This window comes from Pholis gunnellus, assembly GCF_910591455.1.
Source record: "Pholis gunnellus genome assembly, chromosome: 13".
In the NCBI taxonomy this organism is placed as follows: Eukaryota; Metazoa; Chordata; class Actinopteri; order Perciformes; family Pholidae; genus Pholis; species Pholis gunnellus.
This window is the reverse complement of record NC_136540.1, coordinates 18,890,172-18,962,260: the sequence shown is the minus strand read 5'-3', so window position 1 is coordinate 18,962,260 and position 72,089 is coordinate 18,890,172. Positions and strand designations below refer to the sequence as shown.

Below are 72,089 nucleotides of genomic sequence, written 5' to 3'. Positions count from 1 at the left end.
AGTGTGTCAAATGACTTATTTCCTCAACTCAGCATCAGTTCAGCATCATCATCGAGCCGCTGTTCGAGTCCTACAATGGAATGGTGTCCACTGCCAGCGTGGAGGACTTGTGTCAATCCACTCTGTCCTGGATGGACCAGCACTGTTCCCTGCCTGCCCTAAGACCCAGTGAGTGCAGCACAACTTGTTTACTCCACGCACATCTGAACCCGTTTTCTTACTCCGTATTATCGCCAGTGTTCTTTCTCACTGGCTATAATGTGTGTTTGTCGTCTCCCTGCGTGTCCCCCTCAGTGGTTCTGAGTTCACTCCGTATCCTGAGTACCACCACGGCCATCCTGACAGACCCCAGCCTGGTGCCGGAGCAGGCCACCCTCGCCGTCACCCAGGGCGACCCCGCTGCTGCCCTGGCCCACTCCTTACAGCCCGCCACTCGGGACAATATGCACCCCATGTGACCGAGAAGAACAGACTCAGTGGAAACTTAACTGGAATCGGACAGAAGACCACAAGTCCGAGGAGAGCCTGTGGAGTGGTTTAAAAAGACTGGACGTTCCTCTCCCAGACTTTTAATAATGCATAGTCACATTCCAAGTAAAACTCGCCAGCTGCAAAAAGAATGTATTCCCTAGGAACTATATGTGATTCATGCTTAAATTCTTGTAAAAGCATAACATACTTGTACTATACAAGCAAAAAGTTTAGATGAAGTTCAGTCACTGTGAATAGCTTCAATTTCTGTTTAAATACTTTGGTAACATCAGCTGACTGCATTTATTCTCAATTCCTTTCACATCCCAGGTTGTCTTTTTTGTGTGTAATATATTATTGTCTTCAATCGCGGACATTTTCTCGATACAATGTCTTATTGCACCTCGTACTTATCTCACGCTGTATTGGGTATCACACACCAGTGCTAGTATACAGTAAGAGAAAACAAGTAGCTTTAGTAGGCAGTATTTAGTATTTCAGAATATAAAGTTAAGTGGTTCTCAAAGTGGAGTTTGCAGACCATCAGGGCTCCTTGAAGGCGGCCCAGAGAGTCCCCAGTAAAATGAACAATACGGAACATATTTCCTTTGAATCAGGACAAAAGTCATCTTAACTCAAGAGTTGTGTCAAATGCCTATGCGTCTACTGTTACTTAAATATTTTTCTTTTTTTGTTGGGATAAATCATTGACCATCACAACCGCCAAACCTAAGACACAGCATGCAGTTTATAGAAGAACATTCCTGAATACACTGATACAGGTCTTTATCACAGCAGACATTTGACTACAACTGGTCCTAATGACAGAGGGCTCTGTTCGATTCGAGTTGGCCCATTGAGCATTGACGGTGAACCAGCATGCACAATACCAGGAGCCTGGAACTGCAGCTAAATGGAATTCATCCATCAGTAGCTTAATTATGTACACCTGCGCGTTTCCTCCTGCGACATGTTGAAATTAATTCCGCTAAAGAAGCCGGTTTAGGGATACGCCTTCCAAATGATAACATAGTAAGTGAACCACTTACTCATGATAAGGACAATGTCGTTTACACAGAAACATGGCGTACTCACCACGCTAGGTGACGCTATCACAGTGCATTTGACTCCATTTCGTTGTGGGCTGCAGGTGCTCCTCCGGTCCAACAGCGGGCGCTGCGCCTGTAGGCGGGCCGGGAGAGGCGCAGTATGGTGGGGTTTTGTTCCCAGATCTCTTCGGTGCGCTGTCCACTTCAGCACCACAAGCCGAGCAGAGGCAGCGGGGCTGCTAGCTAACGCCGAAAAGGAGGGACCGAAGACGCGGTCCAACATCAGCACCGACCCCCCCTTCCCCCCGAGTCACAGAAAATACTGTGAAATATCCGCCAGAAACGCCGACACCAGTGAGGCAAAAGACCGCAGGAAAAAGGTAAGAGCTTCCGAAGGAGCTCAAATGGGATCAAGTTGGTGGAGGTAGCGGGGATAATATAACGGGCAGCATCACTGAAGAAGAACGAGCTCCCGTTCCAGCACCATAAATACTGTATGAGCGCATTGAGGCGGTGTTATCGTTTGCTTCTCGAGCTGTTTGTTGCTCATGTATTCACCCCGTGGTTAGTTTAGTAGAGGGACACTTCTGTGATAAAGGGCTTTGCGGTGATGCCGTGTTTTTACTGGGCAGCCTCTCCTCGCTTTGCAGATGGTGGTGTGTTTTTGTTTTTTTTAATAACTCGTCGATTTCCGTTGCCACACTGTGACCAGCTGCTGTTTTTTTGTGTCTCCTCTATTTGCTCTCTGTCAGAGCTGCGGGGCATTTAATGTCACTGTTCTCATATCGTGATATTTTGTGAGTTGAGGGGCGTATTGTGTTGGTTAAACCGCCCCCACTCAGTTTACACATTTACGGGATTACCCAGAACGCAGCAGTACATCTGTTTATACACTCAGCATTGTCTAAAACAGGTCGATGATAGTTAAATATGAAACTGGATTCTCTAAAGGAAGCAGGGATTTGAACCAATTTTGTTCATAAGGATGCTTAACGGGCTGGGCAGTTACCGAATTTGCATTGAACACTTTATGAGTTATTGTGAATAGTTTGTAAATAGACAAAGACTATTATTAGGTCATATGTTGTTTTGTCAATCTGGTGGATGAGCTTTAACTTTACCCTGTTTTATTCTTCCTGTACGTGAATCGTTTAAAATACTATAACGCTCACTGAACCTGTCTTTAATGACTCTCACGCTGATTATCCCAGTGTTGTTCTATTTATAAGGGGCAGTTGTGTGAGTCCTGTCATCCTGCGCTGGGGGGCAAAGTGTCAGGTTTTGATCTGTGCTGTAAGAAAAAAAAGCAGTCAATGTAAGGATTAATGGAGTTTCTTTCTAAGATAAAAGCATGAACATGTAGATCACATAACAAGGATTCAGAATGAGCTTAATTTAATTGCTGTGGTGGCTTTTGCAGTCATTAGGCTGTGTAAGATCCCTTTGACATGCCAACACATAATGTAACAAATATCAAAACGAATGTATAATAATCTTCTTTAATATTGAAATATGAAATGTTAGTCACACAGAAGAAGAGTGAGAGTTCAGGGAGAGTAAAGTGTTCTGATTTATTACACAGAGGATCTCAGTGCTCGTGAACAGCTCTGACCCGTCTCCAAAAACATGGAGTAATGTATTGCGACACGAAATATTAATGCTAGAGCTGAAACAATTAGTGGAATCCATGAGTTGATTTACAGAAAATGATTTGGCAGCTTTTTCCATAATCAATTAATCATTTGAGTCATTTTTCAAAGCAAGAATGCCAAATGTGTGATGTTCCAGCTTCTCGAATGTGAGCATTTGTTAACTGAATATTTTAGATTTTGGACCGTTGGTTGGACAAAACAAGCCGTCTGAAGATGTCTCTCAGGATTTGGACATTTTTCATAATCAATAACGAAGATATTCATTAGTTGCAGCCCTGACTGATAACAAAAAACTCACAATCCAACACGCTGCTGCAAATGCCATTACGGTATACCGCTTTGTGACATCTTTCACAAAAACCTACAGTCTCCGGCATCGCGATTGACAGTTTGGCCCATGAACACCCTGTGAGTCAGTAATCAGCGCTCCTTTTGTGACATGCGGCTCGGTTAATAAGGAAAAGTCAGCAGGACCCGTGTGAGTGACGGGACAGCGACAGCGCTGACCAAACACTCGGCTGCGTGGCACTCGAGCACCGCTGTGGTGCCGGTGCCAAGGTAGAATACCAGAGTGTGTCTTGGAAAGCGGGTCTTCCTGCTGTCTGGAGGGATCGGCGCAGGTGAGGTAACAGGCTGATCGAGGGATTAGCCGCTCATAGGCGTGAGGAGAATGTCAGTCACCCTCGCTCTATCTTCCCCCGCCGTCTGTCTCTCGGTTTCTCTCCCCACAAAGCATCTGTCTCCTGCCTGCTCCTCGTTCACATTGTTCCTGGACGAGCAGCGATACCACCACCACCACTCTGCAGCATCTCAGTGGTGTCCCCCCTCCCTCTGTCAGTGCAGTTTCTCCTTCCGCTGGCTCCTCCTCATGTCCTACTTCCTTCCCTTTCAGCTCTCCTGAAGGGCGAAGCTGCTGTTGATGATGGGGGGGGGCGAGCAGAGGAAGGATGGAGAGCTGTTTTCTTCTCTTATCAGGCTGAAGTGTTTCCGGCAAGCACCAGCAGCCCAGACATTGTCTCATCACGAGGAGGTCTGACAAACCAAACACAGAAATTGCTGCAACGTGAGAGCAGCGGGGGGGGGGGGGGCATCTCTGCTCGTTCAATGAAATCTGTGCCAAAGAGACTGGGATCTGCAAGAAAATTGGCCTGAAACATCACTTTGTGATTCTCCTTGAAAGTGCACTCCAGCTGTCGGGGTGCGGAGTGCAGCGTAGCCGTGCTGTATGGCATCGCTGCAGGTGGTGATTCCTTTATCTGCTATTTAATGGGCTGTGTTCCTCAAATCCAAGTGCACTGTGGGAGTATTTCTAGCTAAAGAGTTTTACCGCTGTATCATGTGGGTGGACGGGATGGAGGGCTGGGCGATAATTCAAAATGATAATTTATCGTCCTTCAATCGATTCATACTGTGATGGAATCATATGTAGAGATATCGTGATAAACGATGATGTCGTCTATTGACAACAAGCACATACAAACTCCAATTTCTCAGAAGATACGAATTGATGAGAATTTCTGCTTCTGGGAATACCCCAGTGTATTTAAATCAAGCTTCTTTCCTCTTTTATTTCACTCCACAAACTGTGTGTTTTATACTCAAAGGAAGCTTTGCTTTGTCAAATTAAAATGCACCATGTTGGATTTTGCTCCGCCAGTTGTCCTTGAAATATAGTATTTTTTTTTCATCACACTGCATTCTGTATTGCTGTATCTTTGTCTTAGTTTAAGTCACAGTGTTTTCATGATTGATGGTATACGATAATGACGAGCTGTAAACGATCTCTTTCAGATGCGTGACTAAAGCAAATCAGTGTGTTATCAAGGAATCTCCAAAAGGCTGCATTAAGCAAGCATCATCATATTGGATGAAGATTGAAAAAAAATTGAAAATCTGTAAATGATTTCTAGATTGCCTAATTAATTCCAATCCGTTTTCAAGGCCACACTTTGATGATATTTTAATATATCGGTCATGTTTTTAATTACCGTAGCTTGAAGGGCAAAATCCACACATCTGTGTTCCAACATCTATCTTCAGCTGAGTCACAGAAACCAAGCAGGTGTTTTCCAAACTCACGCTTTCAGTAGTGAAAGAGGGAACTCGGTGCTGACTGTAACTCTGGAGGATGTGGTTCCAGCCAGTGCTGGAGGTATCCTGATGCTGCGACCTCCAACCGTCTTGTACTTGAGGAATCCTTAGCAGCTGCGATGAGACCCCTCAGCACTAAGGTTATCTGAGATGAATTCCCCCCCCCCCCTGTGGGAAAATCCCCCCACTCCACCGGCTTCGCATCATGGGCCTGTGTCCCAGCGCTCAGGCTGACAAAATAGCACGCCACTCTTCCCCGTTTTAAAGCGCATCCATTTTTAATCCTCCTCCTTTGAGTACACACACAAACAGGTACACTCACTCTCTCTCTCTGGCTGACTCTTCTTGGAGCTTTGCTTTTGATGTTTTATCCCGTTACTCACACAACATCATCACGTGTGTGTGTGTGTGTGTGTTTCTGTACGTATCCAATGCTTGGTGAAGCAATATTTTTAACTCACTGTGGGGGGATTGCATTATTTTTTGTTCTATTCTCTATCCCGGTGCCTCTGAAGAAGCAGGAAGTACAATGCAGCTCCTGTAATGTACCCACGACAACGTGACGATTCTCAACTTGTGGAGTTATGAGTGGCGTCTTTTTTTCTATGCAGACTTATGGACGCTTATACGCAGTGCAATAGGGCCGCACAAATAATCGAATATGAATCATGATCATGATTTTGGCTTATCACAGTGTAATGAACATGATCTGAAATGCGAGCTGCGCACATAGGAAGCTAAAAAAAAGTCAAATCAAGCGCTTCCTAAACTAATAGCCAGCCACCAGAGAGCGATTCATTTTGTTTTTGCTTCACTTCTGGGAGAGACTTTCAAACTTTCCCGAATGTTACGGCTGCAGTCCAGAGTAGAGGAGCAGACGGGCAAAACGAAAATACACTGAATTCAGGAGAAGAAGAACCGTATTTTGAGTCTTATTTTAATGCAAAGATTGTGTACATCAGCATGAATGACATGGAAGTGAAAGCAGTGCCCTTTTCATCAAAACGTGAAAGTGCAATCAAAAGATTTTGTCCCTACAATCAATCAATATAGATGAAAATAATCGTGATCAAGTGAGCGTACTAAAGCAGCGGGCCAAACGGCAGTAACTAACTTGCAGCTGTGTTCAGAGCGCGAGCATGCACCTGTCCATTTCACCTCACACTGTCTTTGCCTCAGCTTCCTCCCTGCTATAGAGTGTGAGTCATCTTGCTAACCTAATCAGACTGTGTGTCTGCTGTAGGGGGATGAAGATGCCGAGGTCAGCCTCTCATCTGTTCGCAGCCCTTCGTCCTTTTGAAAACACTCTTGACATTCAGAGGTGATTAAGTTCTTCTTTTTCGATAGTTTTGGATTCCTTCAGTGCGTCTGTAACGCAACTTTAAGTTCGAGGTCAGCCTCCCACTGTGGAGAGCATTTAAGCAACTTGGAAGATCAAGAGAACGCCTGCTTCATCTCCTGATCAAAGGGAGCTTAGCCCCAGATTCATCCTCATCAAGAAGCAGAAAAACATTAGATCAAATTTACATCAAGGACTAAAAACTGAATAATTCAACCCAACGTTTTTTTTTTTTTGGGGGGGGTTTTAGGGCTGTTTCTAAGTGAACTTTGTCCTTTTGCATGCTGGCAATTGTTAAAAGAGAGCATGTTTTATTCAGCTGTTTCCTCAGATCCATTATTACTCTATTAAATATTAGCCTTATTACCCATTGAAACCAGTGCATTCTTTTCTACCAGACGTGATTTCCATCAGATCTGGAGTTTGCGTGCGTGTGCACGCCGGCGTGCGTACGTGTGTGTTTGGGCAAGAGATGTGTGATAAAACGGGCTCATGAAACCGCGTTGTTGAAGTCAATATAGTCATGGGAAACGGTCGCACTCTCCTCGAGTCGAGCCCGTTTGAAGCTGTCACCCAGCTACTGCTCAAAGGGCACTGTTTGAATGCTTGTTAGCCATCTTTGCGGTGTGTGTGTGTGTGTGTGTGTGTGTGTGCGTGCGTGTGGTACTGTCCCCTTGGGATCCCCTCCCTCTATCCCACTGACTTCAGAGCTGCTTTGAAGTTCTTCCTCAGAGGAGAAGTGAAGGGGAGGAGAGAGAGAGAGAGAGAGAGAGAGAAGGGGGGAGGAAGAACAGTGAAAATGTCTATTCCTGCACTTACTCTGCTCATCGCTGAGCTTCCCACCCCCCTAATAATTTGAGAGTGATGTCATAGGCTGCATGGTGTTTTTTGCATGACAAATTGTCGTCGGGGGAGAGAGCGAGAGAGGGTGAGGGAGAGAGGGAGAGAGCCAGGGGAGCATTGTGTTAGGAATTTACAGCATGTTAGGGTGCTCATGTAGCTGCTCTCGGTCAGCTCATGAATAATGGAGGGCATCAGTGTCGAGTTCCAATCAGGTGATCCCAGTGTACTTTTCAGCAGTCTGTTTATGTTTATGTGTGTGTGTGTGTGTGTGTGTGTGTGTATGTGTGTGTGTGAGGGTGTGTGTGTGAGGGTGAGAAGAATGGAGAGAGGCGCAATGAGAGCAGCTGCTGCGGCCAACACACCCTCAACACAAAACCATCTGCCGTTCCGACTCCAGAGAACTAACACACACATCCCACCCTATTATCTCCTCAGCAAACACACACCATCTACCCATCCATCTGTAGCTTTTTACACTCGCACACATCTTTCTATTTCGATGACACAATTCGCTTATTTCAATATATGGGCTCAGGAGAGCTGCACTTGGAGGCAAAGCTTCAAATGTAATTTGGCAGTTTGCTTTTTTTCGCAATCATCCGCAAAAAAAAGGCGTGACATTTAAACAAGCACCCCCAAAAGCCCAACATGAGCTCTGCAGCTCTGCCAAGAGAGATTTAACACACTCACACACACACACACACACACACACACACACACACACACACACACACACACACACACACACACACACACACACACACACACACACACACACACACACACACACACACACACACACACACACACACACACACACACACACACACACACGCACACACGCAGCGTCGGCAGGTGTTTGTTGTGCAGGTATGGATAGATAGTGTAGATAAAGGGAAAGAGTGAGTGGGAGAAATTATCCTCTCAGCAGCCCATCCAGAGCTGCCATAATCCTGAGTGGGTGAGGTGGTGGGGAGGTATCGGGCCCAGATGAGATGATGACTCAGTGAGCGTCTCTCACATGAGGAAATGAGACGGAGCCTCAGTAACAGCTTGTTGGCTGAATTACTAATCCCCCTCTTCCTGCCTCTCACCCATTAAAAACAGTATTTACAAGGGTAAACTAATATAATCCCCCCCCCCCCCCCCACACACACACACTAGCATCAGCTCCCCCATTTATGTGGTCTATTTAAACCCGTTTGAATGTTGAATCAGAATACCATTCATTTGGATCACGTACAGTCTTCCTGAACAAACAGCATGTTAATTGCTCTGGGTAAACAGGGTTGTCGGTGGGAGCGTGTAATGAGTGACAATGGTTCAGCGTGAGCGACACCAGCAGACAGCAGCAGATGACAAAATGTCATCAGTGCTGAGCCGCGCCGCGTGGCACAACTCCATTTATTTACCGCTGAGAGAGATTGTGATGGGGGGGGGGGGGGGACCAAGGCCGCAGAGGAATAAAAAGCAGGAAAAAAGGTGACGCTGCGAGCAAAAAGTGTGCTGAAAAGATGAATGCGGGCTCTGACCTTTTCCATCTTTTCTTTGCCGAGCATGCTGGGAATTCATATCAGCCCGGCCTGCTGCAGTCGCCGCACTGCCTCCCCCTTTTTAGAGTGAGCCCGGACCTAAAATACCAGTTTGCTCCCTTTATCCTCGGCTCAGATGCGGCTGATGCGTATAGCGGCTTGACCTCGGTGTTACACTGTTATATCCGTCCACGTGTGTGTCTTTGTCAGAACGGTGTGTGTGTGTGTTCAACTCACTCCCCGCTGTCAGGGAGAGTCATGCAGCTGTTGTGGGGGAGGGGGTGAATCAATCATGCTCTCCTGCTATGATGATGTCAAATCATGTGGACGTCTGGGTTGACGGATGTCGCTCTGTCTCAGTGTACGTATGCCTGTGTGAGTCTGATAGGATGGTCCTCCTCAGTTAGATGATTGGGAGCGTTGTGACCCAACGGCTGCTGATAAATAATAAATAACCCGTTTAACAGAAAGACCAGCCACTTCTCCAGCAACTTGGGTTTTACTTTACACTTTGATCATCTTGTAACTTGGATCGCTGGCCACTTTACGCCACCTGGACGCAGATTTCTAGCAATTATATAAGATATTAGATAAGTTAGGAGTAAAAAAAAAAGAAGTTATTTTCCGAAGTATGAGGAATAAGACACATATATCATGCAACTCTCTCCTGCAGCACAGAGTAAAAGTGACATTTTAGAGCAAATGATCACATTATTAAACACGTGTATGGACTGAGCAGGATTAGGCAGCCAATCAGAGACAAGAATTCCCCCTCCATCCCTGACTACATCCTTAACATCTTTAGTAACTAAAGTGTGAAATGAACCCTAATCTAATATTTGTAATAGTGTAATACAGTGTATGATATTTACTGTATATAAAGATGAAATAATATGAAATTGGGTGAAATGATAGAAAAAAGAATACTTAACTGGAGCAGGTAATAAATGCTGCTGCTGATTGACAAGATGCATCTGAATGTATACGTCAATGACAGTGCAGACAATGAAGACACATAGAAAGTGATTGCAACCAAATGCAGCTTTATTTTAGGGCTGGGCAATATGGAAACAAATCAAATATCACAATAATATTATCAGGTCAAAACTTTCTTTTGTCCTTTACGTTTTATGACCAAATGTCTGCAAAACTAAGGACGTTACCATCAGCCTCAGCTGTGAGTTGTGTAAAGTGCTAATAGGCTAAAGTTAGCGTGCTAATGCGCTCCACTAGGATGATAAACATTATACCTGCTTGACGTTAGCTACTTTGTCAGCATTGTCATCAAAAACATGTTAGCATGCTCATGTTAGCATGTAGCTCCATGCACAACTGCGCCAAAGTAAGAAGTACAGTAAGTCCAAACATCACCTTTAGCAGTTTGATGAATACAGACCTTTCACTTTGATGAATTGTTCTTGTGAATGTATGGTTATTAGAAAAGGAAAGCAACAACAACAAAAATAAAATGAGCCAATGGAGAACAACTGTAGTTTTTCCAAAAGCACCAGTCATCTCCTTTAAATAACAAGGCGTCCCGCTGTTAGTGGATACTCATATAGCACGCCAACTGATTTTACTACCAGCACTCTTATTGGCAGCTGGCACAAGTTAAATCGGGTTAAAAACAAATCACTCGAGATAGATACACACGAAGAAGGACAAAAATATCAGGAGAACAACCCTTCTTTGTGAAATCGCATCCATAATATGTCCTTTGAGTGTGTGAAGTGAGCCTAACATGGCAGCCAGTGAGTATCTATGGTAAAAATCTTCTGAGAGACAGTCTACAGGTATATGGACATGGATAGTGGATGGTGAATTATTTAGAAGCTCTATCAGACACTGTCTGCCAGACGCAGCCCCCAGACTGTGAATTCAAACCTGATATTGGACTGCGAGGAGGACGAGCTATATAAGGTGGCAGCCCCCCAGCGACAGACCCTCTCAGTGGAAAATCCACAACAAACAAATCGCTGTCAAGCTAAATATCCTTCCTATACCATACGTTTTTTTTAGTGTCATTTGTAGCCGGTTTCACTCAGAATACGACATCATGCAGTCTGGTTAGTTGAAGATAACGATGTCAGATGCATTGTGGGTATTCTGCAGACATGTCGAAGCGTCTATTCTGCCGAGAGGCGAAGTAACACATCACTGCGGTCAGCAGAGGAAATCCTCTTAACATCTCACACGATCACATCCTTTTCCAAACCTCTGTCACCACTTTGATGAAGCAACCGCAAGCAATTACTCCGGCTAATTGTATCCACTTTATGGAATGAAAGTATTGGCAGCATGAGAAGCCAGTTCATCAAGACCTGTGGAAGGATTCTGTGCAGAGAACCATTCACTACATGTCAGTGTTAGTATTGTTTGTTATACAAAGGATATGCCAGCAAATACAAAGTACTACCTTTACTATACTTAAACATTTCCTTTTATGTTGTTTTATACTTGTATGATATTTTTACCTCATTTCGTTTATTCACCTATAGTTACTGGTGTCTTTACAGGTAAAGATACATTAAAAAAAACTATGATTAGCTTATAAAATGCAATGTATTAGCAAAGATTGAATCAGCTGCTCCTTACCTTTTTAGAGGAGTCTAGCTGTGGCCCCTTGTCCCGATTCAGATGAGTTGTTAGCAGTTCCACCTGACATGTTTTCTCTAAACCTCTCACATTTTTTTCATTTGAGTAACCGTTCAAGGCCCGACAAGGTCAAATTATTCAATATTTCACAATAAAAGCAAAGATTAGATCAAACGTCCCAAACTAAAGATTTGTATGGCACAACAAGTTGGGTGCCACACATTCTGGAGGTATTGAGAAATCACGAAGTAATTGCATTTTGTAAATTAATCAATTCTCCCTTCCATCCCCGGTTACTTCCTCCCCGCAGTATTTATAGTCGTCTTTTAGGGAGCTATGGTTGAAGTTTTTACTGCAGTATTTATAGTAAATTGTTCATTTTATAATTGTATTACTCAATCTTTGCTAGAATATCTCGGTAATTGGACTATTTGAGAATTCACCAGCCGTTGGATGATGGATGGTGTTAACTGTAATTTGCAGTCGTGAGTCAAAAGTTATATTGCATTAAATTCTTAGGAATATTAAGGGGGTTGTATGTATGCGATTGTACATAGTGGTCATCTGTAATACACAACTCATTTTAATTCATCTACCACACCTGCTTAACTTGTTTACAACATGCAGGCTTATTTTCCTCTCTGTCATACACTAATGCTCTCACTGTAGCAGCAATCTTCTTTTTTTTTGTACCATGTTACTATCAAAGTTTCCCGTCCCTGATTTAGTGAGCAATTTTAACTTCATGCAATCAGAAGAATTTGCACTTTGGTCTTAAGTGAAATGAAGCCGTTTCCAGCTCCTTATGCTAATTAGGCTGATTAAACTGGATGCAGTCAGTTTCCAGTTGCGCCTGCAAATACAGCAGAAACCCTTTCTGTGTTGTTTAAGTAGAACACTTGAAAAAAGTGCAGCTTTATCCACACGCATGCGACCATTAGACTCGAGAGAATACGCTGCAGAAAGAACAGTCATAATGAGAACGCCAACGAGAGACAATTAAACAAAGAGCCTCCAGATCAGATGAAGGAGAGGGATGAAAACACGCCGACGGTGAAACGGAGCCGTCCTGGGAGCTCAGCGAGGCCAAACACCAGCGGCGCGCTGCAGCAATTCACACAGCAGAGACCGGCGGAACGTTTATGGACCCTGGCTGCCAATTTCCTATCAAGGAGAATGTTTGGCTTCATTGCTCTCCGTGGTCTTTACTGGAAGAGTTAGAAATGGGTATGTGGTGGGAGGCGGGCGCAGAGCGGTGAGGTAAGAGGACGTTGAGGCCCTGCGCTCCTCCCAGGCCGCCGCTCTGCCCTTGTTAAGTTATTCTGGGCCGGCAAGGGCTTCAGCGAGAAGATGGAGATAAAGAGGGACATTTTACTATTGCTATTGTGCTCGAGTCGGAGCATTTCTCCCCGGCAGCGCTGCTATTTACCACGGGTACCCACTTATATTTACCAGTCTGATAAAAGAGACACACTGACAGCCTTTCTATCTCGGAAGGCTCGCAGTAGCCATTAAAGAGCTTTTGTTGACTCACATTTTGAAGGGGTGTTATTGTGAAGACCGGCTTTCTTAGCAATGGGAAGTTACCGGCTTTATAGCCCTCTTCTGTGAGGAGAATCTCATCTCCTTGGAAGACACAGGGTTCAAGGATTCTCGAGCAAGATCAGATAGAAACATTAAACGTGTCTGTTGGAGAGGCGCACGTTTCAGGCTATTAATAACGTCTTAGCTAGTTAGATGGATCTTTATCGGTTTTGTGTCAACAACAATCTATTGAACCTGCAGAAAGCGTCGGGTGAAAATGAGTGTCAGCCGAAGTTCTTTTCATACTTGACATTGGCTCGACCAGCTTGAAACATAGGTGAGAACCTTCAGCATGTTTTTCAAAGCAATAAACTTCAACAATAAATGAAACCACAGTAGACTTCAAATAATACTCTGCTGTGCAAGGACTCAGCGGTGAATAGTGTACAGTGTTTTGTCAAGTGACCCTGGCCTCCTCCAGAGCCGTGCTACAGGAAAAGTGTGTGACCTTTACGCGCTCAGTGAAGGCAAGTGGCCCCTGGGTGCCAGGCCGGGGGGCCCGACGAATGCCGCCACCAAACTGCTCGGCACTTTGGCATTTTTCTTTTGTTCCGTTCACAACAGGAAATGTCCATTTGCAGGCCTGGAGCTCTAGGACAGGCATGTTGCATGAAAAGATTTTGTCTTTCTCCTTCTGCACATCGGAATCTGACTCTCATCTGGATTCTATCCTCAATCCTTCAACCTCATCGATTAACCCCACAGTGTGGAGCACATCTTTTGCTGGGTTTAAAGGAGTCAGCTGTCAGGGGAAATTTCATGCCCAATGCCTTTTCCATTAGGGGGGAAACAGGAGAATCTACCTCCTCGGGGGCACGCAGCTATAGACGTCGAGGACCACGGATCCTCTCGGTTCTTTTAAAGCTCACATTGTGAGTCAGGAAGCATGCGAGGTCGCACAGCTCACTAGGCCGACACAAAGCAATGCAAAGTTCTATGTTCGACCCATCTGCAACTGGTTGATGATTTTACACTTCAAGTAGCTTTCAAGCACTCGGGGCATTGGACCTCAGGCTTTTAGCGTTGGCAGCTGTGCAGTTGTTTAAGGGGGAGGGTTTGTGAGGATGTTAGCCATTTATTCAGCGGCAACAAATATGATTACCAACAGAAAGTGGGAAATGTGGGAGATGGACAAGATTAGAGTGAGTGAGTAAGGGCAGAAATGGATCTGTGATCTAGTTACCCTCAGGGTAAGTGTGTTAGAATCTGACGCTGAATTTCTATTCATGCTGCGGGTTGACTGACATGGTGGAAACTGAGGCTCGGCTCTGATTGGCCGATGAAAGACCTGTCTTCTTGCAACACTGCCAGCCTCCTGACAGTCATGCCGCTGTCAGTAACCATAAGTCTGACTTATTAGGGAATACGCAGCTTTTCTTTTTTGCAGAGAGTTAGATGACAAGATTAATGCCATGCCACCAGAAAGCAAGTAAGAGTATTTCTAAAAACGTCAAACTTTTGCCTTAAATTACTTTCATTTTCCACCCATGTCTACATAATCTCTTGGCAAATCGTAGGAGTTCTGGTCTCGCTTCGTAGTCCATCTGAAGTTACTAATCAGACCGCACAGCACAGGAAAGTAAGTCTTGGCCCAGAAAATCCGCTGGCTACTCCAGAACCCCAAAATATAGCCCTATAATAGAGAGGCTCATCCACCGTCAGACCGACAGCCGATGAGTTCTGAGATTGGGATCTACAAGGATGAGCCAAAGACTACACACGTGAGATTAAAGGCATAGATATGATCATTTTTGGATTGGGCAATCACTCTACATTTGAACCACTCCCAATTAAAAATAAAAAAAATAAAAATGTGTGTCACCTTTGCAGATAAAATCAGCCTAATTAGCCTAAAGAAAGGGTAAACAAAGAGGAAGGCTCACGTGGGTTCAGCCTGGAGTAATACATTTACACAGAAACATTAAGGCTTAAAGATGGAACAAAAAATAAACATGAAATCAGAGAATATTTATTTATTTATTCATCAAATATTAGATTTTGTCATTGAAGCTGTTTTGACAAAAACGAGTAAATAGATTATATGAAATTACTTCTCATCTTGTGAGTAAAGATCCTGGAAGACGTTCAAATCAGGGAGTACAAAGTATAAAATATACTTAGGGGGGACATTGGGATTTGGCCACAGAGAGAGAGAGAGAGAGAGAGAGAGAGAGCAGCCGAGGTATACGGGTATACGATGTGCATGGGGGGGTTCAATTTATATATGTACAATATGAATCGAAACTTACTGACGGCTTTCTGTAAGCAGACATAACTGTCAGGATTTTGACAATTCGAGTCAAACTCCAACAGCATGAACAGAGATGAAAACTGCTCTTGTTTGGGATTTTTCTATTTTGCATTTTTCTATCCAAAAATCCATAAATTGTCAAAAATCTATATTAAATTGTTGTTGTTGTTTAGTTTTTCTATGATTTATTTTCCTCTAATGAAAAATTCAACTCATAAACATAACATGGAAACGCTAAGCTTTTTAATAGTGTAATCAACTGAGAAATGTGTCTACACTCAGTTGTAACTACTTTCAAAAAAATCCTACCGGTGCACTCTTCATGTCTATTGTATATTCATAACTGAGCATTACACAGGTACATTTGGATTGGGGCACATTTTCTAAGAGAGTCGGAAGAGCGGGAGAGACCAATGCTCAGCAAGGGACTTAAGCCAGAATGCTGGGAGAGGAAACAGATGGCATTGGTGGAGGGAGTGGGGGCGGGCGGTGCCTGGCCAGAGGATATTACAGCAAGCCTGGACACACTCATCCTCGGTCCCCTGCCTCCCAGGGGATTAATAAGCCCATCATGGCTGCTACCCATATGGGGAGCCACAGAAGGGATGTGACACTGAAGGGGGGGGTTGTTACTGTTAGCCATTCTGTCTTCTAATGTCTCACCGTGACTCCATAATGTTCGGGGATCATATTATTGTGAGAGAGTCCGACAAAGGTGGGGGGGGGCACTGAGAGCACTTAGACGACTGCAGGTGTTCATCCTTTAAGTTGTGTTTACATCGGCAGAGCCAAGCTTATGAGTGACGTAGAAACCAACTAGCACCCCACTATCTGGTACGTTCCTCTAGTAAGGGCGTTCTACCCACCACCTCGACTGAAAATGTCTCTCTAACAACGGCTGAAGCGTCCTGTGCAGCTGCTGCTGCGTCAGTATCGACTTTGTCTGGAGCCGCATTGGTGTTGGTGACATTTCTTGTATTCTCACATCACCTCCGGTGCGGCCGAGGGCTCTGTCTAACCTTTTGAGGCGCCAAGTGGTAGCCCACTGGAAGAGCAGCAGCCAGCTCACCTGACCTTTGCGAGAGCTTTCAAAGTGTCCCCCGTCCCCCGTCCCCTCCCAACCTCACTCTCCCTGCTGCCTGCTGGCTCCTCTAGACCCCGGTGTCTAGTGCTGACAAGCTGGATCCGCCACCATCCTCGGTCCCCCAGAGAGCCGGCTGGCCTCTGCAGCCCGTCTCTTGGTATGGGCTTGCAGACAGTGAAGAGAGATAGTGTTACTGCAGTAAAGCCAGGGACTCCTCTCCGATGGGCTCTGCTCCAAAAGCACTGTTGGTCTGTGTGTGGGTGTACGTGTGAGCGAGTGACTAACAAAATCTTCCATGCCACCACCACCTTTAACCAGACATGAATTCGATGCATTGTCACACAATGTGAAAAAACAAGAACCGGAGATCACATTTCTTTGGTCTTTATTACATGGATTTGAATGCAAATGTTGCATCCCCACAGTGCAGAAAGAGTTACATGTGCACGTGTGGGTTCGGGGCTTTTGTTGTTCAGTTGAAACGTCCAAGTAGACTCGACCAGGAGGAATTGTAATTCACTGTAAAGTCATATTTAATTTTCATGGACTACTTCATTGCCTTTAGACGATCCCTGTTAAGAAAGTAGTCAAGTATTAAAGTCTTTATAAAGAAACAGAGGTTGAATATCCTGCAAACTATTTGATTTGGTTGCAAAATATTTACTCAAATGTAGATTTTTAAGACGTCCGGTCTCTAGAGCATCTTTAAAGGAATTATCCTTCTTTGTGAAATGCGCAGACATGTTGATAGTGCTTTTATCAGTGAACTACTTGTGACAGTCTGAAGAGCTCTGATCCAGATGTGCACGAACAAGCGCCACAACCACTTGTGGAGCTTTCGCGCAGGCCGTGATTACATTTCATTTTCTGGCGCACACACCTCGTGGCGGCTTCACCCCAGCGAGTGTAAACCGCACTTTAGATGACCTCCCTGAGAGGAGTGAAATGAAAATCCGTATTGATGATAACATGACTGCACTTCTTGCTGGTGTTAACAGCCAACACCTCTGAGATGATGATGAAATGAGCTTCATCAGTTCATCACCGGGCGACACAACGATTTTTTCTATTTTCCTGTAAAAGCCCAATTTTCTAACCCCATTCCACTCTACTTCCCTAAAAACACGGTCTTAATGTTATTCAAATCACTTCCTGGGAGTTAAAAGTTTTCTCGCATAGATATTTGCGTTCGACGCCTTTTCCCCACTGATCAGCTCAGGGCGCACACAGAAGTGATCCACGACTGCTTCGCTTCCCAATCTGTGTATGAATGTACAAACTGTTGTTTGTGCCGAGGCTGGGGATTATAGCGGGGCGCCTCCTCTGAAAGGTGCCTTAATCCTGCCCCCAACCTGCAGATTAGAAGCCCCCTGCTTTTTGAAGATTTTACTCCATATCAGCTCCTTCCTGCGGCATGTAAACACATCTCGACAGTGATTAGCCCAGAAACATTGCTTAAGACCCACCGAAAAAATAAATAAAAAACAGTCTTCATGAGCTATCAAAGGCATTACCGCGTTCATAAAAGCATGTGCGTGACGTTTCTCGGGGCAGTGCGGTGGAGTGTTAATGCTGGAATATGTGCCGCTTCGTAGCCCACTAGCACGTAGGCCTTTCTGACAGATGGCCTGAGGACATCTGCACTCTGAGCTGGCCGGGAGTTGTGGGATGTCCATCGTGGCCTTTTTTTGCATCACGCGTGGCCGCCGATACGGGAGCGCCGCAGATTGAGATGTAAAAGCAGGGAGCAACAACACAGCGAAGGGGGGAGGAGGGAGGAGGGACCGACCTCACCTTGACAGAAGCTGCTAAAATTAAAAATGTGTTTTCTTTCTTCAACTGGTGTGTGTACTCCCGCGTGCATCCTCTCCGCGGGGCAGCGATGTGAGTGAGGAGCTGATGACGGATGGTCAGTGTGTCCTCGTCTCCTGACGGAGGCCTGTTTTTCTCCCTTTCGATCTCGATCACATCCTGTCTCTTTCTCACCACAGTGGGGACGGACTCATGGTCACGGCGGATCAGAGACAATAGGTGTGACCGGTTCTCCTTCAATCAGTCAGCCAATCGGTCTCCCTTTCCCCCTTTGGCATCCTCTCTCGGTCTCCCAGGCTCGGCTTTTCAGTCGGTCAATATCTGAGCCACATTAATCTCGTCCTCGCCTTCAGTGGCCGTTCGGTCTGAGGTTTTTTTCGTCTGCACAAGCTGGTCCAATTTTCAATTTTCAGCGTTGCATTTTTCAATGGAAGCCATTACTGAGAAATCCTGTCAAAACGGGGCTTTCTCGCAGGTTGACCTTGATTGTGGCTGCCGTGTCCTCCGGCGTCAGCTAATCACTGTGTGTCTCCTTGCAGTGAAGAGAATACTTCCTTATCTTGACAAGAAGGAAGTGGACATGTCAGTGATTGTGAAGGGAGGGGCGGGGCGGGGGGGGGGGGGGGGGGGGGGGACGACGACTCTCCTCCAACTGAGGCCCCCAAAATGATCGGGAAAAACGACAAAACCTCCTCTAATCGCTCTCCTCTGGTGCGGCATCAGACAGCGTTCCTGTTCCGTCAGCAATCTCCGGTGCGGCCCTCCCGGTGGACACCCCCCCCCCCCCCCCCCCCCAGCCCCCCCCAGCCCCCCCATCACCGCACATACGGAGTAGGAATTTATGTACACGCTATGAATGCAGAGAGGGAAGGAGGCGCAGTGCTCAATCCTGTCTCTCCGCGGTGAATGAACTGCACGTATGAGGGGATGAGAGAGCAGAAGGTGGGAGGAGGAGGGAGATATATTTCTGCGTCTTATCTCGGGGAGAAGGGCAGTGTGTGTGACAGGCAGCACAGAGCTCTGCCTCTGAAAAGCCTCCCCCAGTGACACTTGTTCCCTCTCAAATCTGTGTCCGGTCTATTACTATCGTTGAAGCCGGTCTGAATGTAGACATCTCTAATTGGAGGCATATAATACCCTTGTTTATGCTTAGAGATGATTACATCCGCACACAGCCAGCCGTGAAATAGAAATCAGCTCCTGAGAGGTTCAAAGCACAGGTTACACCCATGTTTATTACAAATGTCTCTGACCAGTGGACAGGCAAGTTGTATTTATTCACACAGAGGAACAACCACAGGTATTGCACATAGAGTTTCTCTTGCTATCATCTTCATCAAACAACCGCCATCAAATGAATTCTAGTCGCTCCTCACGCTTTCAAGAGGCACACTGTGCACAACAGACTCCAATGGACTGACATTTGGCCCCGTGTGTTTTTTTTTTCTTTCTTTCTCCATTTAGGATTGAATGAAGCCTTCGCTGTGTGCTCGATTCTGTCCAAATTAGTTTGAAATGGAATGTCGGGGTTGCCTTGGAGACACGCGGGGATGGAAGTCACTCATTATAACTCACCTGAGCTGTCACAGGAAAGGCCGCCTCTGCATTTTAAGAAATGAAATAGTCATTTCGTCGTGAAGAGGGGTGAATCATGAAGGGAAATAGTTAAGATTTGTCAGTGCCATTGATTTGTCAAGGCCCTGCAGTATTTTGCAGCAGAGCACAGAGGGTTGCACACAACAGAACTTCACTGGCAATCATTCAAAGGCCCTGAAAACACAAGTTCTCATTACGGCTGTATGAAGAATCCTACGTCAACCCAAAGTTCAATGTCTTTCGCTTATTTCACATTCGAGAGTTCTGTTTTTCTTTTTCTCTCCTCTGTGTTCTTCTTCCTGGTGTAAAGTGGGCTTCTACTAGAGAAGGGCGATGATTTGCAATTCGGGATTTTAGTAACATTTGAATCCAAATCTGATGACAGTTGGTGGGTCGAATGGTCACCCAGTGATTTCATGTCAGTATTGATCAAGTTGATGAGTGGATTAATCCTTTGGTCTATAAAACATCTGAAAATAGTGAAAAACCTCCGTCACAAGTCTAAGGCGATGTCATCAAATGTCCAAAACCCAAAGAGAAGGCAAGGAAAAGAAGAAAATCCTCACACTTGACAAGTTGAAATGTTAATGATCAATTATCCAATATATCAAATCAAATATTTTAGCTTAAAAGAACAATTCATCATTTATCAAAATAGTTTATTTTCATGGTGATGGAATAATATTAATGGACTAATTTTTGCCGCTCAATAAGTCAAATCTGATCAAACCAAACCAACACAGTCCAGACAACTCACTCTGTCAGTGCACAGACGTATGAGAAGTATTTTTTAACATTAAAGCATGTAAACAAGTTGTAGTAGAAACCCAAAATATGAACCTGGAAATGAGCATATGTTCCCTTTAATGTTATAAAGAACCTCTTAGCATTTGAAACCAAGTTTTCAGGTGCTTTAAATGATCATGTATTAACCCATTGACTACAAATGTTCATCATTTTGCAAAACATGCTGCTGTGTTTTTGTAAAATATATATTTTTCTACCATTCTCATGCCAATGGACATACTTTCCAGTATGAAAATCTAATTGCAGTATCTTGAAACTTGAAGGCGCAATCATTGCAGTGAACATCAAGTCTGCTTTTATTGTGCTGTATTGTGTTTTCATACCCTACCGAAACTAAACTCTGAAACTGTACAGACTGCATTTGAAAATGGTCAGCAGAAATGTTAAGTATACATAATTTGTAGTTAAAGAGCTAAAATCAGCAAACACACATGGTTGTTTAGGAAGGTAAACACATTAATTCGGGCTAAACTTGTCCAATGTGCTGATCGAGAAGGTCTGCCTAATGAATCATAGCTCTTTCTAATTAGCTTATTGTTGCCGTGTCCTCTCTCATCGCTGTACTTTAGCTCACCGCTCTCTCAGGCTTCTCCGCTAAAAAAACACTAATTAAGAGGAAATGCAAGCTCAGCTGGTTGCATAGGAGCATCAGTCTTCTTTTACAGTAGCGTATTGACGCTCCAGATGTCTGCTTGCTGAGCATCTTCCTGCGCGTGGCTGCCCCCATCTCACTGTCTCACTATTCTCCAATTAACCAGCTATCGAGGCTAGCGCTCCAGATGTTGGCTTTGGCGCTAACGGTCATTGGTCATCTTAAAAGGCATTGTGTCGACTGCTCCGGTCGATACGACTCCAACAATGCAGCCATGAATCTTGTTCTCTGACGGTGCTGCGCTGGAAAAGAATGTCCTCACTCTCCCTTTGATTCACTTTTTTTCTTGTTCCTCCTTCTATTAAATTGTTCCATCTTCTGAAGACTCAAAACCTCTTTTTTTTTCTTTTCAGTCTTCTCTCTCATGTGTGGCCTTTGTCTCGTTTAACACAGAGCATTCTTCTCCATTATCTTCTCTTTTCTTTATCTGGAGCAGCCCGCTGGACCGCCGTAATACAGTGTTTCGTGCTTGTTCAACTCTGTATCCATAGCCAGTAGGCGAACTGATGCCCAGCCAGCGAGGCCCTAACCTTCTTCATACTCGCCCTCATTCTCCCTTTTTTTTTGTGTTCAGCTGTCCTGACATGAAAAGTTTGGGAAAGAAAACTGCATGTGAGGCTGGTGGCTCCAGAGCCCTCGGCTGACGGCTGTGAATGCCATGACTCAGAGGACGAGCAGACAGCTCAGGCCTCTTGTGAAGTGATTCACCCGATTCATCCACTGAGCCAGCAGGGCGGCAGTGGCCATCGGGGGGGGATCTGTGTGTGTGTGTGTGTGTGTGTGTGTGTGTGTGTGTGTGTGTGTGTGTGTGTGTGTGTGTGTGTGTAATGACATGAATGCCATTTCAATCATTACTGGATTGCAGGATTAAATCCATCTTCATATAAGCTGATAAGAAAGTTGATTTAAGCTTGATAGATCCATTGTTATGATTAACAAATAAGACTTATAATAAGAATACTTGAATGTATTGTAAAAAAGAATCCGCCTACTACAATGGATGCTAGATTGTCTTTTGAGTTACTCTGGTGTGTTTATTCTACAAACTATAGCTTGTTGTCCTCGAGGGAAAGCTTCTTCCAAAGGCCATCTTCAGTCCCAGAAAATGAAAAGAGAAACTGCAGTTGTACCGCTCCACAGACACTAGGCCTACATCTTCACATTCATTATTTTATTACCATAGCAACCAGTGCACAGAATGTCATGTCTAAGCACTGGAAAGACGACACAGTGGAAACAAATACAGAAAGCATAATCATGGCTATTATTGTCACTTTTAATGAGTACAGTCGCCAGATATTGTTTTACTCCTTCAATCACTCTTCTGTTAACATCAAGCTGTTTTTTTGACAGGAAGATGGAGATATATATTTTCCTTCCTCTGTGGGCGGTGATGGTGGCCGTAGCCCGTGAAGCACTTCCTCAACACCTTTCACAGACTGTCTGTTGATAAATGGTGCATAGTTGCCCTTGTCTAACCTAAAATCCACCATCGATTTGTCTTACTCCTGCCGCCATTATTTTAAGCCCTGTCTGTGAAGCACTGGCGGGCTCCACTATGACTACAAGGACAGTACCATCTGTGGAATTAATTTATGTTATATACAGGGTCGATGATATGATTGTTTATGCCAAAAAAAAGCATAAACTATCTAATAACACAACTACAGGATGATATCTACCGCTGTCATGACTCTAGATTAATTTTTGATCAATAACTCAGTTAGGCATTGAGGCTATTCTAGATGTTGCAGTTAGAGCGAAAACATGCATACAATGAAGGCCTAGTTTTCTATTTTTTTCTAATTCTTATTCAGCTTTAATTTACTTTGGCAAGACTGAAAACATCAGCCTGGAAATGTCAACAGAATTACTGGATATTTTTGGTTCCATTGTGATGAATTTTCCTATATGCTTTTGCGTGTCATTGTTTCAGATCTAAATAGAAAAACCAGGTGTGTGTGTGTGTGTGCCACTGCTGTAACGTTTGATTGAATGAATACAAACCGGAGTCACCCCTTTTAGATGAGTTTCTTTTGTTGTTTACTCGACGGTCTCACTCAACGCTCTCATTTTAATCTGCGCAGCTGTCTGAACCGGCTCTGTGTAGCTAAACCTCAGTTCTCTGTGCAACGCTTCATGCTGACCGTTGAACGCCACCTCTAAACACAAACGGTCAGTCCAGCTGTGTGTTGAGTTCTGTTAGCTGTTAGCTGTGCGAGATTAGCCGTGAACAGACAGATGCACACACACACACACACACACACACACACACACACACACACACACACGCTTGAAGACAGCACACTAGAAAATGCAGAAATGTATGCTGGATATTAATGAAGCTTGTGAACATGCAAGAGGGCCAACAAACCATCTTATCAGTCGGTGCAGGATCTAGCGGTACGTATGGACATGCCGCACAAGGCTGTAGCTATAAATAGGAATGTGACGTCTCCGTCAACATGTCAGATTAAATTTAATGAGCTGAGATGTATTGTTGGCCATGTTCCATTTGGAATCATATGTTATACTGGAGCAGCAGATGCAACTATTACATCTTACTAGACTGCGGGGAAATGGAGCTGTGGATTTGTCTGCTGTCAACTGCAAGAGGCCTGGATTTAAGTGTTTCTCTTTTTTGTTGTTGTGGATATGAGGTAACCCTCAGCTTGTATCCGTGCCTCAGACTTAGAATGGCTTTTCCACTGCCCAACATCCAACAGGCATGTTTTCAGCCACACCAACGTCATGGTTCTATGGATGTCAGTCAGATGGTCGGTCCACGACTGCTGTCCGATTCTCTCGAGGTCAAGGAACAGTGGTTAGGAAAAGACATATGACGTCATATTTTGACCGCAGTTGTTTGGACTTCCCCGCCTGCATCTAATTCCCTCATCAGCCACTCTTTCTATAAGCCGGCCCCTTTGTCCCGGTCAGTTCGTCGTGGTTGCTTTGTTGGTTTCTTGCTTTGTGCTTTCGTGCTGGACCGTCGGCCTGCCTGTAAGCCATCTCATCAATAAATCAGTGAAGTCGTCCTGCTGCCTCCTCCATCTGCGTTCGGGTCCTGTTGCTCTGCACAAGCAGCCGTGACAGTTGGATGGATTGCCCCGGCGTTTGCTGCAGACATTTTTATACTTTTATACTTTCATAACTTTGGTCCAATTCATTAGTTATTGACCAAATACTTAAAAAATGAATAACATTCATTAGCCTCAGATGTGCTTTGCTTTGTGTGCTAATTAACATGTATGAGCACGCTAACACACTAAACTAAGATTATTTACATCATACCTGCGAAACATTAGCATGTTAGCATTGTCATGTTAGCATACTGATGCTAGCATTTAGCTCTAAAGTGCACACAGAGCAGCTGGCGTAGCTTTAGACTCTTAGCCTTGTTGATAACTATGGATTTTTAAAGGCAGCCATTCTGATAAAAGGTTAGGGTGAAAATCCTGTTCTACTCGTGTTTATCTTATGAACCACAATACAAATAGTTTCATTCATCAACATGTTGAGAAGACAATTGAGCAGCAAAAGATGGCTTTATTTGTGTGTTTGACAGGCCACTTGGTAGAATTTCAAAGGAAGGAAACAAAAGCCCTCATATATTACAGGAAGTTGAAATGCTCTGGTTGCTGCTTGAACATTTTACAATGTCAATAAACTAGCAATAATTGGAGCTCATATTCACCTTTGTTCAGAGAGGATCTGTTTACATGGTCTGCTACTTTCTCAAAGACACAGTGTAAGAAACTGCTGTGATTCCGGTGCAAAGTAGTTCATCTAGATATGATACAACATGAAACCTCTTTGAGAGTCACTAAAGCAGCTTGCAGTGTCCTTTTACATTCCAGCTGTTATAATTTTAGATGCAGAAGTAAAAAGAAGCAAACCATTAAACACGGCTCGATCTCTTTTTGGCTTTCACATCTGTCCTTGCGTCTCTGCTGTCTGTGTGTGAATGTGTGGGAGGCGTTATAAAGCCTATCATTGTTCATTTAATTAGCTACAAGGTGCCGCTGTATCTCCAACCATTCATGCCATGTGGTCCATTATATTTAAGATTGTTTAAAACTGTGACCGGAGAATGAAATTCATCATTATCCAAACTATGTAATTCTGTTAATTAGCACGAGAAACGGCCTGATGGTGATCAGGTCATCATGCTGAGCTCGACGGCTCCAAACTGTAATTTTACGCGATGATAAATGATGAAAGCCGTGAATCGTTTTCTTTCAATTTCCATCAATCAGTTGGAAACATTTGGGACGGAACATTTGAACTAAAACCAAACAAACTGGGTGTTAGCTGGAGGGGAACTAATAACACAATAATTTGGTTCACTCGCCTGGAGCTAAGTGACAGAGAGCCCGAGTCCCCTGTGTAATTAACCAGAGGTTTGAGCTCATGACTCATCGGCCCGATTTTTGTTGTGCATAAAGCTGTGTGACAGCGGTGGAGGGCCGCCGGCTGCCGGTGATTACGACCCAGGAATGGTGCAGGCAGCAAAACCTGCATTTAGAATCAGCCCTTTGGCTGCACTGAGCAAAAACAATACCTCTGCAAACCCCTGGCAAGTTTTATTCTTGTGGGAAGTGAAAAGGGGCTTTTCTCTGAGACTTTGAGAGATGTTGTTGTTGTTATTGTTGTTGTGCTCTGAACGGTAGAAGGTGGTTGTGCTTTTTTTTGTGCGGGAGTCTCAGAGAGAAGCCCCAGCGGTCCCGGGGTGTTTGCAGTCAGGGAGTGAACGTCCACCGTTAACTGACAGGCATCGCTTTGTATCAGGTAGCTGATCGCTGCCGCGCTCCGGAGTGCTGTGTCAATTTAAAGAGCAGCGGCGCAAGGCGAGTGGAGAAGAGGACGCGGCCTCGTGCCTGGTGCTGCAGAGGTCTGCAGATTGGCTTCGGACTGCTGCAGGCAACGACTCCATTCAGCCTTTCTCTTTGACTGGCTCCATCACCCAGACGCAGCAGGCAGGTGGATAAGAGAAAGGTTTCATGCACATCAATGGCGCGTCTTCAAAGCGTACAGTGTGGAAACATGATTAAACAGGCGGAGTGCCGTGGAACATTGGGAGTTCTTCACCGCGGTTTTAAATTAGCCGACTGGAATTGGACTCACAACGGCGATGGAAATGCGTCTGTGTTTGTGTTTCCTGGACCCTCAAGTGAACATTCCTGTCGGCGGTAAACTTCACTGCTCGCGCTGCGACCCCGATCGCTCCTCAGTGGCCACTTTTAAGCCGCCCTGTGCCCAGAGCACTCTGGTCCCACCGCCTTTTCAGATGAGGTTTCTCTTTGAAGCTGCAATAGATGTTGTAAGTTACAGGAGCTCCAGAATTATATACAGAAAACTCTTACAGAAACGTTCCTGTTCTGAGTTAGACGTCCGTTTTGATCATTGTCATACAAGTAAGTGATCATTTCATGTAGTATTTATGAATGAATAATTTATAAAAGTTTAACCATTCGATGATAATATTCCAGTAAGGGGGAAATATGTGAAATTAAGCTAATGACGCTGGGAGATGAGTTTAATTTGTGAGAGCACGTCAGCCGCAGACTGCATGCACAGAAGCGCACGCTGGTATGGTGATGAGCTCTAATCTGCTGGATGTTTGATCAATTCTATAATGGCTGGTCGGTTTGGATGGAGAGTGCATGTGGGCCGGCTAATCTCCAGATGGCTCTTTGACATTCTCAGCTTGACTCACAGGCTGGGAGGGAAAGAGGGCACAGTTGAGGAAATTGCTCTTATCGCTCTCCTTGAATGAAAGAAGGTGAATTTTTTTTTTCTTCCTTCTTTCGGGAGTTTCGGGAACATCATTTCTGGTATTAACTTGCAACTCAGAAAGAAAGAAGGCAATTTATTGCCTCATTCTCAAAAAGCCATAAGCCTCCAACCTGAGTTTGAGCAGAGGTTTTCAACACCATACGGTATTTTGCTGCAGCTACATTTTCCGCTCACTCTCACAAGCACACTGCGGCATAAACTGCTTTGTTGGCGAAAAGAACATTGAAGCTTATAGTAGTGGAACAAAGGCCAAAGCAGTTGATGAAACCTGAAATGCAACTTAATATGGATCCGCTGAGTAAGCAAGCACTCGTGATAGAGACTGAATGCATTAATACATCCAGCATGGACTTCTTTTGTCACGTATTTAAGTTTCACTTCATGAGATGTGCCCACTTTGATGTACATTGTACTGCAGGGACAGAGGGGTTATTATTCCGTAATCAATGTGACTGTGTGGCAGATTTAAAGAAGGCTACGGTATATGATGAATATGACAATGCATCACATCAATACATCATCATTAAAAGTGTAGCATCTGTTCATGAAGGTATTGAAAAACCATTCCACGGTGTTTCTTAATACCCTGGTTTACTGTAATACCATAACACTGCCTGAGCCTATAAGAGATTACAGTTTAAAAAAAATAATGACATAACAGTTACGAATCCCAGTAACACTCCGTTACGTCGATCGTTTGGGGTCTTGGCTAATTCACTGCCTTGCTAGGAATTTAATTGAAGGTTGATATCAGTTGCTGACCTCGACCAAAAGAGGAGAAAAGCGACTCCCAGTAACTCCACAGGCCTCGAATGTATAATTATGTCGTAATTACATAATTGTGTGTGTTCGTAGCCAGCTAGCAGTGTTAACCGCTGTTGGTCGTCCTACATTTAGGAGTCAACTGCTTTTGTTCACTGTGAGGACAGGAGAGCACTGTTGTGTGCAGACACCGGGGATACTGTAAAGCTAGTGTTTTTCTTTCCAAATATTCCATAAAAAAAAAAAATCTGAATTTTTCTGAAATATATATATCTGGCACTTTTCACTTGCAAATGACTTTGTGCAAATTTGTTGCACCAGCGGTTTAAAATGTAAAATACTATACTTATGAGGTCATTTCATTGAACTTTTAAGATCACGTTTCCAACATACAGACGAGATTAGAGAGATAATAAAAGAATATTTGGAATCGATAATCCTACAGGATTCTCTCGAGTCCCCTGTTTGCACAGAGGAAGACGTGTAGTGCCGTGTGGTGTTCTGACTCAGGCACACAGGCCTGAGCCCAGCTCTCCCCTGCCAGTGACCCCGCTAATCGCATCAGAAGAGGGTCCTATGCTAATCCCCCCCCCCCCCCCCCCCCCTCCCCTCCACAGTGAAACACGGCTGACGTTTTAGAAGTCTTAGCAGTGTGAATGCGGTTGTGCCACGAGCCGGCTGGAGCGGATGCAAACCTGTCGAGGAGAGATTTTCTTTCTTTAAGAACTCAGTCCGATCCCAGAGGAGCGAAGCGGGGCAAACTATTCAAAGCCCTGCTCCGAGGTCGATTGTGTCTACCTCCGGATTGTCAACCCACAGCTGAACTGTTTGCCAGGATGAGCCCAGCTGTCACCTTCTCGACGGCATCTCTGCCTTCCTCTGAGGTGACTCTCAGTATTCTGACTGTGAGGAAAATGGGACAGGGCCGGGTTATTTCTGTCACACTCTGTCTCTGAGGTTGCCAGCGATGTTTTCTCCACCAAAGGCCACCATTTTGCAGCCGCTCTCTCGCCCCACTCCGTATCTGTCTCGTACCACTCATTAGCATGTTGATCTATACTTGTTCTCATCTGCTTTGCTCCCAATGGTGCATAAAGTGGCTCTTACTGCTAGCTAGTCTTTTGCAGAGCTCTGCGGTTTTAGGGAAGAGGTGTTTGCTTTAGCTGGAATTCTGTAGCGCAGCAGCATCAACCAGGCTCCCTCTGCTTGAGCCCTCTCTTTACCCCTGGTAGAGTAGAAACCTCGTATTTCCCTCCGAGCTGCAGCAGCTCCCAATGCACCAACAGAAAAGTAAGTGAAGCACTTTACAGAAACTCCCCGCACTCTTTCTAACCCCCATGCCTATTAAAGATGAAACAAGATATTACTTTTAAACCCTTTTTGATGTCATCCCTGCACCTATTTAACAATATATGCACAAAAGAAATCCTCTTTCCTTCCTGTAAAACGGAATATGAAGTGCGCGTCCGTCAGCTAGTGCCAACTTACCTTGCACAGCAGTTGGATTCCCGTCACGAGATCACGCGAGAATCTCGTGATCACATATCACACGAAAATCCATCTTGTCATGCTTCGAGTAATGCGTTTGTTTGATGAGTATTTCTTAATTGAAAGAAGAGCAAAAAGAGACTTTTCTCAGTGGAAAAGATGTTTTCGCTCTTCTCCCGACCGGCTTTGGTAGGAGTTTGATTGACAGATGGTTCGTCCAATCACCTGCCAAGTAATCTTTTTGAAAATGCCTGTCCTTTTCCAAACAGTTACCTTTGTGTAACAAACCATCTGGCGGTTCAGGTTGAATACCAACCGATTCCAACCAATCATATCATGGCATCTATCCCATCAATCAACATGCAACTTTGTGTGGAACCACAGTCCTCATTTCTAACCCCGCCCATTTGATAGCGGCCTAATCAAATGCAAAGGATTTGATTTGAATCCGTCTTGTAACCGTACAACGCTCCAATATTCCGTTTTACTGGGGAATCGGTCACAGTGCAGAAGCTAAAGACGCTCTAACTTCTGTTCCACTGGGACTTTAATAAATCTACCAAATCAGAGTAGCTGTTGTGTGAAAATGCTGCCAATGTCTCAACTGAAGTCTGCCTCTCTTGTAGTATTTAGCATGATCTCGTTGTACCAATGCTAAACTGCACGAGCTTTGGCGAATAAGAAATGACATGTGTCAAACCTTTTGATCCCCCATTTAAACATTCACACAAGGCCACTGTGCACGACTATTCCTTCCTGCTTCCCTATTACCATTCCTCACACCGCCTCTGCTCCGTTTTGTATGCACCTTCCATCCAACTACGATTAAAAAAAAGATAAATAAATAAATAAAAAGAGAGGAAAAAAAAGTTGCTTGTTTCCCAGCAGCAATCCAACGTGCCTCGAATGAAGACACAGCTGACCTTGGGAGAGCTAAACACATCCTCCGGGTGCCAAAGTGCTGAAAACAAAACAAGTTTCCAGCCGAGGGGCAGATTATTGTTTGAGGGAAGCTGTTATGGAAAGAGAGAGAGATAGGAGACAGAGGGAGATGGGGCAACTTTATTGAGAAATTCTTCCTTCGACACACACAAATATATTCAGATCAGCTACATTGGCTTTGATTTTGTTTTGCTGCTGTTGTTTTTTGAGAAATGTTCCACCCAGGATGTTTCTCCAGCTTCCTTCTGACAGTCTAGGTCAAGCCCCCTGTTACCGCTACCCTGCAATCACGGTCGAGGGGCAGCCTCCGCTGAGTGAGATGCAATCATCGGACACTTTGTGCACAACACAGAGTGACCCAGCCTGCAATGAGAGAGTGGCGACAGGTTAGAGAGTGAGAGGGGAGGAGGAGACCAGTCCTCTGCCTGTTCCTCTCCAGGTAGAGTGGAATCCAGTTAAACAAGCCCAAGATTTTCTGAGACTCAAAAAGAAATCGGAGCATGCTGTTGTCTGCGAGTTATTCCACTCTAATTGCAAAGGCGGCTCTATTAACCTATCCATAGATTTTAATTAGGCTTTAACGTAAGAGGCGGAAGATATGATAAGATGGAACAACAATTATTCCTGTGATGAAACTGGATTGTTGCAATCGACAGTATGGTACAGCAGTAGCTGAGAGACATTTGTACCTTCAGTATTGATGTTGTGTCAGTGTTGGATGATGCACGGATCAATATTGGCTGAAAATAGCGATGGGCCGCTGTGGCTTTTTAAGTGGCCGAGGCTGATTTTTAGAGAGCAGGGCGGCCGATGACCAATATATAATGCCGACATCGTGTTCTTTATTTATTTATTGTATCTGATAAAATACAACAATTCAGTAAATTTAACAATTCAATTTTTTTTAAACCATAGAAAATGAATTAACGATGGTTAGTTGAGCCACACTGAGAAGGCCGCCTGGCATCAATCTGTCACTTGCTGAACAAAATCTAATCCCCCTGCTTACAGTCAAGTGCCGACTGCAGTCATCCACAAGCTACAATTATAACTTGAGAGATTTACTGCAGACGGAAAACTCAACATACACAATCTGTTGACTCTCGTCTAGTACCTGCAGTATTTACATTAACAGGCCTATCAACACTAAATGTACAGATGGCCGCTCATATGTTCCGTACTGAAACAGTCCTGCTGTGTAGATTTGCCATGTGTAAAAAAGAAAAAGAAATCTGCACTATGTTCATATATTCAGATACAGAAAACATGCTGTATAAAGACTGAGATGCACATTTTCTACCAGCTCAGATGGAAAAAACCTGTTGGGCTAACATTAGCAGAGCATTTCAATGCTACGCTAGCTACTGAAGGTATACTGAATATATACACATGCTGCTTTTGCTTTTTAATAATCGTAACAGTGAATAAAGATTACCCGGCTTCACAGAGGAACGGTGTCTTCTGTCTGGACCTCCCGGTGATGTGGTGGGTGACTTTTACACTTTGATCTGTAGGCTTGAGCTTCTATCTTTGTCTCTTTAACCTGTTTTCACTGCTGAATCAGACATGTCCTTCAAACACATTTTGTAGAATAGTCTGCTTCTCTCTGAAATTGTTCTTCCAAAAATGAGGTAATATGTTTTTTCCGGTAGTGCAGTTAGTGTGGGCTCCCTAGTAGCCCTGACAGCTTGATGGAGTAGCAGCGGGGGGTGGGGCTTAGCAATGGATCACTTGACAATGATTGTAATGATGTTTATAGGTTCTGATGTGTTGATGCTAATGTCAATGTTTCATCTAGTAATCGGTTTATAGACAGAAATGCTGCATTTCATATCCGACCGTCACGTTTATATTTTTACTACAATCAATTGAAAACAAGACAAAACTAGTTTTGCAGAAAATCTGCCAAATAACATCCATCCCCTACTGTTATATTATTATTATATTATAGTAAGAATATCAGAACTTGAGCCCGTTACAATTGGTGGCACTAATTCTGGAGCCAGGTATTTGTCATAAATATAGACACAACAAAAGTTGTGTTTCTCAGAAAAATGTGTCTCAGCGATAGATAGTAAAGCTAAATAAATGATGTCTTTATAAACAGAAAATCATTGATCTTCTTTCTTTGGGAGCTCCTGAGGTCAATTCCTTTTGTGAATTATCTTCTAATGATGCAGGCAGTTAACTGGTAATCCATCCATTAAATATAGAGATTGCAGCTCACTGGAGCTGCAGAGTATTGTACAAACAATGTAATTTGCACCTTTTTAATAATGTTTTCAGATACAATCCTCCATGGGAAAAAATAATAACAAAATCACCATAATTACACTGTGGCTCTAGTCCAGGCAATACCCTCTCTAATGTGTCATTAGCCTAATGCAACACTAGATTCCTAATGAGACAAAGATTTTTTTTTTCCATGGTGAATGTTGTCCCTATTAATTGAGCTTTAAGTGTGCGATCCATCCACTGTATATCAGATGAGTCTGCCCGGCGTGGGCTACCAGAGGCATTAAGAGATCATGATGCTTGCACGGAAATTGTTGTGTAAGGTTTGCTGTCTGCCGTGCCGACGCAGCAGACGGTCCTCCACATCAGCAGCATCCGGTCAAGAAACCACGGGCCCGGGGCCGGAACAGGAGCCATCTTCTTTCACTCGATGGAGAGAAGGCATGAGCTAATGGCTCTTTTATTTCACAGCAATCAGCGTTGCTGCTCCAAAAAATACAATATTGAATGTTCAAGTGCACATTATCTCCTCGGGATTTGAAATGGTGACACTTTGCGGCTTAACGACTTCACTTAGCATAATGACTAATTACAAGCAGTGTTTGTTGGGAAGAGACAGTCTTGTACGCCCTCGCAATCACAGCCGAAGAGGTTGGTGCCGCCATTATTACAGTCGCTCCAGATAACCTTCAGTCCCTGCAGAGGACTCGCACACAATTAATTGTGTGTTCTGCCGCCTTATCAGCTCACTGACAACTCTCCCTTTCTGCTCAGATTTTTTTTTTTTCTTCTTCTATTTTTCACTGCGCAATTAAACGATTTAGACGTCTTAATTTGAAAGGGAACAGATTTTTCCACGCCCCCCTCTTGGGAACAAAAGGAGTGACTGCGGAATGATGCATTAGTGTAATGAGATGGCTCGATATTTACAGCACGGTTTAACACAGACGCGGCGCTTGGGCCCGCAGCTTTTGACTCTCACATCTGGCTTTGCGGAGAATTTCATTTGGGATGGGAGGGTCCGATACCCCCCCCCCCCCCCCCCCTCTCCCCCCGCAGATTTTTCAGATGATATCTTCGCTTAATTTAAGCTCACTGCGGCTGAATTTCAAACGAGCTTCTCGGATGCATGCGGAGAAAATCGTGTGCGATTTGAGCGACCCTGCGGCCGAGGCATGATGCCGAGGACAAATGGGATTAGCTGCGGTACTCCCCTCTGGCTGGAAGATCCTGAGCAGTCCAGCTCAAGCTTTCACAGCCACTGACCACCTGGTTTAATTAAAAAGAAAACTGGATGTCAGGAAGCAGGAAGCATTGTCTCTGTTCTGACATTCCAATTAGCGGAAAACAAGGTCATTTTAATTGACGTCCATCCAACCTCATACAGAGGGCCTTCTCTGTCTACCTGAATGTCATCTTGAAGTCTGAGCTAGAATATTCGACTGACTTGTTTTGTGGCGAGCGTGTGCAGATGAGAGATGGCTGTCTTTGAATATCAAGTGCTGATTATGTGTATAATAGATTCAGCGATGGGGCCTCCTGCTGTCCCGCCACCTGTTCGTCAGCCGAGAGCCGCGTCGCCCGCGCTCACATCCACGGCTCGTTTACCAGCGTGCAGCATTTAAAAAACAAGCACATCCCCATTAACCAGTCAGAGACTTCCAGAACCGGCTGAGATAGAGAGAACGCGTCTCTCGCAGCACTCCCCGTGATTAGGGCGAAACGAGTCGGGATGAGATGCGACCGATAAGATCTGGAGGTCTGTCCATCCAGCCTCAGCGTCATCCCGTCTCCGCGCCTCCGTTTTTGTGTGACAGTGATGAAGTGCCTCGGCCGGGCTTTTTTTGGCTGCTCGGTGAAAAATGAAGCCATTAGTTGCGGAGGGAGAGGGCCGAGTGCCGAGCAGCCGAGCCTCATGGGTACGCAAAGGCCTTCTTCTCCTCCTGCATGTTCTACAGTGGCCCTAACAGGACAATATATCTTAATCAGTCCATGCAGCACTTGTACCAGACAACCTTTCTTTTTCTTTTTTTTCACCGAAATGACAACCTCATCCTTTTATTAGTATAGAAGACAGAAACGCAAAGGTCGAGCGAGTCGAAGACAAAGAATGCATTCAGTGTTGATGCAAAAGTACCATCAATACTTTCCACATTCCTCCCTGTTACCTGTTTTGCTGCTACAGATTTCTCCGGTCTCTGTGTCCTTAAGCTGCTTAGTGTCCTCCACTCTTATCCTCCGTCACTCTCTCCCCCCTAACCTGCCTTTAGGCACTACTGGGCTGTTGAGTCATGAAGATGAAGCTGCTGTCGCTGGCGATGCATGTCTACATGTACTGAAAGTGCGTGTGTGTACAGTATGTAGAGTGTTCGTGCTGCTCAGTTCAGGCAGAAACGCTGCAGCCTGTCCAGACGTTTTAACATCTCAGCTCAGTTTGCTGCTCACTCTTCATCCCAACACATGTGAGCGTGACCGCAACGCTCTACACTAACTTTTAAAAGTGGTTGCCATTTTTTAGTCACCTTATATTTTGAGTCATTAAGATAGTTTGCAGTTTTACGTCAGCTTGATAAAATGTGTATGTATCATCCAGCTCAAAGATGGCGGGATACTTTTCCTCCAAAGACGTCACAAGTTTCCTTTTTGTTTTTAGTTCAGGTTCATCTGGATTTTTGTCAATTTGCACATTTGTTTGTTAGATGGACTTTTCACCCCACAAACAATTTCATTTGCGTCGCCATTTATCTCTTAAACAGATGCTGTGTGTGTCGTCTGGTTTCGGTTATGACTGTAACTGCAACATTTCAAAATGAATAATGCAGCAAATTTAAAAAATATATTTATTTTGGGTTGTCAGTGAGGTTGTGGTTACAGGGGTTCAGCAGCCATAAAGGGGCTTCAGGGGGCCCCACGCAGTCTTCAAAGTGAAGAAAATCTTAATTTTATACAATATTTTACTGAATGTATGTCATGTGAAGAAGAGTTTTTCACTCTCAGCACCATTAACAGTGCATAGAAATCAATAATACAATGAAAATCCTCCTAGATGAGAGTTTCTTGGAAAGATTGGACTCTAAATTATCGACATAAAATGAAACTGCCATAATCCACCAGACTATCTAGTGCTTGTCTGACCGTTCCTCTCCATCGTCTGTGTCTCCACAGAGTTCAGTCACCATGTACGATGCGGCAAGGGTGCCGTCTCCTAAGGATGGCGCAAACGGGATGGCCCAGCCCGCGGTCCCCGGAGCGGGAGCAGGAACAGCCGCCGGATCAGGTGGGCCGACGCCGACCGCAGTGCTGCAAGCTAAAACCGAGGAGGGACAGCCAGGTACGGAGGAAGAGGAGGAGGAGGAGGAGGAGGAAGAGGAGCCCAAAGCAGAGCCAGTCCTGGTGAAAAAGCCACACAGGGAGATTCTGGACCACGAGAGGAAGAGGAGGGTAGAGCTGAAATGTATGGAGCTCCAGGAGATGATGGAGGAGCAGGGGTAAGTAAGCGACTCTCAGCTTGTTTAGCTGTCTTGTATGTAAATTCAAACTCTCTCTGCTCTCATGCTGTCATTTTCAGTGTCTGTTTTCAGCAGAATAGCTCTAAAAAAACAAACAAACCCTGCCCTACCTGCTCAGCAGACAGACGCAGTCAGCAACCAGCTGGTGGACATAGAGGAGCATTTAGCAGCTGAAGAGTCAGCTCTGTTTTTAGTACCAACTCCTAAGAGAGTGGATATTGGAAATAGATAGATTAGTTGTTTTAGGTAAGAATTCATCTGAATTAAATTGGAGTTTGAATGATATACCGACACCAACTAAAATAAACAGAATTTTTAACATGATAATCATAAACTTGATGCTCTCACTCCGACAGCAGCCTCAGGGTCTTTATGTAGCTTTCTGTAACGTCACCTGCTGTATAATATTCTCTCTTCTATATTGACTCACACCAAACCCTTTCTTCATTATCTCTTGTCGCAGTACAACACTGATGTCATGGTGTTGGCAGCTGTATTCATATGTTGTAATTGTTGAAAGTCCTCCAACATGACTAATGCTGTTATGTTTTCGTCTGCTGATATCCAACAGCGGGACTCAGAGTGTGAAGTATGTCTTTTTAATCTTTGTGACATATTTGCGAATAGACTTGCCCACAAACGGAGCGGAACAGTTAGTCATACGTAGGGCCATCGATTATGGTAATGCTCAAATCTCATCGAGTTGAAACGAGCACTTGATGACCAGTTTGTCCAGTTAAGAGATTTTAATGAATCTGACTTGGAGCACTTGCACTGAGCCTCACTGAGAAAAAAAGAAATTTATTATAAGAATAAGAAAACCCTAACCCTTTCCTGCAGGAAGCCCAATATGTTTTGAGCACAAAAATCAACCAAGCGACTAAGCACTCCGGTCGCAATGGGGATTTGATGTCAAGTGACATTAGCGCTTCCGGTGTTTATCTTTTCTTTACAATTCGGTTATTGGGGAGCTGGTTGGAGTGCGAGCCATGAAAGCTTCCTCTGTGTAGTCGAGCACTTGACATTGACAGCTATGTAACTGTAGGGGCGCTGAGCTCACACGCTACACCAGAACATTACATTCAAAATCTGCAACCTGCCAAAAGTCATTTTTATCCCAACATTAGGAAGAAGAAAAAGAAAAAGAAAAAAAACAAGTTCCTGCAGGGGAGTGTAGTAAACATAAGGGGCTGTTTTTTTGTCAGCGTTTTGTTGATACGGCCATCTTTAGCAGCAAGGTATTGACATGAGATGGGATCAGGATGAATACATTGTTAGTAGTTGTGATATACAGTATGCTCTCTTTAAAAGCGTCTCTGTTTGATGCTTGCATGATGATCATTTTGTGGTCGATGAAGTGAAACAAATCTGCCACAAATTAAACCAATGTTGTCAGGTGAAAGGATGCTCTGATCCTGGAGGCAACTGTCTCTTAGAATAAGAAACGGTTCCATATTAGCTGAAGGACTCTACAGGGACCGTTTTGGCAGAGACCTGGTGCTTCCTGCTTGGCTAGCTGCCCCATTTAACATAATTGGCAATGTTCACAATCAGCAAGCCGGTGAAGGACCACGTCCTTGTCGCTGTTCTAGTGGCTCCAGTGAAGAAGAAAGAAGAGCTGAACACAAGACTGCTACCCGCACCAAAAATCTGGACCATGCAACCGCACGTCTCTATATTCAAAGAAATCCAGGTTACAAACATAGACTGTATATAAGAAGTGGACAAAGTCATATTGACGACACACATTGGTTTGTAGACGACAGTTTCGAAGCCTTGAGTTTGACATTTTGGCCGTCGCCATTTTGTTTTTTTGCAACCAGAAGTGACACAAGAGGGTGGAGCTGAGAACAACATTTGTATGCGACCAAAAAGGTTACAGTTAACTTTCATGATCTAAAAACACACTGTGAAAGGTTTAAAGTTCAGACCGTAAAGGTTGTGGTAGCGAACTTTCAATCACAAGATAGCCAATCCCTAAAGTGTCTACTTTACTCTGAATGGGATAATCATTTACAAAATGAACATCATGCTGTATTGGAGGTAATAATAATGAGGTAATAAATCAAGTGAGGCTTGATTCTCTCATAGACTTCTACACAATCAGACTTCTTTTTGCCACCTGGTTTCTAACATGTTGATACATGGAGATTCATACATCAGCGGCAGCCATTTCTGCTTTACAATCTTGTTTATGTCACAGATGCAACATTACTCAGCCTTGATGTTGCTGCATATTTGCAGCCAACTCTTGAACTTCTGTAATACTGGCCTCATACTCAAAGTAGTGGTTATTAGTGAGGTTGCCATAGACACGGGCCCAACCCAGCGTAGCCTGTTTCATTAGCATGATGTGTGTCCTCCAGCGCAAAGTTTAGGAAGAGCTCAGTGTGTGCTAACGCCAAGGGCCATGAAAATTGTAGTGACTGTAGTTGGCCCTAATCCCCAATCTGAAGATTTCTCTCAGGCTACTATGCACACACACACACACACACACACACACACACACACACATTGCTGCTTCAATAACCACATCTCCCAGGCAAACTCCAGGCTAGCTGAGTCTGTAATTAATGACGAGCTCTGTGATCCTGTGTCGGTGCGGAGAAAATTCACTTTCCCAGTAATACCTCATGACATTTTATTCACATCACATTTGTCATTTGTAGGAAGCCGGCTAATCCTTTATATATTAGGGGAGGGTGATTTAATTGAATGCAGGGCAAGCCAATTAGTGAGATTTTTTTTGTTGCTGGGGTCAAGGCTAGATACGAGAGGTGGCCGGCTCACACTGGAATGCCAGTATTTCAAATGTCTTTCTGTTTTAATCATCTCTTTGAGTATAGAGATGAATGAAATAAAATGCACCCAGAGAAGGTGGGGATGGATTAGACTTCTCTTCAACTAATTCTTCCACCCGTCCCTCCTTCCCCTGAGCGTGACTGTGCTTGTCAGACAGTGAGGTCTTGTGAAGACACAGGGGTAATGGTGGGGCTACGACAGATTGATAGCTGGAACGGAACCGCTGGACTGCCCAAAAAGAAGAAGAAGCGGGTGAACTGCGGCCATCTGTCAAAGTCCTTGGAGTAGGCGTAGTCGCTCCCGGTTTGAGAGCGATGTAAAAGAGCTATGGTGTCTTGTGGAACAGTGTAGTGGCAGGCAGCAGCTCGGCTAATGATGACAGAACACAAGGAGACCAGACACCCGCGCTGACCAGCCCCACACACTCGTCAGACGGCGACCCCTCAGCTTGTGAGTGTTAAAGCTCTGGACGGACTCGAGTCATCTCGTTAAGCAGCAATAAAAGGAGAATCGCATCTGCCAGCTTGGCTCGGCGCGGCTCCCCGCGCCTCTCCAATTTCTAATGTTCCTCTTTAAATGAGAGCGCGTGAGTGCATGTGTGCAGGATTATGGGATAGAGCGGGGGATGAAACACTGGGATAGAGAGGCAGAGCAATGCCAGGCATTAGACACAATTAAAATGGTGGCTGGGGTCTGTTTTCATTTGTTGTGGATGGAAGCCAGCAGGCTCAGACTACACATCACCCCCGAGTCCCCGTCCTGACTGAGGCCTGTGTGAAGGATTAGGCCGGGGGGCAGGTTGGAAGCCTGCCTCCTGCTTTAACCCTGACAGCATGGCAGACACCCCCCTCCTCCCTTTACACACAGCCCCCCCCCCCCCCATCAAAACTGGCCATGCCCTTCTCCAGAGATAAGACCATGATAAATAGTCTGCCATGAGTGATGGCCTCACCCCGGGAGCCAATTAGACGGGCTGCGCAATTAAAGCAGTCTGTTCATTTAGCTATCCAAGGCCTGGCAACATCCCCCGAGTCTTCTGAGTGCTCTGCCGCTGCAGGGAGCATTGCCCTTTTATGTATATTAGATACACTGTAGGTCCTATACATTTGATCTGTTAGAGTGGCTCTCGGAGGAGACGGTACAGTATAGAACTGAAGCACCATCAACAACCTCCTGTCGTCCGTCCATCAGAACACACTGCATGTACTGAACATCTCAACAAATGCTCAGTGACTATAGGCAAGGTCGGCCACGATACGACACGATAACACAGCCCGAGGGCCGCTTTGCATGCGAGGGTCCACATTCTGTTTCAGTGCTGTTTTTCCACACTAATTGAGGCATAAGGTTGGTGCATGATTTGAACTCCCGTTGTGTCGTCGCCTTTTTGCAGCTCTCTAATGAGCTCTCTTCACAGGGCCTCACTCACTCTAATCGGCAGGCTACGTGGGGCTCCCTTTAAACACATGAACCCCATACATCTGTGCAACGCATGCACACACAGACACACACAGTGTGTGTGCTAGGTCTTTTTAATGCATGCATGAAAGTGTGTGTGTTAGTTTGACTGTAGATAGTTAGACTGTGACGTCACCTCGAGTTTGGCATTTTCGTTCTTGCCTTTTTGGATTTTGACTGTTGCCAACTTGTTTGTTTTTTTGCAACCAGAAGTGGCACGAGAGGGTGGAGCGAAGTACAACGGAAGGCTGAATAAGACAATTTTAGGCGACCAAAAACTGAACTGAAAACACACCGTGAAAGGGTTAAAGTTCAAAGACGCCGTGGTAGAGACCTGTCAATCACATGGTAGCCCCGCCCTAAAGCATAACCTGCTTTATCGTCTATTTTACTCTAAATGGGACCTTTATTTACTAAATGAACATCATGGTGTATTGAAGAAGACTTGATGCCATAAACTCAATGTTTACTGGGGTGATAAATCAAGTGAGAAGTAGAGTCATTTTCTTATAGACTTCTATACAACTTATTAATACAACCAGAAGAGTTGTCCCCTGATGTGTGTATTAGAAAAGGATGAACAATGATGCATTTCTGGATTTGTGTTTTTACATGTACTTAATGGAACACAAGCAAATGAATGTGAAGACAAAAGAGTCCACGGTAAATTGAGACAGGAAGAAAAAGGAGGTTTTTATTGCAGTAGTCTGGTGCTAAATTGCTGCATTTTGGCTGCTACTGCTGTGGAATTGCTTTAATAACATCTGCAGTGACACTTTCTGAATTGCAAGAGATGTGCGTAGCTTGGATCTTATTAAGAGAGCTGCTCTCAGAGCCTCTAAGGCCAGAACAAATGACTATCTCTGCTCCGATGGAGGTTTTCCTGCAAGCCAAAGCCTGTGTCATAAGGCGATAAGCCTGTGTCCTATAAGACTGAAAATTGGAGGGAAAGCATCTCGGGGAGAATGACCCATTTCATACATTGTCACCGGGGGAGGTCCCAAGCCAATACAGTAGGTTCGTGCTCGACAAAAGAGCTATAAATTCTGTTGTTAGAGAAGATGAGCAATCAGAAAGAGAGGCAGTGGCAGATTGTGGAGCTCCCACCATTGATCTGCTTATACTGTGGGGAAGGTGAAAAGGGCAGCTTTATGTAGTGAGAGAACTCTTTTGTTGCTCCTCGTTCTGTCTGGTCTTTCTAGTACCTGTTATCTAACCAGAAAATCTATGACTGTAGAGAGCATCAATTGAAAATCCTCTCCACTTCTCTTCACTGTGGATCAGTGGGTCGTTTTAATTCTGCCCCTGAAATAGCAACGTGTGGGTGTTCGGGCTTGCCTCCCCATGTTCCCAGCGCCATTCAATCTCGCTAACTACATTGGCATCACTTTGCCTCTGCGCTCTTTGCAGCGGGATTGATGGCTGCAGAGCTTCACGGGCGCACAGCAGCGCCCGGGGACGACTTGTGAAAATAAAAAAAAAAAGGTTCTTCTCATTCAGACCATCAAGCGCGGAACATCGCTGGCAGTCAGAAGGAGTATGCTCACACACAAACCCACGCGGCCCACACGTAGGCGCGTCCTCATCAAATCGATGACCATCAGCGTAAGGATGGTCTCTGGAAGTTAATAGGGGGGGGGGGGGTCTGTGGGTGCTCGGAGCTGTCTAATTACTCCAATCAAGTTCTTTTAATCGTGGTGATTTGTCTTGGCTAGGGAGGCGGGGAGCCCCTCGCTCTGATCAATGTCCCTTGTCTCTCTCTCCTCTTGAATCACTGGGTCTTTGCATGCTGTGGGCGGTGGGTCTGGGCTAAATGGCTTTCATTTGGGCTCCGCTTGATTAACTCTGAACTTCCCGCCTCACAGACACAACTGAAAACATGCAACATGTTTTTTTTTTTGTTCATTTTTAATTCAGTGTTACTCGGCCTTGCTGAGAGTGACCGCTCCAATCAGCCCCTTCTGTGCACTGTGTCGCGGTACAGCAGATGGTGTGTTAGGCAGAAAGCAGCTACCTTTACAGCTGCAAGAAGTGCTAATTAAATGTGCAGAGGAGTTGTTCCAGTGTGCTCATCCTTATAGCGACTGACAAACATCCAGTATGTGGCCAATTTACACAGCTTGATTCAGAGCTCACCATGGATTTTTGCCTAACTCCACTTGCTACTCAAAAGTTTGGCGATCACGCAAGAAAGACTTTTCTCAGACTTCTTTTGTCCATAGATTTTTTTATCTCTGCAGGCGACTCACCATTCACCAGCTTCCTGCAGACACTCAGGTGCCAAACCCCGGTCTCATTGTTGCAGCAGCACCACTGCTGGGCCTGCACTCTCTGGCTTCGGTTAGCAAGCTAGACCGATAAAAAAAAAAAACAGACTTCGCTGGGCTCCATGCCGCAAAGCTGTGCAGAAGCTCAGAATAGAGCAATTCAATGAGAGAGAGAAGAGGAGGAGGAAATTCGGTATGGCATGTGTCAACAGAAGCTTTGGCTCTGCAAGCTCTGACCCATCTTTTCCTTGCTTTAGCTGGAGTGCCAATAGGGATAAAGGCTGTAAAATCCTCACCATCATCAGCACAGTGTGAAGGAGAAAGCCCGACAACCGAATCGTCTGTTTGGGCAGAGCGGATTCAGCCAGTGTCCTCCCTGAGCCCTCTCACCCTCTTACCTATCGCACTCCTTTCCTCGATACACAACAGACAGCTGAGAGCATCGCTCGGACTGCTGTGGAGTTGTTCAGGAAGCAGCTAATGTGCGCCGATGGCTCCTGCGATGTGCACGGAAAGCCATGAATTTAAAGTGTGTGTTTGCGGCCTCCATTGTGCTGAGTTGGCAGCTGCCGGGCTGAGAGATTGCCGTACAGCAGGACCTGAATGGTGCTGTCACACCGGCTTGCTTCTTGTCCGTTGGGCCATCTTCCAGCTATTTCAGTCCCTCCTTCGCACTTCTCCTAATCTCATTCTCCGCACTGCCAAAGCGCTGATAGCACCAAACTCAGAATGCACGGTATCGACTGCTATATTTAATCTGAGAACAGCAAACACTCCTCAGACTAATGCCATTTCCACGCTGAAATGAGCCCCCGGTTAATTTACGATCCAGTTTATAGAATTGGTCCTGCCATGAGCCCCAGCTGAGAGAAGGAGAGAGAATCTGTTGCCAAGTCAGAGCCTGTGTTCCAGCACTGAGTGATGGACAGCTCCCCTGCACCTTCATTGTAAGTGGAGCTGACGTATCACATGTTATCACCTATTAGACAGGAAAACAAACTGCAGCAAATTGCAGCACTTCTTGTTTGCTGTGTGTAGAACAGAGGTAAGCATAAACTACTATGTACAAATATAAATATAGATACAAAAGTATATATATGAACATAAAAATCAACAACAATGACACTGAAATGGAGGTAATATGATTAAGTGCTCATCAGAGTGACGGCCAGCGGACTGATTTACTTTGGGATAGTGATGAATCTCTATGTGAACGTGCTGCTTTATGCTGGGCACCCCTCACACATGCTTCTTGTTGCTACACCTAATACGAACAGCACAGTCTATTATAAATGGCCGAGGCTTCCAGTCAGTCTAAGTCTGTGATGTCTGGCTCTTGGCTACACTTTCACAGCTTCATTAATCCCCCCCCCCCCCCCCCCCCCCCCCCGCTCTTCTCTCGCTGCATGTTTCTCTTTCTGTGTAGCTCATTACATCCCATTACCACAACCAGAGCAGAATGTGGAGATGGTTTGAATGCACCAGGAGTTCGGCTCGGTGTACAGCTCACTAAAGGTGCCGTGCGCTGTCAAGTCCACGAGACATGCGTAACTCCCCCATGAGAGTCTGTCGAACGGCAAAGGACAGTAGCTACCGCGCTTGTTCAGACGGATGAATTATTACTGTGCCCCCCCCCCCCCCCCCCTCACAGAGCTGTCAGTGGCGCGGGTCTGTGGTAAGAGGCTGCTACTTGTGCACCAAATGACACCACAATGAAATGAAAGTATCGTTTTGATGCTTCTTTTGTTGCGCCCACTGACTGACGCAATGCATCTGAAATAAATGAAGAAAAAAAACCCAGATATTCCCAATTAGAAATCTACAACGTGGCACAGACAGTAATTGCTTTCCCGCTGCAGCATTCTGCAGGTTTCTGTCTGTCAGCTTGCTGAAAGCTCCTCACATCTGCCCCAAAGTTACTCTCAACTCAGCGCTTTGCTTACAGAATACATCACCACATGCAGTCCGGGGCCTGAGCAACGGAACCCGCCGGGGTCGTGAGAGGTTGACAGTGAGTCATCAGAATATACATCACTCGGCTGTTTGTCTTTTTTGGTATAGATGATGGCGTTTGCCATTTGTCGGACTCGGGGATCTGGCAGTTGTGACGGATGACCGTCCGCTCGGCCAGCGTACCCCCCCCCTGCATTCAAAGCTGCTGTTAAAAAGCTGACGCTTCAGATTGCAGTTTGTTTTGTTCGTCGCTCACGTTCGTCCTCGTCTGCTCACCACTCAGCCAAGTAGTCAAGACCGCAGCTTAGTGATGAATCTGTGTGTGTGCGTGAGTATGCCTCTACTAACTGCTGTGTCTTCATGTCCATCCGCAGGTACACAGAAGAAGAAATTCGACAGAAAGTGAGCACATTCAGACAAATGCTGATGGACAAGGAGGGCGTCATCACCAGAGAGGGCTCACACACACAACCAGTGTAAGTTACCGTACATCGGTAGTAATGTTGCAGCTGATAAAACACGATGTGTATTTGAGCCCCACCTCCGAAAGAAAAAAGAAAAAGCAGAGTGGAAATCAATAGTAGAAACAGAACGGGAGGTGACAATACAATTCAAGTCAGGAATACACCGTATGCCATGATTTTCTTTAGAAGTCGAAGGTTGCGCATGCAATGGGAGGAGGGAGGCCCAGAAGAAAATGCAGTTTGTTTGAAGTGTCAAGCTTCGTGAGGATCACAAAGTAAAAATAACCCGCAACATCAGTCAAGCTTTATGCGGCACTGCACATAATAAAACTATCTACTCGTCCATGTTGTTGAGCTTGCAGCCTATCGGTTTACATTCCGTCACTTCTGCACCGTGGAACGTTTGGCAACTAGCTGTTCCTGTTCGCACGGTACAGACAAGAAAGAGCCAAGAAGAGGAAATCTAATGATTATGAGTCACAAGGCGCGCTTGATTTCTAAACGGCTGTTTGGACGATTACAGTATGTCATTGATGGACGGAATAGATACAGTAGTAAAGAGTGAATTATGCTGATTGTAGTATTGTGTGTATGACGTCTGTGTGTTTTGTTTGTTATGACTGAGATGAGAAGAAGTGGTGGTACGTAAATTGTGTCAAGCAGGTGACAGGTCATTAATTAATTACAGTAAATGAATCTAATGAAACCAAACATCCATAAACATCAAACACTGCACAAGCAGAAATTGAGGTTATGAGAAATGGCCTGCCTGATAATGTCTGCAGGCGGTGGGTTCCAATAGAATACGGTCCGTAATTACAAAGGTGCAATACATTTTAATTTGAGTCCTGATAATGCCTCCCTGAATACACAGGGAATGGTTAAACCCCGATGCTTTGAAAATAATCAGGAGCATTTTAAAGTCTATTCTAAACTCTGCTGGAAGCCATTGAGGCGAAGATTGGCACGATAATTGTCAATTTGTTTGTCGCTAAGCCTCGCTCTAGCTCCGAGCACGGTGTGGTATGGAGAGTGGCATAGATGGAATTAAAGGAACCAAAAATGAATGACTGCGTGTGCGGTCTCCGTCCAGATCGCGGACAGACGCGCAGGCTCACGGGGGCCACTGCTTCGGCCGTCGGAAAAACATGAGAAACAGCAGCAGCAGCAGCAGCAGGATGATGTAGGCGGGGTGGCCCTCCTGAGTCAGTCCATCATGCTGTATCCGTGAGTGATGGAGAGAGGCGGTGTTGTGGCGGCGACGTGACCCGCTGTCTGTGAACTAATGACTGGTAATGACGCCGATGCTTCCCGTCTCACGGACTAGACTAATGACTCTCCCTCCTCTGCACCTCAGCCGGTGTCTGACATTTAACCAGACCACGCTGAAATGAGGAGGGAGCTGCAGAGGACGACGATGCGCCGCAGGACGAACGTAATAACCTTAATTTAGGGGCTCAGGGAAAGTCGACGACGAAGACACAGAAAGCTTGTGTTTGTTTTTGCTTTTCGCATTAGTTCGCTCTCAAGGGCGCTCCTCAGTCTGGTCAATTTGGGATTTCAGAGCTTGCCACACAAGTGCTGCAACTTTCCATCCCCAGAAAGGCCTTGATGTGGAAAATTGAAGGTTGTAATTTGCAGGGTTGTTATCCTCCCCCACTCCCCACTCCCCCTCATACTCAACACTCCCCCAGGCCCTACACACACACACACACACACACACACACACACACACACACACACACACAGGCAATTCTTTCTGAAGTAAACTACGTCCCTCTGCCCACCAATGTGACTTTATTTGTGAAGTGCCTACTTCCCTGAAGCATTTTGGGTATCATGCCTTGATCAACCGGTGGATTGACCTCAGCCCTCAAGGGCCCAAGTGACCGTGTTAAACAGCCAACAGTATGCACGGATATGATGCTGGTGATCTCATCTCACATTAGTGGCGAGGTTGTTTCACTGCTCTCTAGGTCTCTAAAAGCTACGCTCCTGGTTTGTTTCTGGGCCACAGTAATAGCGACGCTAATGATTGCCTGGCCACCACTTTGATCCAGACTGGAATGTCTTAACACGACCCGGTCTCACTCTCATCTGATACAGACGTACGGAGGTTGCACAACAACTATTGGATGGATTGCCATTAAAGATTGTACATGGTCAGTCCTTAGAAGATGAAATCGACTGCTCCACCACAAGGTTTTTTTGTGAAATATCTGTCAGATTAGTTGTAATGTAAATTTGTTCTGACATTCGTGGTTTCCAGAGTTTTAAGCCTAATGAATTTGGGGATCCTCCGTTTTTTGCCATGAAATTGTGTGCACACATTCATGTCCCCTTCAGGACGAATTGTAATAACTTTGGTGATCCTCTGAATTTTTTGCTCGCACCAGAGGTCAAAATCCAATTTCATTTTTACTTTGGTTTATGATACAAATACCTGCGCGGGTAATGACATTCCCATCGGCCTCGGCTGCACTTTGTGTTTAGTGCGGTGGAGCACTGAAATTCGATATTTTTAAAATCCGAAAGAATGTATGTGAAATGCATGAACAAAGAACGTTTTATTAACGAAAGAACCCCGCATGACTTTACACATCTCTATTAGCTGCGTGTGTCCTACTGTTTTTGGTGCAGTTAATCTCATCAACTTCAAGCCAAAAGAGATGTATGGAGATATAGATTCAGATAATAGACATACTGGTAGATATGTAGATTTGCTAAATGAAAGGAGGCTCCAACACGACCTCTAATATACTGCTGCCTTCCGTCGGTTTGATTCAGATGCCATCTTTTCCACAGAGGCCATTACTATTGACAGGCTATAGGCCCCTCAGCTGTAGCTTAATACTCTTACACACTAGCAGTAAACAGCCAGCAGGAAGAGCTAGCTCATAACTCTGTTTACCGATGTCCCACATTGATTTCCTGCAGAATGGATGTGAGAAGAAGGGGCGAGAGGAGGCATGCGGCACGTAGAGCTTCTCGGAGCCGTTCAGTAACCGAGTAGGATCAATGGGGGAAGCTGACCCTGGGCCTGGCTATCGCCCGAGACCGACGTTTCTTCATTAGCAAACAGAATTGTTCAAGAAGAAAATGGATCTAGCGTTCGACTGTTGCAGCCAGAACATCAAGTTTTTTCCCCCCACGATCACAGAATTGATCAGCGCAGCCTAAACCTCCAGCCCAGTCAGCCCGTCATCTCAAAATGAGCGCCGTGGAGCTGCTACAGGAGCTACCAGATTTGCCCCCCCACCCTCAGCGCTGAGGAGCAATCAATCCGATCCTCCACCCACCTCCTCCCAGAATAACAAACTATAACTCTTTGCGGCGGTAGAAATATATCCGGGCTTTCGGAGGCAGAGTGGCTGTCCGAGCGTGGGATATGGATGGGCTGCACTGTGCTGTGCTGCAGCCCTGAGGAGGGCCTTGGCCGTGGTCCATCACTGCCAGGTCCCAGGGACAGTGGCTGAATCGGGGAGCCTCTCTCCTCACCGGGGCGCCATTAGGGCCAGAGACACTCACTCATCCTAAACGGCGCCAACGTTGATCGCGACCGGGCTGGACAGATGTCTCCAGCATATCGGAGCATGGCATCACTTAAGGGATTAGAGACAGGATGGGGAGTTTCGTTTTAGAGACCTCATTCTTCGTTATAGATAAATATTGTATGTGCAGCTTCACTAGCAAAGAACACTGCTCTTTACTGCCATTTCTACTATTTAATATTTGTTCGATGTTTAATTCTAGCACATTTTTATATAGACAGAGTAAAAAAAAAGAAAAAAAGAAGAGGAGCCTGGATTATATTAAGCCCAGAGAATTGTCTGTAAGTCTTTCTCTCAGGCTGCAGGTACAGCCTCCACCTATCAGAGGGTCCAGCATCATAGCCTGTGTGTAAAACCCAGGGCAAAGAAAGTCCACTAATCACTCACTGCTGCTTCTTTAACAGCTCCTCTCGTTTGAATAGCCGCACTAAGATACTGTTTAAAGGGATTTAGTGGATAACTCTTGAGTGTGTGTTTGTGTTATATATATATATATATATATATATATATATATATATATATATATATAAGGTCATCTCTCGTCTGTATTGATTCACAGTTTCAAACTTAATAAGTAACTGTTCAGAAATTCAAACTCCTTCTCTCGTGTGAACTGTGTTACACACACTGCCTCCAGTTGTTTACTTCTCTGAGACTGTTGTTTTCTGTTGCTCAAGTTCAAATTAACACGATTTTTGCAATGCAAGTTTTATTAATCGGAGCTGGTGTTGCAGTGTGTGTGTGTGTGTGTGTGTGTGTGTGTGTGTGTGTGTGTGTGTGTGTGTGTGTGTGTGTGTGAGAAAGCGCCGTGATAGTGAAGTGAGGTTATTTCGCCTGTGCTCGGCATCCCTGCTGTGCCCGGCGGTGCTCAGCCAATTAAGGGCTTTGTTGCCTCATCTCCTCCGAACTACCCATCAGGCCTGTGCCCTGTTCAAATCCTCCACACGGTCTCCTTCCGGAGACTTTGCACCACCAGCCACACCAGCCCTCCTCTCTTGATCTCATGTAGAATGAGCTATGGTGCACCCCGCATGTGTTTGAGATCCGTAGATGCACTATCCTTTGCTTTGACAAACTTCTTTCCGCATGTCACTTTGTTGTCTTCATCTCATTACTCCTGCCTGTTTTCATCTCTCTCTTACTAATGGAGGCTGCATGGTCAGTCTTCGAGGTTATGTCTCTGTCTTCATCACTCTGATCCAAAAATCCTCTGCATATATACTCCCGTACGCTCAGGGACGTAAATAAATATAATATACCAGTCAATGATTCAGCATTGTTGCACTTCCGGTTCCCTCGTCTCGAGGTCAATGTGTTTCTGTGGTTAACACAAGCTTAAAACATTTTAATGTTTTGATCTGTGATATCAAATTTGACAGTTAATACCCCTCTCATGCCTTTTGAAGCTTTTAAGTGTCTTATAAAAGGGGGTTATCAACAAGTGGCTCAATGAGACTACTAAACATCATCACGCCAACTACTCCTTGTGTACTCAGGCTCATGCATGTAGTTCGTATATATAGCCTAACGTTAGCTTTTTGCTTTACACCTTTGACTATAATCATAAAAGGGGTGTGAAGATGATCTTCCCAACATCCCAAGTGGTGCCATTTCTTATATATTTTCCTTGTCCCCATCTCCATCGTGGTTTCTTTTCTTTCTTTTTAGATAAATGCAGTCGTAACCCTTAACAAATTGATATGCTTATTCTACATAAACTATGAAAAGTACAATTCATTTGAAAAAGACAATCAAATGAATAACTTCTTATTTTCTTTGGTATTTTGTCAGATACAGGCATGCAATGATGATTGCTGGGTAATTTGCATGTTGATGTGGTCAACATATTATAATTATATTATCACCGTATTGTAGCTAAGCCCGAAAACTTTCTCTTTGACCTCTCTGCTTTCACAATACAATAGCCTAAGTCACTCATTTGACGGTATAATCCAACACGTTGTTGATCAAATATATACGCCTAGTGTGTGTGTGTGTGTGTGTGTGTGTGTGTGTGTGTGCATGCACTTCATAACTAGTAGCATGCACTGCAGTCCATCGTAACTACCTTATGCCATTGTAAATGCTACATAGTAAAAAGTACCAGAAAGCCCAGAGCATGACCCGCTGGGTTTGTAACAATACTGCGACGTGACAAGGTCAGACAGATACGACTACATGGGGGGAAAAAAAATAATCAGTGTGTGGTGTGTGTTCTTTATCTATTTCTTTAGCCCACATGAAGCCTGCAAGGTCAAAGCTGGTGGATCAGAGGAGGCCATATAAGAGAGAGAGGGGGGGGGGGGGGGGGGGGGGGGGGATTAGGAGGCTGCCGCCATCTGTCTGTATTTACAATACAGTGTGAGTGAGGAACAAGTTGGAAGACATGAATCCCTCAAGCTGAGCTGCAAGAGTGAGAGAGATGATGATATTCTCACTGCTGGGGTGAGACGATTACAAAATGTCAGTACAAAACTACAGTCACAGAAAAAGTTTAGTGTGCGAGCGTCACACTTTTTGTTTTCATTTGATTGCACCCAAAGTGACACGCTAGGTACATTCATTAGCCTGCAGTGTCGCGTGGTAAGGTCAGTCCACCACTTTGCTCTATACTGAGATATCTCAGCAACTATTTAATGGAGGTCAATGAAATTGTCTACAGACATTCATGGTTGATAGAATTTATGATCCTTTGAGCTTCGCCATTATCTGGTCAAACTTTTTTTAATGTTAGATTAGCACATTTTAGCATTAGAGCTACACCGATACATCAATCTGTCAGTTGTATCGGCCAGTATCAGCTTATTGCATTTATGGCGGTATTGTTGATCAATAGGTAACATAGTTTCAGTACAGGAATGCCAAACTAGGTTTGAAATGAAATAAAAAGAAATGAAAAGAAAACAGTGTCTCCAGCAGGTCCACCCACAAAAATGGCCAAGCCCCTGAGAGGGTCCAGAGAATGGGCCCTCCCCAAATATGCTTTACAAATGAGCTAATAGTTAGTTTGGATCAGTACATTTTTCAGATCATGTTGCCAACCGTTAGCAATTTATTTGTTGTAATGGTTGCATACAAATAGGAAAAAAAGACAATGTTTATTTTGTTGTTTTAAATAGTAATGATGAATATTTTGGTGAAAAATAAAATGTAGTTATCATTGCTTATTGTATTTAAAATGAATGTGATTATTACTGTCCCTTTTTACCCTCTTATAGGCAGCCCTGCTCCATTACATAGTTTGTCCAAAAAAGTGCACTTACAAGTCAACTGTGTTCAACTGTAAAATGTCCTGCTCAGGAGGATTCATGCGCACAATGCTTTATATAATAGGAATCAAAGGAATATGTTTAAATGTTGTTTGTTTCTTCTATGGGTCTCTGTTGTTGTTAAAGTTACTTCTAGCTAATATATCATCATCACATCTTTTAAACTGTAAAATATCAATAGCAGAATCGACGGGGCAATAGTCAGCATCCTAACACCAAAACTAATATGGTGAACATTATATCTGTTAAACATTTGCATCTTAACTTTGTCATTGTGAGCATGTCAGCATGCTGCCGTTAGCATTTAGCTCAAAACAGCGCTGTGCTTATGTAAGCCTCACAGAGCTGCTAGCGTGGCTGTAGACTATTTCTAAATTGTTTGGAAATAGAAGTTGCCAGAGTTTGCCTTTGTCCACAGTTACTCCTCTTTACACACACACGCACGCACACACACACACACACACACACACACACACACACACACACACACACACACACACACACACGCCTTCCACATTAATTATACTTGACTCTTGTGTTTTCAGGGTCAACCACCTGCACTATCAGCCTGACGAGTATGACGGGAACCCTGAAGTGGTTGGCTACGCAGACGGAGACTATGACCATGATTACCACAGTGACAACCGGTAAAGCACATGCTGAAACACACAACATACTGTGTTGACCGGCTCCAACCCCTCAAGTGGGGAATTAAATCAGCCACCTATTATCTCCTTCACATGGCCTCTGGGTGTTTACCTAAGATGATATCCATAAACATGAAACTGATCTCAATACATCAACTACAATCATCTTCTTCTCTTGCAACACTCCAGTAGAGCATGCACCTGGACATAAACACTCATCACCACAGGATAAAAACAAAGGTCATTTCCCCGATGTGGTTTCCAGTTTACATTGTATGATAATGTTACATGTTATCGCAGAATGAATCAAGGAAATGAGAAAGTAGACACTTATCAACTTGCATGGCAGCAGATAATTGTAATCAGAAATTCTGAAAATGATTATCCTAACAACCACTTGCAAATTAGTTCTGCCTCTCTCACTCTGGATCCCGCTTCGATCTCTCTCCTCCTCTCTTGTTCTCGCCAAATCAGAGTGAAGAGGAAATCGAGCAGCTCTCCATCCCCTCGTCCGAAGAAAAGGAAGAAGAAGAAATCTGGCCGCCGAAGGAGTCGGTGAGTGGGAACGGCTTCCACTGATGAAGTGGCTCGATTTATCTGCTTTTTCTTTTTTTCCCTGCCTCCTTGACAGAATAATTGCACTGTGGTTACAATAAGTGGAATTCCAATTATTTTGGTGTGAATATTGCCAAAGAGCCATCAGATACTGAAATTGTGGAGGAGGGGGGGAGTCATTAGCAAAGCATAGTCGCATCTTCCATTTTCTTTAGAAAAGGTCAGAAAGGAAACAGAGAGAGAGAGAGACTGAGAGAGAAGGAAATGCTACATTGATGCAAAAGAGAAGCAAGAATAAGAAGAGAGAGGCAGATGGATGAATGGAGCGGAGGACAAACAGTGAAAAAACAGCTGAGCTACTATAGGATGTCACCTTTACTAACAGTCTCCCCCCCTCCCCCTCTGACGTGTGATGTATCGTAACAATGATGAGCGATGAAGTCAGCAGCGATCTGAGCCTCATTTTGCATTTTTGTCATTGCGTGCAAATTCTCCCCTCTCTCCACCAAAAGGTTTGGCAGCTCCTCACCCACTCACAGAGACAAGAAGAAAAAGAGTGGGAAGAAACACAAGCGAGACAGGTGAGTGTGTACAGGCTGCGTGTGAGTGTCATCACTGACATGTCATCACAAGAAAGAAACTGTGACTTTTTAAGGGTTTATCAACTGTTGCCTTCCAGTGATGGCTGTGAAAAAAAGACAAGAAGAAAAGGGAAGGGAAGGAGGAAACACTAAAAATAGGAAGAAAGAGAAAAGGAGAAAAGACTAAAATAAATATATAAAATGGAAAGAATGTAGCAAAGGAAGAATGAAAAGAAGAAAAGGCAAAGGAAAGAGAAAGGGAAGGAGGAAAGACTAAAAGATAGGAAAAAAGGATGTGGATAAAGAAAGGAGGAAAGACATGAATAAAAAGGAAGGGAACATGGCAAGAAAAAAAGTCAAGAAGAAAAGGATAAAGGAAATGAAAAAATACGGGAAAAAGGAAAAGAGGAAAGACTAAAAGATAGGAAGAAAATGGAAGTGAATAAGGAAAGTAGGAAAGACGAAGAAGATAAAGGAAGGGGAAGAAAGACACGATTCAAGCGAGAGAAAGGCTGAAAGGAGCAGAGACTAAAAGAAAAGGGAGGGAAGAAGAAAGTGAGAGTGACAGGAAACAAACGAAGAAGAGAGTAAAGAGCCAGAGCTCATCAACTGACACTTGTGAGACGCCTCGGGACATCATAACGACAATGAGCAATCGTAGAGTGCCCCCCACTTTGGGGAGGGGGAGCGGGGCTAAACGCGTTGCTCTAATAACCCGGCCTGTACGGGGGAGGGGGGGGCACAAAACACAAGAAAAATTAGCCTCTCAGCAAATTGCTGAGCATCGCTGCACTGCCCTGCTCTTGTTTCCCACCTCTCATCCATCCACACACATCCGGGCACCACCCGTCCTCTCTCCTCCCCCATTCCCCCTCACACCAAAGCAGCTCTGCATTGCAGGTACTGCTACATGAATAATGTATAGATGCTGAGGAGAGGGGGGGGGGGGGGGGACAGGATGGAGGGTTCCTCCCCCAGAGAGTAGCCTCCCGCCACTCGCTGGTCTCCTTTTATAAGGTTTCACATTATAGAGGAGCTAAACATTCCTATATACCGCTGCCTGTTTGTAAAACACAACTCACTTTGAAATAATAAGGCTTTTGTCTATTTTGATGCACTTCATACACCTCACATATACCAAACTGCTACGTCCTGGTGTGGTGTGACCAGAGTGTGTGTGAGAGAAGAAGAAGAGTAACAAGCTCTCCAGAATAACGCTCATACGCAGCAGTCCCCAGCGGGGAGGCTGCTACCGGGGGCCACGCAGCTCTGAGTCACATATACATACTGTGACAGCTTTAATACTCCCCTTACAGTGAATCAACACACTTTGAGCCGCCACTGCCTCCCACTCCACTGCATGCTTGTAGGTGTGCATAACAGAGGGGGGGGGGGGGGCGTAGTGCTCTTCAGGAAAATAGCAGCGACTCTCACAGACCGCTCTGACTAATCACCATGGAAACTGCAACAAGGGTGAAAGTGATATGGAGGAGATGTGTCAGTTGAGCGCTGAGGAATGTCCGATCTCCCAATCGTTACTGTCCGCTCTGATACGGGGTCAGAGGGAAACTAAACCTCGGTGTATTGTTCCTGCTGTATCACAGGGAGCAGCATCTTCTACGACCGGCAATAAATAGAAACCAAGCGTGACATCCACCACCTGTAGAATACCAGCTGGGAGAGCCTGATGTTAGAGCACACTGTGCACACCTCTGCATATATGGACGTATGCGCTGGATTCAGAGGGCTGGAATACCTGCTGAAATATTCCGTTACTTTATCAAATACACAATCCTCCTGCCGTTCAAGGCAACCCGAACATGTTCCTGCGTCCGTGTCAGTTTGTAATATCTACGTCGGTGCACATTTGTCATCGAATGTGAGCTGCACTCTCTAAAAGAGTCTCGACTGCTTGGGAAGCTTTCACACCTTTAGAGACTTAACGTAGTTTCAATATTCTTTGGAGGGTTTTTTTTTTTTTAAATGTATATATATAAAAAAAAAAGTAAATATAAATGTGACACACAGCACAGAATAGATTTTGGCTTCAACCTCCAGCAATTTCCAAAATACCGCCTCCGATGTCCTAGAATTTATTTCAAGAAGCGAGTTTAGTAATTCCCAGAACCACGTCAAATCTGGAACATGGACGCGTGGATTTAAAAATACCTTTTTCTTTTTTGTCTGGGAAGGTTAACCAGATTACTCCGTACACCTGCTTGTTGGAACAGGCCCCCGCTGCACAGTTGTATCATGCTGAATATTTATTTTTCAGTTAATCAATATGATGATTGTGGGATTTTCTTTTTCTTATCTTTTATAGGTCCGCTTCTGGCTCCAGGAAAAAGAGGAGACACAGGTGTGTATGGAACAAGACGTAAAAAACACAATACATTATAACATACATAATATGTGTAAGGTGTGTGTTATTGTCATTTCTGCCTACTGATTGTTCAAAAGACAATGCAATCCATATGGGTGAGTGGTACACTGAGTTTCCTTTTTTTTTTTTACAAAGGGTGTGAATGCGTGTCTCCCATGCTTCAAAGTGCACGGCCTCATTATCTCACGTATCACATTTGTTTTTAGATCGGGCAGCCCAAAGAACAAACACAAAGACAAGAACAAACAGAAAAAGAGGTGAGACGCACATAGAATCACTCTAATGCCATTCACATGTTAATGTGGAGCTGAAAGACCTACATGTCTGCTTGTTTGTCAGTACGACAAAGTTTCACATTGGTTATCAGTAACAGCTGATGTGCATACACACTGTTCAATGTGTAAGAATAAGCACAGTTTGTCCTCTGCACACAGTGAACCACACAGTGAACCACACAGTCTCTGTCCCAACAGCGGGTCCAATTGTAATCACGTTCGGCCTCTCATAAATTTAGATTGGTATTTTACACCCATTATCTCCAGCTTGGACTCGCAGAGAATGCAAATGGCCATGCTGTGAAGCACGGGGCGCATCTCCCAAGCGTCACGAGTTCAACACGATTCCCGTGCCACACGTTGCGCACCCCGCCTTGATTAGAATATATATGGAAAAGGGTTCGGCAGCACATGAACTGTTTTACATATAACGAGATTGACTACTGAGCTCGCTGTGGCACGTGTGTGTGTCCCCGTGATGTCTGCGCACATACACATGGCTTTATGTATGTACATGTATGCGTGTGTGTGTGTGTGTGTGTGTGTGTGTGTGTGTGTGTGTGTGTGGTGCACGTGTGCGTCCATTGGTCGTCATCCATCAGGTCCCCCGGTGAGACCCCCAGTAGGAGTTCACAGCGTCAAGGCAGCTGCTGTAGCTCCCGTAGCGCCTCCCTGTCCTCCACACGGAGCACCTCCAAATCTCCCGCCAGGTAGACTCCTCGACACACGCACACACTCGCATTAACACCTCGGCTTTGTCTCGTCACACACTGGTATTGCTCCTCTGCTCGTCGAGCTGTTGCCCTGGTGACTCTCTCTCTCTCTCTCTCTCTCTCTTTCTGTCTCTCTCTCTGTCTCTTTTACTCCCGGCCCTGTGGAGACATATTAGGATGCCAGTGGGCCTCTTATAATAAGCCCCATTAAATAGCTGTGGTATCACTCTGTACTGGTAGCACCGTTTGTCATTTTATGGGGCATGGAGCGTCTTATTTTTCCATATAGTATAGTTAGTGAAATGTATGGGTTTAGTTGTAGTGTTATTTTTATGATTGCAGCTGACAGCCTATCTTATTATTTTTGTTTTTAGTTTTTTTGCTGTGACATGTTAAACAGCATTGGGCATTTTTTCCAATTATTTTTCGAGCAAATAAGAGTGCAATGGGGCAGTTAATTAGATTTCTACTCCGAATACAAGTTATTCTTTCTCTAAACAAGACAATGACAGGGCAGAATATTTAGTTTATGAAGTATTATGTCACATTCAACCAACGTTATCAAAGTTTGAAGAATTTCCCTTAAAAGATAACACTGGTATTTTTCATTTTATTAGCCTTTGCTTTTGAGTCGAAGTGACTAATGGGGCCAACAATTTTTGAAATTGGTCCAGTATTGAGAGAGAACGCTGCAGGATAACAAGCTGTAATGAAGTCGCTCGGGGCAACTCCTCACCGTTGTTTTTGCCACTGACAGCCTCAGATTGTTATTAAAGTTATTATGGAAAGTATCTACAGAGAAATAAAACCTTTTTATTTACCTTTTGCTTCATACTTTCTGTTTGTTATTGGGTGTCTCGCTGTGGCTCGTTCTGAAGCGTCTAGCATCACATCCACACTGCTGCAATCAGCTAAATAATAAGATTGAAAATCTTTTTTATTCATCTGCAGCGTTTTCCCTCAATATTGGACCAATTGTCCCCACAAAATACCAGACATTCATCAGGCCACTTACGGCCACTTACGGCAAAGAGAAAGATCCCAAAGGATCAGATTAATCACATGTATGCTCAGAGGAATAGCCAATCAGAGACGAGGAGTTACCCTGCATCTGCTCCATTATACATTCCTTGAAGAACAATCTGTTGATTGATTTGTGTGAAATATTTAAAGGCTTTTCTCAAGTGGGGTTGTATGAGGTGCTCATCCATAGTCGGTGTATTACCTAGAGCAGATTGCGGTCGGTATGAAGCAGTGTACTGCTGTGGACGGGGGCAGCAGCTAAATGTGTTTAGTGCACCTAAAACAAAATCCATATCAGCTGTATTTGGAATATTTTCACAGCTTTACCTTCTACCTCAGACAGCCCTTGATGACGAGGAACTGAAGCCGTTCTATCCATCTCTGCTCTCTTCAGAGCCACCAGACTCCTTTGACAGAAACAGTTGTTTTACCTCACTGAGCGCAGGAGTTGCTGGTCTTCCACTGCCTCGATCTGTGATTGTGTGACTTTGGTGTTTTAACCGATAGCATAGATAACGGCTTCAGTTCACCATCGGAGAGGGCCGTCTGCCTAGAGAACATTTTGCTGCTGCCCCCGTCCCCAACATATCATCATACAACAATCTGTTATTTTATTTAATAATATAAAGATGAATAAATAGGAAATTGGTTGAAATGAACACAAAGAGAAAACTAACCTGGAGCAGGAAATAAATTCTGCTGCTGACAGTCGAGCGACATCAGAGGAATCAGAGAGAGACAGAGAGTCGTACCACATCGACAAGTGCAGACACTGAAGATAAACAGAAATCAATGCAGCTTTATTCTTGTTCTTTGCACCTCTCATAAATCCCCCTCAAAATGTTGAGTACCATTCTATCAAATAGAAACAGTAAACTACCTCATTCTGTAGAACTGTACATATTGACTCAGCTGCCATCTTCATCACTCCCAGTGATATTTGGTACGATCGCTCCAAAACATGTTTCAGACGGCTTGTGCTAGACAAACCAAACTGGATAATTATCACTTCTTCTCAAGTTTGCTTCGAGTGGGAGTTAAAGTGAAGGACTTCAATATGGACCCGATCGAGTTCAACAGAAGTCCCAGTGTATGAACATTCCTTTGGCTGTGCTTTACCCAGCGTGTCGCTGTGTGGCTCTGCTCTTCCAGACTGAACTCAAAGCACAAGACGGATGGACAAAAGGCGTCGGGCGCCTCGCCGTCCCCGGGCACCAACGCTCCGGCCGCCTGGCACAACGGGGACCACACCCAGCGGAGCCGCAACGGCAAGGCCGGCAGACTCAACCACGGCGAGGGCGAGAAAGGGCACGATGTATGTAATCTCCTCTATTTTGCTCCCACACCCCCGCCCCCCTCCCCCCCCCCCCCCCCCCCCCCCTCACCCACGCCAACGATATACAGTATCTGCCACAGTCTCTACAAATGAGTTTGATCTTGCTCCCTTTTGTGTTGGTTGACATGAATTCTCACCTTGTTTTGATATTGAAAGATTTTCTTTCATTCTGTTATCAGTTATTCCTAGCTTGTAGGCCAGTTTATATTATTACTATTATTCTTTTTGACGTGTAAAAGACGCTCCTGTCCTGTGTAAAACAACTTGCCGCTCCTGCTGCTTTGTTTCTGGTTCTCTTTGACTCCTCTGCCATCTTGCTTTTCCTTTCGTTTTTTTTCTCGTTGTTTGCCGGTATCAGAGGGAGGGAGCAAAGACAAGAGAGGTTCTAGTGTTTCTCTTCGGCCCAACAATCGCACCTCGGATGGAAACCGCACACGTTTCCAAATGAATGAGCAAAAAGATGTGTTGTTTCTGCAGAGTGGGTGCCTGCTAAGGCATGATAGAAATAAAAAAGAAAGTTGAGCCAGGGACAGGTATGACATTCAGACATTTGCTCCCCCACAAAGGTCCATGCCCGTGAAGAACTATCACAGAAAAATGTGTCTATTGGGAATGATAACCTCCAAGTTTTACTGCAGATAAAGTCGTAATTAGCCAATGTTGCAAGAGTCACAATTACACGTCTGAGGGCGCTTCAAAGTGACAACAATCTGCGATTTCTCCTGGAACTGACAAATCCAATTATTTATGGGAGTCTTGATCTGAGCATGCAAAAATGAATTGTTGCAAGGTACAGCTGGGCCGTATGGAAGATTTAAAATGCCTCAATAAAAGCAAATCAAATCAAACGGGACAATTATATAGCTTTTAGTCTTATAACGCAATTAATGGATATTAAAGTCACAGTTAAAGGGAAATCAGAGCATCTTTAGTTTCGGTAATGTGACATATTTCCACAGGAAACAGAATATTAGAATAGTTAAAAGAAGGATTTGAAACAAATTGGTGACTGTGGCTAAGTGGAGAGCAGGTCCATCCTTCAATCAGAGGATCGGTGGTTCGATAGTCGCATGTGGATGTATCCTTGAGCAAGACACTTAACCCCAAATAATTGCTCCCGTAGCTGTGCCTACGGTTTAGAAATGTGATAGGATCTGAATTGTAAGTCGCTTTGGATAAAAGCGTCTGCTAAATTACTGTAATGTAAATTCTACAAGGAAAAGTTTAAGGGTTAATTTAGTCAAGTATTTCCTCAACATTTGTTGAAAACACAGTTTTCGCCTGCTGAAATCCAAACACAAACCTCCTCTTTAGATGTTGCACTGCTAGCTACCTACAAGTTAACAGTCTTGTGCGGTTACATGTGATGGGCGAGTTAGCTATTTTTTCCAAAATCACATTTGATTTAATATATTTATGTAACCGCCGAGTTCAAGATGACTCATCGAAAATACTTGAATATTTTACCTGATTCTAATATTAAAATTGTATTTCCCATTTTGCTGTGTCGTTAAGATCTAATCACAACACAGCAGTCCAGCAGAGAGCAGCAGAGACCTGCCAGCACTAAAGGAAACGTTTAGTGTCGTCATGAGGGAGCCGCCTTCTTTTTTCAAGTGAAAATGCATCACATCCATCAGAAACACAGTCAGAATGTGACTCAATGTAGAATCAATAGCACAAGCTGAATCATTTTCCTTTTAACACATAGTTTTAATTTGATTATGACACAGTTAATGTGTGTTGTATTTCACTGTATTTCTTTGTTCAATCTGTTTTTTTTTTATGTAGGCATTTTAAATCTCCCACAGAAACTATGTTGTGTTAATGAATTAAAATTACGACACAGGGTGGACCCTCTGAGTAATAACATTTTAAAATAAACCTCCACATATTGTCCACAATAGGCTCCTGAAGTGTTATACATCATATTTATTGCCCTCTACATGTTTAATATGGAACTGCTCCTTGTTTGTTTTGGCTCTTTTGAAAATAAGCCTCTCTGTTTGTCTCTGATTACCTAGAAGACACTGAGTTTTAAATCCATTCCTGCTATATTATGGAAACAACCTTTGCTATTCCATACGGTAAATGGATCACCGGAGCTACAGCAGGATGGCGGCCGATTATGTTGAGAGCGAAACAACAGACACTTAGACTGCAGGGATCGCTTGTAAAACCATCTCTCTCTGTTGAATACGCATCCAAATGGGCTGCAAACACTCCCGACCAAAGGGATGTCTTCTATTTGCTCCTCCAGCTTGCATGTGTCTATGAGGTCTTATCTGGTCTCTCTCTCTCTCTCTCTCTCTCTCTCTCTCTCTCTCTCTCTCTCTCTCTCTCTCTCTCTCTCTCTCTCTCTCTCTCTGCTTATTTCATTCATTACTGTTTCTTTTTTTTCCTTATCAAAAGTATTAAGTGGTATTTACCCATGAATAAATGCCCAAATCTTTCTGTCTCGTTTATATAAAAAGCACTCAAATGCTTTGGAACCGGACCAAGTAGGTTAACTGGGTATGTGTAATAGTTTCTTCTTGTCAATACAGTTGTCTTTCTTCTCAAGCACATGCTCTGCTCAGTGATAGATCCTCTTCTCCTCCAGGCGTCCCAACAGCTCCTGCCAACCCACCAGGCGTTAAACACACGCTCCTCTCTACTGTTTTACTCTGCCATGTCCACGTGCATGTTGCCCCTATAGGTGGCAGTGTCTCCTCTGTCCCTGGCGTTTGTTTCTACTCCATCTGCTCAGGCCAGTGGAGAATGGCAAGGGAGGTCTTCTCTGATCACGTCCGTTAGAGCCATTCAGTTGGGATGTGGCGAGAGGGGAGCATTTAATTGGCTCGCCCGTTTCATAAGCAGCATCTTTGTAGCATAAGGCGATGTTGCCATTCTTGTTAATCTCCACCAAAAGCTAAAATACTCCTTTCATGATAATCCCCAAACCGAAATCTCCGCTCGGGGATGGTCATGTGTGACAGATCCTGGATCCCACTGAAGTTTGACTTTACTGCAGCAGTTGTGTGGTTTAGCAAATGTTCTGTACAGCAGCTCTGGTTGTGTTTATATATATCTATATATATATCATCTCAGTTTGTGTTCCTGTAGTCGTCCTCTAGCCCCGTTTTGGAACGGTCTCATCCGCGACGTGGGGGACACTCCCGGACGCTTCCCGTAGAAAAGCCTGTGCACTGCTCTTTATCAGAGGTGGAGAAGTTAAGCAGACATGCGTTTGCTAAAAAAACGAGTTAGTCCTTCTCCTTGAAGCCTTCGCTCTGGAAAAACTGAAAATATTTTCATGAAAGCACAAATCTCAGCTTCGTGCAGCGTGTACGAGTTTGCTTTTAAGGGTGAAATGGGCTCCTTGCTGCTCCATTTGACCAATGGGGGCAAAACAAAAAAAATCTAATTCCCACCAATCGTAGATTACAGGAGACTCGACAGACCTCTAGGACCTGAGAGGTTCACACGACTGAAGGAGACAGACGAAAACCTCAGTAGACTGGTTTTCAGTAGACCTGGTTGCTAACTAGCTCTGCAGGGTTATCAGTGAAGAAGCACTGAACACAACTGTAAAACTCTCTCTATTATTATTATTAGAGAAATAAGCTATGAGACTCCAATGTATGACATATCTATTATTAATATTCATGCAAACACAACCTCGAGTTAATCTATGAGGGTTATAGATGGTGCTCGTCATCCCCAGATTCACTCTCGTTTTGGATTCATTATTGTGAGGGACTGTTTTTGTATGAGCCTCTACATTGTTTCTACTCATTGTGCCTTTAATATGACTTCAAGCAGCACAATGTCTGCCTTGAAGAGATTTTAGTTATTCAACAAAAAACAGCATTTATAATACCCGGTTCCTACAAAGATGTATCCATCTTTTGTACCATTTTCTTTATTTTAAATAAAAACTCACAAAACAACGTTGTCAAACCCACGGTCAGTACTCGTACAGAGCAGTAAACATGCTAGCAGATGCTAGCTCCTGTCATGTGACCCTCACCTTGCGGGTCATGGTGGTCTGTTGGGAGCCTCCCGGGTGTTTACTGCTCTCTGGTCCATCACGGCTGCGTTGCAACAGAATTATTCACAGAAGACGCAGCACTGACACACTGACCAGGACAAGCTGCACAAAGACGAGATTGATCTTTCATCTGAAGTGCTTTCCGATATATCTTTTGAGGCCCATGCGGCTGGTTTGGTAAATGCATGTGCTGAACCTCCCTAAGTCTGATAAAGAGCAGCGCACAGACGGGAAGCATCCAGGACTCTCTCCTGCACAGTGAATGAGCCAGTCCCAAACTGGGCCAGTCGTCCTCTTGCTCATTATTAATGGATGTCTTCAAACACTTCAAACACACGTACATGGACTCTTGAAAAATAACTAGGACAACTCACACACATGTATTAACATGAATGTTATTTTAAAGGGACCCAAGCCATTTTGAGCGTAAGCTCCCCCCCCCCCCCGTTGACGTTAACAGTTTAAACAGCAGATTTGACAAAGCTCCTTGGGCTCTCTCTCGCTCTCCGTACCTGTGTTTACAGTGATGAATAAGTCAAAAAGATTGCCTGGAAGAAAGCTGTCCTAAAGTACAGAGTAGAGAAGTGGTGCTATACTGAAGAAGACCAGGGCCAAAATGTGACTGGGGTCCCTTTCAAATGTGCTAACTCTCTAGTTGTCCATCTTAGCAGTGACCGCCCCTCCAACACTCTTCTGCCCTTCCTCCTCTTCCTCTCATACCTGTTCATCTGTGTCATGTGTGACTCACGTCTCACCTCTTGTTGTCCCGGCCTTTTTCTTCCCACGTATCTCACATCTGCCAGCTCTGCATGTCCTCCCCCCTCCCTCCCCTCCTCCCCCCTCCCTCCCTTTCTCCTATAGCTATACTCTACTCGACATGGATGTCCACTAATATGATAATTAACTCTATCCACTTACCTCTATCACTCCCCCCCCCCCCCTCTCCCCTCCCGTTTTGATACAAATATGGCTGCATTTGTACAAGCGAAAAAGACAAAGCAAATCATGTAGTTTATAGATTTCATCCTTTGTTTTAGTTTGATTTGAATTCCATCTGGATCTTTATTTTTGTTTTGTTTTCTCCCCTCTATTTTCTTTGTACTTTTTGGTTTGTTTATTTCTCTTTAGTCTCTGGACACAGTATGTAGCTTTGATACTAAAAGAGGTCATTGTCTTTTTCCCATTTCGCTGCGGAGAACATTCCTTTCTCCTTTTTTCTTTTTTTCTTTCTTTCCTTTTTTTTGTTGATATTGCATACGTGTCACTGATTGAAATGGAAGGTAGGTAACGCTTTGCCTACGCACGTGATCTTTATGCAGATGAGAATGTGACAAGCACCCTAGCCTGAGTGACGTCAATGTTTCTCTCTCTCTCTCTCTCTCTCTCTCTCTCTCTCTCTCTGTTATTTACCAAATCTCTAACCAAATTGATTTTACTTCATCAATTATGATTGGATTACGTAGAGCTCTGGTTTTTCTCTTTCCTCCTTAACTTCATTCTGAAGTCCAATATCCCGCTCTATCTTCCAGGTCCATTTCTTTCTCCAGTTTTGTTTTCTTTCTGTTTTGGTAGAATGCATTCCTGTTTGTCCAGCATCTCTCTGTCTGTTGGTGAATTAGTACATCCGTCTTATGATTTCCACCATATTGATTTCCACGACTGTTTCTAACAACTTGTCATAAGCACCAGTGGTTGTGTGTCTTCTTATTATACCGCTTAGTTGTCTTCTCTCAAGTGGAGAACGGCTCTTCTTTCTGCAGCGGCCAGTCGGTGCTTTTGTTGTTCCTCAGATCACGAAGCAGTTCAGACTGCACATTGTAATGCATGCGAGAGAGACAGCTGTATTTGGTTTCAAACTAAAACGCCTGTTGGAGATTGACTCTCTTTTTATGACCTGCTTACAATGAGCAGTGTATAACTGTGCATCACAAGTCTCAGCCCCTAACTCCCACTGAAGCACTCGTCCAGTTTGTATTTTTGTTGAATGCTTAAAATAGAGGTTGGGAATATGTTTTAACTCACCCTCTACCAAACACAGATTATAGGATAAGGCTGGCATTACTCATTACATGGGTTTTCTCACTATGAGCAAATCCCTTAAAGAAATCCCATAATCAGCATCGGTTTGTTGCTCAGTCAATACTTTCTGACTTTGCTATAAGTACTATTAGCAATATAAGTTCCCATATGTAGAATTTCAAAAAGGGGTCACAAATATGTAGTTTTATTATTAACCAAGACTAAGAGTCTACAGCTACACAAGTGGCTCAGTAAGGCTAAACAGAGCGGTCCTTAGAGCTAAATGCTAACGTCAGCATGCTAACGTGCAAAATGACAACGCTAACATGCTGATGTTATAATGCTCACCATGTTAGTTTTGCGTGTAAACATGCTAACGTTAGCTAATTCGCAATAACCACAAAGTGGGGAAGTCATTAGTTTTGCAGGTATTTGGTCATTAACCAAAATATTGAACAAAATGAATTTGACCTGATGCTGGCACTAGACCAGAGGATCACCAACGTCAGAGGGTTTCATCCTCCAGGAGACATGAATGTCTGTATTAAAGTACATGGCACATCATCCAATAGTTGTTGAGATATTTCAGTCTAGTCCAAAATTGGACCAGACGACCGACACTTCCATCCATAGAGCTAAGCTAGCTGCTCTAGGTAAGGCTCTATATATTCCTTAAACATCTGGGCACTGTCGTTTTTTAGCAAACATCACTCAAACTGAAGTAAATATTAATATATTAATATTAAAAAAATAAACTATTTTCATCCACGGATTTATACACATTTGGAGTGTATGTTGTTTAAAAATAAACTACAGAACCCATGCTCATGCTAATCAATAAGAGAAATACAGAATATTGCCCGCCTTATCCTTTAAGACAGTGGTCATTTTGAAAACTCCTAGCTTCAAGGTAATTGAGTCCTTTCGTGAGTCTAAAAGTAGCTTTTCACTTTAAAATCCCAAAGGATCAAATCACAGTTTTATTGTTTTATCAGTTAGATGCGATTTTACTGACCTTTCACTGACCAAATGCTTTTCTGGGGTTTCAACATTAGTCACTCACCCAAACAATTCCCTTTGAATGCCATGAAATGTGGTTGAACCCAAGCCAATCTCAGTACAAGGCTCACTGTTGTCATATGTAGCGACAGCTCCCTGGAACTACATTAACAGAAGAGTTGGCTATTGTGTAAACTACAGGTGCCCTGTATCAGGGAGCCTGTGAGCACAAACACAAATGGTACCCAGTAGAAGCTAAGGCAGTTACTGCAGCCTGTAAACGTGTCGGGCAGTAAAATAACACCTGCCCTGCGGTAGATACTACATGGAGAGACAAATGGTGAAGAAAATACCTCAAACTCTCGCCAGCCAGTTGCTCTCTGATGTTTAGGAAGGTGACTGGGCCCAGAGGATTTACTCTCTGTGTGAGGGATTCCCTGCACATTGTGGTTTTCCTCTTTGCTTTTGAGTTCTTTTCCATTGATTTCCATGCATTGTCTCATGAGTCACTGGCAGGGAAGGGTTTTGTGTCTTTTTCTCTTGCATTTTGTGAATCTAATGATGCACTTATGTTGCCCCACTTTTCCCTTTTCTTCATACCTTACCTACTAAAGGAGGGAATACCACTTTATTGGTAAGTGGATGTTAACCAGAAGGGAGTTAAACAAGAGTAACCATTAACAAAAAAAACAAAGAAAATGGGTCGCTGTTCACATCTCAGCAATTGTCTTCAGGAAAAAAAAATCCAGAAAGAGAAAATTGAGTAGCAGACGATTTGTTTTCTGATTCGATTGATTCAATAATTGTGATCTTTATTTTGTTCCTTCCATTTCTGTGATGTTCCGTCAAGTTGTCTTCTCTTTCTGTTTTGTTTAATTTTTTTTAACCATTACTAAAAATAATAATAATAAAAAAAACTGAAGAAGTCCTCTTTTTCTACTCTACAAAATCTGTAGCTCTGTACTTTCTGCCTTTGCTCTTTAACTTATTTGGTTCACAGTTTTGTTTAATTTTTTTCCCCTCTCTTCCTCCTCCTAGTTTTTTTGTTTGTTTTTGCGATTATGATTTCTTCAACTCATTATGGTTTTGCATGCCAAGTATTGCATGCGCTGCACCATAGAGGACTATCTATAAGCCATATGGAGAAAACCTAGACCTTTTTTCTTTTAGATGTTTACCTTCTTTTGGCAAGTACACCGTAGCGCTCAATCACCAACCTGGAAACACTCTAATGCTCTTTTTGTCCTTTTTTTCTTTTTTTGTTTTCTTTCTTCTTTTCTTTTTTTTTTTTTCCTTTGTTGGTCATCATTTCTTTCTACAGAAGCTCCGTCTGCTGACCGCTAGCTCTGCAGGCATCCAGTCCACCCTGCTGAGAGAGCACAGGCTCCACAGCGCCCCCAGCAGGAGCCAAGCGGGACAGATGTGCGCGGCCGGAGAGGCTGGGAGTGTGGATGGGAGCTCCGTCACCCAGCCGACAGGGAGGAGAGGGAGCCAGAGAGGCCAGAATAAGACCTCCCGCTCCCCTGCTCACAGCAGCGACTCGGCCCACTCCCAGCACAACCCCACCCACAGAGGGAAGAACTCTCGTCGTCAGAGAAAGTAAGTTTGTCTCTCGCCGCACGACTTCCCCCATCCTTCCACTTTAGCTGCGCCACTGAGAGACAACAATTTGACATCTGCTGCATTACACTTCCCATCACCCCAGGACAAAAGGTGGCCACTCCTCCAAACGCCACCACCGCTCCAGTCGGGGTCAGGCACACCACCGGAGCCCCTCGGCGTCTCCGGGACGCCACCCACACGCGTCGTCGGGCAGGAAGAAAGAGGAGTCCCGGAGCAAGCCCAACCTCCGGCAGCGCAGCAGCTCCTGGAGCAGCGGGCACTCATCCTCGCGCTCCGCCTCCAGAGACAGGGGCCCCAGCAAGGCCAAGTCCCCACACAACAGACAGAACAACTCCAGGTGAAACCTCCTTTCTCTCACACTGTTCTTTCTACTGTGCTCTGCTGTCGCTGTTCTGATGGCGTCCTGTGTGTCGTGCAGAGAGAAGGACAGCCCCAACCGCTCCGACACCGACAGCCGAGCTCGCCGCCGCTCACGCAGCTACTCGCCCATTCGCAAGAGGAGAAGAGATTCGCCCAGCTTCATGGAGGCTCGCAGGATCACCAGGTAACGCAGCAGTCCAGCATCATAAACCTCGTCCTGATGTGTTGTAAAGATTATTTATCTGCTCATACATTTCTTTCCCCCACAACTCATCTGCTGTGTGGACTTTCTCCCAGCAGAACACAGAGTAACACATCTCCAAAGAGACAGTTTGTTTGTGTTGAATTTTATTTTCAGCTTTCATACGTCTGGAAATAACAGCACTTTAACGTGACACACTTTTTGCCGGAGGTAAGTTACGCTCTGCAGTTAAAACCTTTCCCATCATTTAACTGGAGCGCACTCGTGCTGGAGCAAACGTCGCTCTTTCACAGCTGCAAATGACTACAATGACAAGCAAAAGGAAATAAGACGAGGGGAATTTGTTCCTGCTTTAACTCACAAGTGGAAATTGTAAGAACAACATTCAACCATTTAGTCCTTTATAGAGCAGAAATGAACTGCTGCATGCATAAGCCAATCAGGTGTTTACATAGGGTGTAGGTTTGGTTCGGTTAGGGGGACGAACAGCAAATAGTATGTCCTGTTTTTCTACATTAATATCATGTAGCTGTGATGAAGTTGGTTACTTCCACAGTAATTATACAAAACAAAATATTATAATTTTCTGTAAATCGCTGCAATGTTAATGCAATAAACCTATAATAGTGTTGTCTTTCCTTGAGAGAGGCCTGTCCTTTACCTCCTTGATCAGAGGATTGACGTCAAGTCTGACTTTGGAGAATATTAACTCTACATAAAAACAGATAAAAGGATTCCTTGTTGTTGTTTCTTTACTCTGAAAACATGTGGAGGAAGAACTTTCTTTTCAGCCCTGATCAGCACCTGCAGGATGTAGTGTGTGGTGCTGTTGAACTGTGTTGTGTTTTACCGGCAGGTGTTTCCATCCATTCCAATCAATGCGACTGAATAACAGAAACACCCCTCTGAGGAAATACAGCACCACAAACTACAGCCCGCAACATGACCATGAAGTTGACCCCTCTCTAAAACAGTCTCAACAAACACTGAACAATAGAAGCCTCATGAATGGGTTATTCATTTAGGACTCATTAGGTACTTTTAACTTGCTGGACCTAATAAACTGGTGGCTGATTGCACGTCACAAAACGGATACAGAAAGTATGATGACGAAGGCCAAGACAAATCTGTATTGATTTATTCAGCTTTCTTGATCTACTGATTTGTTTGTGTGGTTTTCACGTCGCCTCTCTCCCCTCTCACAGAAGCGTTGATAGACATGGGTCAAATGTGTGTACCTTGTCATCTCTCACTCCAGTCCTTAAGGTCCTGCCTGACAAGACGGACGGGATGCTGGTGAACTGAGCCGCCGCAGGCTAGTTACCCCGGTAACAGTTGCCGCGCAGCAGGATCCGAGGAGTCCGACTCCTGAAGCTGAACAGCAAACCATCAGAGCTCCCCCTGAGTAAACCTGGCCTCCTCCTGTTTTTTCTTTTCTTCTTCTGTCCTCTTTCTGCTGCTGCTGCTTCATTCAAATTGACACAAAGAAACTCACACCAGCTCGAAAGCTACACCCCTCTGCGGTTCTGCACTAATGTTGTAACACGGGGAGATTAAAATGCTATCAAGGTTTATTTTAGAGGATATCTCGATCGCGCAGGCTGTGGATTCCCAAGGCAGATACAGAAGACAAAAAGCTTCGGCTGCGTTATCTGCACGCCGCTGAAATGACAAGGTGAAACACACCTTGTAGCAGCGGGGATACCTTGATAGCGTTTATCTCTCCCCGCACTGTTGACTCCACGATTTCTCTGGGTGTTGGCCTCCACTGAGAAGACGAGGTTCTTTAGGAAACTAACAGCTAATTACCTTACAGGAAGCACTTCCTGGGTGGCTATTAACAAAGCAATTTATGCTTAAGCTTAAACTAATGACATGCATTTCTCTGCAAAGTGTGTGTGTGTGATTAAACAGCTTGGACTATTTGTTTTTAACCCGTGTAGCTGCTCTCTTTCAGATCCTGCTCTGATCATAAATCCACCACTTCTGTAGCCTGTAACACTGATCGGCTCTCAACCAACTAAATCGTGTCTTAACACATCATGTGTTTAACATCAGTGCCAGACAAAGGCCATGACCTTGACAACCTGGTCTGGCGTCTGGTCTAACGCTCCATCCTCCCCCTCTCTCCTCTCCCCAGTGCTCGGAAGCGGCCGATCCCGTACTACCGGCCCAGCCCTTCGTCGTCCAGCTACGACAGCAGCCCGTCGCGGTCCAGCCGCAGCCGCAGCTACAGCAGCTACAGCCGCAGCCGAAGCCACAGCCGGAGCCACAGCAGAAGCCGGAGCCGGAGCTGGAGCCGCAGCCAGAGCCGGAGCTGGAGCCGCAGCAAGAGTCGCTCCCGCAGCCACCACAGCTACTACAGCCGCAGCAGCTACGACAGCCCCGGCTTCTGAGCGCCACACACAAACAGGAGTCCCATTACATGTTACTGTGCTCTGGTTCAGTCGTGATCTTTACCAAGCCCTCCTCGGAGCCGTATACTGTACAGTCCGGGGGCCCCGAACTCCTCGACCCGAGACCATTATCTCTCTCCACACACAGAGCCCGGATCAAACAGGAGAAATAGCACATCACTATGAAATTGGCCGTCACTGTTCATGTCTTCACGTAAACAAGGTATTAAATGGAAATGGTTCACCACGCGTCGAAAAATTCATTTTGGTAGAGCCCAAAGAACAAATCTCGCTGTATGTTAGCACTTTCTTTCTCTTCTTCCACAACGCAACCAAAAATGAATCCATTAAAAAAACGATATACTATATAAATACATATATATATATATACCCTAACAATAGGAGCTGAGTAGAAGACAAAAAGAGGACACGTTGACGGCTTGCTGTACATTTCAGTTTGTTTTCCCCTCATGTACTCATCTCCCCAAAGACTTCCATTCCATCGAAGCCCAGAGATCAACAGAAGTTCGAACAAAGGAGAGGTCGGCTGCTGAAATAGGGAGAAGAAAAAAAAGAACTTTTTTTTTAATGATACAAATTGTATTGTATAGGTTTGTCTGTATAGATGTAAAGTCTCTTAAGTTCCGGCTTTGTAAACTATGCACTGTATATTCCATCTCGTTGGAGGAGGTTTGTTTAGCATGATGCATCAGGACAGACTTGCTGCTGGAAGGAGAGTACCTGGCCCAAATGAAAGGTGCCAGGGTGCATCCGTGCTCCCCGCTGGCCTATACAGTAAGTCAGCCACCTGCATACACAGGGGGATGGGACGGGGTAGGGAGGGAGGGAGGGAGGGAGGGAGGGGGGCGGGGACTATTTATTATGTAATTTTACTCTTCCCTGTTTAAATTATCATGTTGATTCTGCTAACCTTGACTTTATGTGAGAGCGTGTGTGTGTGTGTGAGTGCGAGTGCGTGCGCAGGTGTGCAGGTGTGCGTGTACCTCTTCTGCAATGACCAGTGAGGAAGTGATTGACATGTACACCACTGTAGCCGGCACCTATACGGCTGCTGTGTGGTACTGTA

General features: G+C 44.5%; 2 protein-coding genes across 2 annotated transcripts in view; both read left to right on the top strand.

The window, feature by feature from the left end:
- mlxipl (MLX interacting protein like) overlaps positions 1-852 on the top strand; it is a 19,386-nt gene extending 18,534 nt beyond the window's left edge. Inside the window, exons 16-17 of the mRNA XM_079171337.1 lie at positions 39-168; positions 295-852. Of these exons, the coding sequence (XP_079027463.1) occupies positions 39-168; positions 295-458 (294 nt within the window). The 3' untranslated portion in view covers positions 459-852. The remainder of the gene's footprint in view (positions 1-38; positions 169-294) is intronic.
- A 34,909-nt stretch (positions 853-35,761) lies between these two features.
- Positions 35,762-71,002, top strand: srrm3 (serine/arginine repetitive matrix 3; the record flags this gene model as incomplete). Its single annotated transcript, XM_079172324.1, has 13 exons — positions 35,762-36,072; positions 44,948-45,049; positions 52,403-52,504; positions 52,979-53,059; positions 53,572-53,640; positions 55,964-55,999; positions 56,230-56,280; positions 56,901-57,008; positions 59,187-59,349; positions 67,743-68,020; positions 68,127-68,381; positions 68,463-68,588; positions 70,747-71,002. The coding sequence occupies 13 exons, from the start codon at positions 35,762-35,764 to the stop codon at positions 71,000-71,002; spliced, it is 1,938 nt and encodes a 645-aa protein (XP_079028450.1).
- Between the last annotated feature and the right edge of the window lie 1,087 nt (positions 71,003-72,089).